The following is a 72,089-nucleotide window of genomic DNA, read 5'->3' on the forward strand; positions in this document are numbered from 1 at the left end:
CATAAATGTAAATATATGTTTGTATTTATGCGATTATATATATATATATATATATATGTATATACATTTTATGTTTCTTGAAACCATGCATATACATGTTTTATATAAATATATCCAATGTAGGTTTTATAATTTATTTTTATACATATGCACGTCTATATGTATATTTATACTTTATTTCTTTACACATATCTATATACATGTATATACTTATATGTACTCTTCATATTTTATAACCCATATATCTATATAAGTTTGTATTTCTAATTTTATAAACCTATGTATATATATATACTTACGTATATTTCATAATATATACATCTATATACATATACATATTTTAATTTACATATGTATATATGTATGTATATGTATATATTTTATATAATAGTTTTAAAATATATACTTACACATATTTTCATATTTTCATTATTTTTATATATACATGTATATATCTTTTTCATTTTATAATTTTATTCATTTTCTTTATTTATTTATTTACATATCTATTTTGATGTTTTAGTTTTTTATTTTATTTATTTATTTGTTATGGTATATATATGATTTTTTATTATTATTCGTTTTTGTTCATATTATTTTTGTTCATATTATCCTATTTATTATTTCATTATGCATATTAACACCATATTTCAAAAGGAAAATATTTCAAAATAAGGCAATGTTTTGCGTTTGGAAATTCGAGAACGTGCCCTAAGGTCTTGGGTTTGATTTCTCGTTCGACCAAATAGCTAAATATCCTTTTAAAACTTTTCAAAATAAGGCAATATTTTGCGTTTGAAAATTCGAGAACGTGCCCTAAGGTCTTGGGTTTGATTTCTCGTTCCACCAAATGACTTAATATCCTTTTCAAAAATTTTCAAAAAAAGGCAATATTTTACGTTTGGAAATTCGAGGAACGTGCCCTAAGGTACTGGGTTTCGATTTCTCGTTCGACCAACTAGCTAAATATCCTTTTAAAAACTTTTCAAAAATAAGGCCATGTTTTGCGTTTGGAAATTCAAGAAACATGCCCTAAGGTGCTGGGTTTCGATTTCACGTTTAACCAAATTGCCAAATTTCCTCTTGAATTTTAATCCATGCCATTCGAGTTTTTTTTTAAGGATCGTATTTTAAATTTCTTTAAAGTTTTCAATCTTCGACATTAAGACATTAAGTAATCAACTAGGTACCAATTTTGGGCGTATCGAGGGTGCTAATCCTTCCTCGTGCGTAACCGACTCCCGAACCCGTTTTTCTGAATTTCGTGGACCAAACTCGTTGTTTTAATAAAATCAAACCTTTTATTAAAAACAACCACTTCTCGAGGTGATCCAATCACACCTTATCAAAAAGGATTGGTGGCGACTCTCGTTTTCGTTTTCATTTTCAAAAACCCAAGTCGACCCCGTTTTCCATCCAAAAAATGGTGTCAACAGCAAAAAAATGGTGTCAACAGCTTGGCGACTCCGCTGGGGACATTTCCAAAATAAGTGAGTCGAGCCACGAGTTGATTATTTCTTGTCTTTTTGGCGAAAGTTGAAAATTTGATTTAAATATACGATCCTCTCTTTGCATTTCATTTGTTTTGAGTTATAGTTTTCATCATGTTTAGTATTTTAAATTTTTATATCTTTTTGCACATTGCATTGCATGACCGTTGGTCACACCTTTTAAGTGGGAGTGAGAAGCTACTCCTTCGTGAGGTTTTCACCTCCGTGCAGGATAGTGGATCGCTTTCGGGATACATCCGTACCTATGTCTTCGTGAGATTTTCATCTCCGTGCAGTCATAGGGAAATGTATTCCCCTGAACCGAACTCGGTCTGTATGAGCCTATAATGGGTAAAGATCGAGGAATCTGCTGGTTCGGGTACCTCATCTTTAGAACCAACTTTCATATAGTGGACTTAGGAACTTAGCCTAGATAGAGCCACTCCAAACCCCTAGTAGTCACCTGATTAGGTACTTTCTGTTTTCCTTGTTTATTTTTGTACTAACCCCTCTTATTGTGCTTTGATTATGATTGCATCGCATCTGCATCTTAGGAAAGAGATATTGATTTAAGTCCGATTACTAAATTAGAAAGCTTGTCATCGAATACGGATTCCTTGATAAAGTGGAAAACAATACGACTTCCCAAATATATTCCGAGAAACACAAGAAGGGCGATGAAAGAGTTTGTGATCTTTACTTCGTGGCCTAAGGGTTCGAGACGATTGTCCAAAAGCCTTCGACAAGCTGACGAGCCTTATGAAGATGGGCAGATGATGGATCGCGACCAAGATCAAGAAAATGAGCTAGCAATGGCATATATTGGCGAGATTACCTCAAACATGCGGATGAAGAAAAAGACCGATGTTGTTTCTTAGAATATGAGGGTGAGGTCGTACATGTATCCGTTTTATGTAAGGAATTTGCTTTCTAGAAAAGTTTCCTAAATGTAATTGAATCAGAATCAACGTCTCTTTAGGCATTCATTTGCATTACATTGCATTACATGCATTAAAATCCATTGAAAGAGTCTAAACACGAAAATTTATTTCAGCTAACCTGGAAAACCAACCAACCAAACACCCTTACGATATCCAAGTAAATACTAGAGAAATGGAACGAAGGTTGGAAAATTTAAAGCGAATGCAGATTCAGATGCAGGAGCAATTGACTGAATTTCAACAGGAGATGAGAGATCAGATGCTAGAATTACGGAAAACTATGATAAATTAGTTCAACCGATTACTAGCTGGAAAGTCAAAAGAAGTGCAAGACTCGGTGGTTTACTTTGGGGTTAATAATGAGGATCTTATCTATTCCTTAGATTGTACTCCGACAAGTGTCCAGGTCCAGCCAGATGGGTGCCCACAAGGGGCACTCTTTACTATCGGATCCCAATATTATCAGACTGGTACATCGACACCAGTGAATTGCCTGACAGGCTTAGGATCCAATTTAAGGAATGATTTAGCTAATCCTGTTGCTAATCTAGCCGAAATAAAGCAGGAGAGGGTAGAGTACCCAGATACTATAAAGACCCCAAGGAAGAAGGGGAATAAAAGGGATAATGCAGGCGGATATAACAAGGGCCACTCAAAACTAATCACTGTGGGCAGGCCAAAGACAGAGACCACCAGCCATCAGAGGTCTTCAAAGTAAGAATCTGGAGTGAAGCCAGGTACTGAGAAGCTCCAGTTCATACCAATTCTGATGTCATATAGTGAGTTATACCGAAGCTTATTTGATGCACGTGTGGTGTCCCCCTTTTACTTAAAACCCATACAACCCCCGTATCCCAAATGGTATGACATAAACGCACAATGTGACTACCATGCGGGAATTACAGGGCATTCAATAGAGAATTGCATTGCCTTCAAGAACCTAGTCGAAAAATTCATCAACATGGGTATTGTCAAGTTGGGTGATTCATCTAGTGCAAAAAGCCATCTACCCAATCATGTTGACCACGGGATGAATGAGATGTATGAAGTAGTGTTGGGAAGCGTTCACATCCATGCCATACATGAAGACACAAAGGAAAAGGGACCTTATTAGATACCTGCCCTTATAAATCTGGAGTGTTTTAAGCAATTAGCTTGTGGAAGAAATCCCTGTAGTTATCAGGGCTTATTTAGAGTAATGTCCAGAACTTTTTTGTTGTTTTTAGCCTAAAGCGATAGAAATTCCTTTGTGAAATAGGCTAATGTCTGAACGTCATTATTCTAATAAAATACATCTTTGCATTCCTTTTTGAGCTAATATTCTTTCATTCTTTTTGAATAATTATTTCTGATTCTTTCATTCTTTTGAATTTTCTTCCAAACCATCATTCATTCATAATTATATGATACAAATAATTATTCATGAATTTATACATTCTTTGTATATTCTTTGGTACTTGCTACGGGTCCCCGGATATCAATTACTTGAATGACTCTGCTATAGACCCAGATTTTCCTTTTGAGCAAGGCATGTGTTCAGAGGGATCACAATGCTTTAAAAATGACAAAAATTGTAGTTTATCTCCTGACTTGTTAAGGATGGTTGAACAGGAGGATAGACAGGTCCTACCTCACAAGGAATCATCAGAAATCGTAAGCTTGGCGAATATTAGAATTGACCAGACCGCAAAAATGAAGTGAGACCTCATCAAGTTACCTCTAGAGTTCGAAGATATCTTTGTAGAATCATACCAGAATATACCCGGGTTAACCGCTGATAATGAAATCTGCACAACAGCACAATGACAGAAATTTGCAGTAGGAACGATGCAATCCTTTGCCGGGGCAACGCCTTTCTCGTGGAGTCAGCATAGTTTTGCCCATTTGAAGTTGAGTTTCCATCCCTTTAAGATGTTTTCTTGTCGTAGTTGCGCCCCAAAAGGCTCTATGAAAGAAATTTGATATCAGAGAATATTCTTCGAAAGGAATAATAAGGACTTGCCTAATCCCAAGAGTTCAGATCCAATTCAAAAAGAAGAAAAATAAATCAAAATCAAAGTCAAAATGAAAATGAAGAAGAGAAAAGAAAAAGAAAAAGGAAAAAGAAAAGGAGAGGCCAAGGCTAAAACTCGCAAAAGACGCTTTATGACCGAAGGTGGTTTTGAGTTGAAAACTCGAAAGGGGCGACTCAAATTTCGAGTAAAATGGGGCATGAACATCACCATTATCGAAGAATTCTAATGGGCACTACTTCGCTATTAAGATCATTAATTACTTCATCAAATGGATAGAGGCTGCTTCATGCGTCAATATCATCACGTGCCGATTGGACCATATGAAGTTACCGAGAGAGTTGGCCCTATAGCATATCGGTTAGCTTTACCGCCAGAGTTGGAAAAGATACATAATGTATTTCATGTGTCGATGTTGCGACGTTATCGTTCGGATCCTTCACATATAGTTTCTCCTCTGAGATTGAGGTTCGACCGGATATGACTTATGAAGAAGAACCCATAAAGATTTTGGCTCGGGAGGTCAAACAGTTAAGAAATAAAAGTGTAGCCTTAGTGAAAGTGTTGTGGCAAAAACATGGAATGGAAGAGGCTACGTGGGAACCGGAGGAAATTATGAGGAAACAGTACCCAAACCTCTTTTAGGTAAGATTTTCGGGACGAAAATCCCTAAGGGGGAGAGTTATAATGACCGATTCGGGCCTAGTGAATAGTGGTTTCGGGACCACAAATCCGACGAGGAGAATATGGTTATTATTATATTTTATGGTCTACAATTTCACGGAAAATTTTCAGTAAAAATTCGTTCGAAAATTTGACGTTTAGCACTCAATTTAGTCAAAAGGACTAAATTGTAAATAGTCAAAAGTTGAGTTCTACATCTTAGAGGTGTCTAATTGTTATGAAATTTTAAATTGGAGGTCTTTATGTGGTAATTAGACCATTAGTTAGTTGATGGACAAAAATAGACATAAGAAATGGGTGAAATAGATTTTTTTAAATGGGGGCATTTTAGTCATTTGGTTATTAAATAGAATTAAATGGGAAAAAGATGGCAAAATATGCTCATCTTCTTCATGGTGAACGAAATCAGCAAGGGGGAAGCCATATTTAGGGTTTTTAAGCTTTCAAGCTCCATAGTAAGTGATTCTAAGCCCCGTTTTTAATGTTCTTCGTATTTTGGAGTCCCTTAACTTGGTTTAGCTTATTCTACCATTAATTCGTGTTAGGGTTCATATTTGGAAAAATATCCATAGGTGAAATGTGTTTATTTTGCTGTTTTATGGTGGAATATGAAGCTAGAGATTATGTTAAACAACTTTTGCTAAGCAATTTTAAAAAAGGTAAAGAGACATAATCGGTAAAAATAATTAATATTCAAAAGTATGTGTTGGAGTGGAATTTGATGTTTCCATAGAAGGAAAAATGTTCAGCATGTTATAAAACTTAAGAATAAGTGATGAAGTTTAATTTCGAGCTTAGGGACAAAAGTGTAATTATGCAAAAGTTTGGGGCAAAATTGTAATTTTCAAAAGTTGGGTGGTGGATTATTTTAATAAATGTGAATATTAAACGAGTTAAATTTGCTATTATAGATCAAGAAAGACGTGAAGAGTATATCAAGCGGGAAAAGAAAAGATAGTGGAGTAAAGTGCAAAATTACGATATTTTGCACCGAGGTAAGTAAACACGTGAATTAATGTATTATTTTGATATTATTTGATATATGTTGAGATTTATTTGGAATTAAAACAAATGTTTGGCAATATCCTAAAAATGTTGTTAAATCGGGAAAGGTGATAAAGGGTTACAATATATGGGTTATGGGTTGAACACTCGGAATAAGCCGTAGTATGTTGTATATAAAAGGGTTCTTGTGTGCTGATTCCCGATTTATGGGTGGTGCTATGTGCGTGATCCACCATATCTTTGAAATGTGAAAGGGGTTGCTATGTGCTGATTCCCAGGGGTTGCTAAGTCTTGATTCCCGATTTCATTGGTGGTGCTAAGTGCGATATCCACCATATCTTTGAAATGAAAAGGGGTTGCTATGTCTGATTCCCCAGGGGTTGCTAAGTGCTGATTCCCGATTCATTGGTGGTGCTAAGTCGATATCCACCATATCTTTGAAATAAAAAGGGGTTGCTATGTCTGATTCCCAGGGGTTGCTAAGTCTTGATTCCCGATTCGGTGGTGGTGCTAAGTCAGGGATCCACCAATAACGGCTAACATTCAGTGTTCAACGAAAAGTGTGGAAGATGAATATTGCCATATGGTGGAAAATTTTATGGGGTAAATATTGAGTTGAATACTAAATCGACCCATGTATGAGATGGGAGAAAATATCAAAAAGCATAAAAGGAACGATTTAATTATAAACTGTGTTGAACAACAGCAATTGGGTAACTTTGAAAAATCACCATAAATGGTGGAAAATGAATGGGAAGCTGAATAATATATGAAATTGAAGTTGAATGTATCTATTCTCATATGAAAGAAATAGAATAAGCAAAGGAGTTGTATTTTTGGAGATATCTGAATTTTACTGAAACAGGGCTGGATTGATTTCGAGATCCCCTGTTCTAACTTTGGAAAATTACCAAAAATTTTAAAAAAATAATTATGGCATGAAATTTATATCCCTGGAATCCTTATTGAGTCTATTTTTATTAGAAACAAGCGAAACCATTTTTCAAATTTTTTACAGAGAGTTAAGTGAATTTTAGTGAGGAAGGGTCAGAACCGTTGGGCAGTGAAACAGGGGAAGGTTTAATGAATAAACTGTACTAATTGGCTGGGTTAAAAATTCTGAAATTTTTATGGTGAAATGGTATATGAGTCTAGTTTCAGAGAAAATTTACGGAACTCAATTTGGAGCCCTGTAGCTCCAGATAAAAATAAATTAGCGACTATGACGCAGAAAAACAGCTTGCTGGAAATTGCCTAAACAATAAAGTTATTCATGAATAAGTTTATATTTTGGTGTAGTTATGGGAGTAATTACTTATTTATCATGTGTTTACTTACTAAGCTATATGCTTACTCGATTTTATTTTTCTCTTGGTTATAGTGACTTCCAACAACTCGGAAATTGGAGCGAAGTCGGACAATCATCTACACTATCCTTCACATTTGGGGTATTTTACTACTAGTGTTCCGAAATTTTATGGCATGTATAGACACTTTATGTAATGTGGGATCATCATGTAAATATATGTTATGGTTCCCTTTTAAATGTAGTGTTTATTAATAGTTAAACTATATGTGTGTTTATACAAATGAAATTGGTTGGTATATTGGAATGTGTTCTAAATTTGCAGGAGGTTTAAGCAAAAATAAGTAGGAATGCTGTCGAAATTTTTTAAAAATTTAGTAATACCTCATACTCTGTTCCGGTAAGGAATACGAGTAAGGGGTGTTACAGCTGAGGTCTGGAATCAATTCGGAAGCGGACACCAAGATTCGTCACCGAATTACCTAGAGATGAACATCAAGAAAATTAAAGAAAATAACTGAGACTTACAAGGGTTGGCATGTGAAGTTACCATCTGCCTTCCTTGTTTTTCGAGCGTCTATTGGGACTTCAACTGGGGCAACACTATTTTTCTCTAGTTCACAAGACGGAGGTAGTTCTACCTATTAAAGTAGAAATTCTTTTTCTCTGGGTTTCAGTGGAGCAGAAGGAATCCAATCTGATCAGAAAGAAAAAACTAAAAGTTATTCAGCACAAAGGCAAATGATACGAGCCCATGACAAACAGGGTCGTCCCAGAGAATTCCACAAGAGGGCTGGATGTTGAAAGAAGATCTTTCCTCCAAGGGATTCTAGAGGGATTTGAATGTCAAACCGGGAATGTCCCTATGTTGTAAAGATGACCATTTTTAGAGGAGCACTGATCCTGAGTGAGATTGCTAATCCTATAAACTCAGATCCAGTCAATAAACACGTCGTTTAAAGAAGAATAAAGGACCAAAGTGAAAACTCGTAAAGGGCACTTTGAGTCAAAAAAAATGATGAAAATGAAAAAATGAAAAGTGGAGAGGCTAAGGGGAAAACCCGCAAAGGGCACCTTAGGCAAAAGGGGATTTGAGTTGAAAACCCGAAAAGGGCGGCTCAAATATTGATTAAAGTGGGGCATGAGGTAATCAAAGCAACTCGAATCTTGACCAAACTAGGCATATGGTGATCTTGCTATGCCTGAATCAACAGGAAAGGATAAGCGACATCTTGGGGCATCGACAGAGCACTGTAGATCTCCTAAACACATGTCCAACTCAAAATGGTCTTCAGAAAGTTTGTACAGAGAAGTTCAAGCTGCGATATCTGGGGCACCCAATTCTCATATTATTTGTTGTTCTTGGAATACTTTTTTCCTTTCCAAGATATACATTCCCAATTAATTTCTTTGTCATCCTTCTTTACTATTTTCGGTAATTTGTTCTTTCGAGCTATGCTCAGAACCAACTTTATTCTTATCCATTGTTATGACCTTTTTGCAAACATATTGCATTGGAATAATGATTAATGGACTAATAAAACTTTCACAAAGGAAGTTTTGCATATTACTCTGAAAAGTTTCTAAATAATATAGGAGCCTGAAGCAGGACTATTGTTTAGAACACACCAAATTTAAAGGTTGAAAATTTGGGAAGGAATGGTCTAAATTTAGACTTTCTCTTTGGATTTCGTTGTCAAATGCATTGGTTGAACAAAATGATAAGATGATGGGTTAATGACAAAACTTAAATGAATAAACAAGCAATGATCATCAGGCAATGGGAAGAGGTTACCTCGGAGAAGAGAGCCTTCATCTGCGCATAAGTCTTTGGTACGACACCCTGGGAATGGTGTAAGGAACCAGAACGATGTGGATCCTGTATCTTCAATTGGATAAGAGAGGATTGAGGAAAAGCCATATTTCTACCCTTGGATTACAGTAGGAGAATGATGGTACAAATTTTACGCCCCAATGGATTAAAACATTGAGGTCTACAGTGGGGGCAACCTGGCTAAATGCTTCTTCAGAAAAGCCACTCTAGCGAAAAGGCGTTGTAGCATGTCAGTCGCAAAGCTTTAATAAACTTCGAGTAATGACAACCTAAGCGGGATCATTCTCAAAAAAAAAATTCTGCATTCATGCAAACACCATTCACACATGTCTTGTTAGGAGCATTTGATTCATTTTGATCATGTCATCCTAATCATTAGGCATAATTAGGTTCATTATACAGGTCATGTTCCCTAGAAAATAGATCAGTGAAGATAAAAAACAAAGCCTTGCCTCCATCGGTTGCAGTGGAGCTGGTTAAAAAAGCAGATCTTGCCTTCCTGCGTTAACAGCGAAGCAGATCGAAAACAAAGCCTTGCCTCCATCGGTTGCAGTGGAGCTGGTTAAAGATAGCAGATCTTGCCTTCCTGCGTTAATAGCGAAGCAGATCGAAAACAAAGCATTGCCTCCATCGGTTGCAGTGGAGCTGGTTAAAGAAGCAAATCTGGCCTTCCTGCGTTAACAGCGAAGCAGATCGAAAACAAAGCCTTACCTCCATCGGTTGCAGTGGAGTGGATCAAAGACGGTGAATCTTATCTTCCTAAGCAATAGTGAAGCAGATTTAAGCCACCAGTCCTATCTCCCTAAGCAGTAGTGGAGCAGGTCGAAGATGGTAGATCCTATCTCCCTAAGCAGTAGTGGAGCAGGTCAAAGATGGTAGGTTTTATCTCCCTAAGCAGTAGTGGAGCAGATCACATCAAGTCTTATCTCCCTAAGCAGTAGTGGAGCAGACGAAAGAAACCAGATCTTATCTCCCTAAGCAGTAGTGGAGCAGATCACATCAAGTCTTATCTCCCTAAGCAGTAGTGGAGCAGACGAAAGAAACCAGATCTTATCTCCCTAAGCAATAGTGGAGCAGATCGCATCAAGTCTTATCTCCCTAAGCAGTAATGGAGCAGACAAAAGAAACCAGATCTTATCTCCCTAAGCAGTAGTGGAGCAGATCGCATCAAGTCTTATCTCCCTAAGCAGTAGTGGAGCAGACGAAAGAGATCTTATCTCCCTGAGATTACAGCAGAGTAGATTGAAGCTAGTAATCCTATCTCTCTGAAGTTACAGTGGAGCGGATTAAAATAAAGGATTTCATCTCTCTAAAGTTACAGTAGAGTAGATCGCATCAGGTCTTATCTCCCTGAGGTTATAGTAGAGTAGACCGAAGAATTTCAGATCTTATCTCCCTAAGGTTACAGTTGAGCAGATTGAAGCTAGAGATCTTATCTCCCTGAGATTACAGCGGAGTAGATTGAAGCTAGTAATCTTATCTCTCTGAAGTTACAGTGGAGTGGATTAAAATAAAGGATCTTATCTCTCTGAAGTTACAGTAGAGTAGATCACATCAGATTGAAAACGATAATCCTATCTCTTTGAATTTACAGTGGAGTGGATTGAAGCAACAAGACACAGTGGATGGAGTGAAGCTACTTGAAGAAAAGCACCAGGACAAGTCCAAAACAGGCAAGACCAGGCAAAATTGGCCTTTCTTGGTCTTTGCTCTGTTCTCGTTACACGACAACGAGCAAAGAGGGGCAGCTGTACAAGCCCAATTTCACCCGGCCCATTACAAATAAAAGACCCAATACCCAATTACAACCAACAGGCCCAACATCAATTTACCTAACCCTAGCCCATTTGCAGAAAAGAAAAAAGAAACAGCAGCAACCCTAGGTGCGCCGCACCTAGGGCCTTCATCCACCTGCTCTGCCACCACCTCCTCGTCTGCCACACCTCCAGCACACGCCGGCCTACCCGCTCGCCCACTTGCCTTGTCTCGTCAAGGTACCTGCAAACAATAAAAGAATAGCAGTACCAACAATAGAAAAAAGGAGAGAAAAACAAACAAAAGGAGAGAGTGGTAAAATGGCTATAAAAGCCATATCAAACATTGTAAATGGGGCTCCCCCCCCCCCTTTTTTTCACGATTTGAATAAATAAATAAAAAACAAAAAACAGATTCAACAACCCCTTTTCGGTACATTTATTTTCTTTTTCTTTTTTTTTCTTTCTTTATTTTTTTTCTAACTACTTGTGTTCGATTTTGTTTTCTTTTATTTTTTAAAAAATACATATTTATAATAAATAAAAAAGCAAAAAACATACCTTTTGATTTTTTAACAACAGTGTCTGCAGTGGCATGTGCGACAACGACGATGCATGCCTGATCACGGTTTCGGGCTCTGGTCGGAGGAAGGGAGAGAGACTTGAGAGAAATTTTTGATTTTTTTTTCCGGAGAAGAAGGGAAGAATGAAATTTTTGGAAAAAAATTAGTTTAAATAGGCTTCAAAGCAGCGTCGTTTTGGGCGCCTTCTCGAGCACCAAAACGACGCTGCTTTATGCGACCCATGTGACCGACCCATTACTAGGAGGATCCGCGTGTTTTCATTTGTTGGGCTATTTATGCCCGTAGTCCTCCCGTAATTTTTGTTTGTTTTAGTTTAGCCCTTTTTTACTTTTGTTGTGTTTTTAAATTTGGCCCTGTAATTTCGGCTTTGTTTCAATCTGGTCCTTTGAAGCTGTGCGTTTTAGAGGAGAAGGGAAAATTTCCCTTCCAGCCCCTCTAAGTTATTCGCGCGCTCAATAGAACCCCTCCCCTTTGATTTTATTTACGATTCAGCCTCAAATTTTTTTTTATTCGATTTAGTCTAACTCTTTTTATTATCTATTACCATGTTATTTTATATTTGTAGTTTATGTATATACCTATACATATATTATTTATTTCTTGTTTTATTTTTTCTTCATAAATGTAAATATATGTTTGTATTTATGCAGTTATATATATATATATATATTATATATATATGTATATACATTTTTATGTTTCTTGAAACCATGCATATACATGTTTTATATAAATATATCCAATGTAGGTTTTATAATTTATTTTTATACATATGCACGTCTATATGTATATTTATACTTTATTTCTTTACACATATCTATATACATGTATATACTTATATGTACTCTTCATATTTTATAACCCATATATCTATATACGTTTGTATTTCTAATTTTATAAACCTATGTATATATATATACTTACGTATATTTCATAATATATACATCTATATACATATACATATTTTAATTTACATACGTATATATGTATGTATATGTATATATTTTATATAATAGTTTTAAAATATATACTTACACATATTTTTCATATTTTCATTATTTTTATATATACATGTATATATCTTTTTCATTTTTATAATTTTATTCATTTTCTTTATTTATTTATTTACATATCTATTTTGATGTTTTAGTTTTTTATTTTATTTATTTATTTGTTATGGTATATATATGATTTTTATTATTGTTCGTTTTTGTTCATATTTTTTTTCATATTATCCTATTTATTATTTCATTATGCATATTAACACCATATTTCAAAAAGGAAAATATTTCAAAATAAGGCAATGTTTTGCGTTTGGAAATTCGAGGAACGTGCCCTAAGGTACTGAGTTTCGATTTCTCGTTCGACCAAATAGCTAAATATCCTTTTAAAAACTTTTCAAAAATAAGGCAATGTTTTGCATTTGAAAATTTGAGGAACGTGCCCTAAGGTACTGGGTTTCGATTTCTCGTTCCACCAAATGACTTAATATCCTTTTCAAAAATTTTCAAAATAAGGCAATATTTTACGTTTGGAAATTCGAGGAACGTGCCCTAAGGTACTGGGTTTCAATTTCTCGTTCGACCAAATAGCTAAATATCCTTTTAAAAACTTTTCAAAAATAAGGCGATGTTTTGCGTTTGGAAATTCGAGAAACGTGTCCTAAGGTGCTGGGTTTCGATTTCACGTTTAACCAAATTGCCAAATTTCCTCTTGAATTTTAATCCATGCCATTCGAGTTTTTTTTAAGGATCGTATTTTAAATTTCTTTAAAGTTTTCAATCTTCGACATTAAGACATTAAGTAATCAACTAGGTACCAATTTTGGGCGTATCGAGGGTGCTAATCCTTCCTCGCGCGTAACCGACTCCCGAACCCGTTTTTCTGAATTTCGTGGACCAAACTCGTTGTTTTAATAAAATCAAACCTTTTATTAAAAACAACCACTTCTCGACGTGATCCAATCACACCTTATCAAAAAGGATTGGTGGCGACTCTCGTTTTCGTTTTCATTTTCAAAAACCCAAGTCAACCCCGTTTTTCATCCAAAAAATGGTGTTAACAGCAAAAAAATGGTGTCAACATCATCGTTGTAAGGATTCGATTTATTTTTTATCTCTTGTATTTCAATTCGCATTTCTACTTGTTAGTTACACTCCTATTTCTTTTCTATTTACTTTGTGTTTATATGTGCGTACTTCTTTACTCCCTTTGTTCTTTGCTTGTAAAACACTTGTTTGATACCGATCTGCTTGGTTGCTGAGAAAATTGGTGGATATGAAATGAGAAATAGAAAATTGGATTAGATATGCTTGTTTGCCACGTACACTTTTTTGGCAATTTTTTATGTTATAAAGTTCTTTTTTTTTTTTTCTGTTTAGTTAATGAAGCTTAATTAAGCTTAGTCGTTTTGCTTAATTTATTAGATCAATGAGTTCGATTTTGTTGAGAAGCTACTGTAAAAAAAAAATGGAATTTTGCTTTGAACTTTCTTTTTTTTTTTTTTTTTTTTATCAATGTTTTTAAAGTAAGGATGCATTTTGCGCTTTCCTTTAGTGACAATTCATTTGTATCATCATGGATAAAATTAATTTAATAAGCGCGTTCCGTTGTCTTGCCATTTTAGCTATTTCTCTTGCATGTTTACATTTATAAATTCAAGTTTTGTTGGTTCCTAATGTCTAGCAATTAGGGCATTTTGGCTTTACACGCATAAGCATTCAAGACTCTATGGTGCCGTTTGTGAATCAATCTGTGTAAGAATTTGGATTTGATCGAGCTGGTCCTTATTGTAAATGTAGACTTGAAGGTTTAATTTTGAATATGGGTTTGTATTTGATGCCTTGTACGCTGTGAGTGAACCTTATTATGACATGTAATTAAAGAACAAACAGTAATTTTTAAGATTCTTAAAAATAAATATAATAGTTACATCTTTTAATAGGCTGCATCATGTGGTTTACTGTAGCATGATGCATCATACTTAATAAGTTCTTCGAATATTTATATATTTTAAGAATGTTTTCCACACTTAATTGAGAGTCCACTGCCCCACCCTTTTTTTCTCTAAAAAATTATTTACAGTCGAAGCTAGAGTTTTGACCTGTGAACTCCATTTCAATTTAATTGTAATTAACTGTTGACATAGTTTTTTTTCTCCTTCCGTACTTATTATCTGTTCATATACTCTCGCCAGTTCTCATGACTGAATTTTTATATTATTGACTTGGATCTCTATGTGCTATTGCTAAAGCTCTTTATATGTTCATCACTGCAGAAATCATATGAAACTAAACAGTACAAGAAAGGACTGAAGGCTGCAGATGCTATACTTAAAAAGTTTCCTGATCATGGAGGTAGTTTAATTTCATGCACCTATTTCTCCCTTTTTTTTGTTATTGCTTGAGAGTCTCTTAATTTTTTAGTGTATATAGTTTGCATGGTCTTTTTAAGCGTGCCTGTATAAAGATGGAAAAACTTTGAAGCAAATGAACTTTATACTTTACAGGAAAAAGGGGCCATCAGTAGGTAGTTTGTGTTGATATCCATGAAATTAATTTACACAATCTTTACAAAAAGCCTCTGACATTGACATGATTGTTTCCATGTACTGCTTTCTTGTGTCCTATATGATTTATGTGAATTGTACTTTTGAAATCATTGGCTGTCTAGTGTTTTGTCCATAATGTAATGGTTTTATAGATAAGTGGAACAATGTAGCAGTATCAATGTGGGGATGCTCTTTACCAATTGAACATATTGCATTGCTTTAGGATATATAACTCATTTTGTGACCCATAAGGTTTCAAGTGTGCAATATTTTATTAATTTCTTCATATTGGTTGGTTTTGTGTCTTCAAACATGGTTAGTACTGGTATAGTATCTGTAGTTCTCTATTGTTTTATGGGCTTTTGTTCCTTGCTCTCAGAAACATTGTCAATGAAGGGGTTGACCTTAAATTGCATGGATCGTAAAACTGAAGCATATGAGCTCGTTCGGTTAGGTTTAAAGGTTGCCTTGTTTTTCTTTCAGCCTGTTTAATTTCAAAGCAATGTCACTTTTTCCTAACAGTGTTTTATGTTTGTGTCTTTATGTAGAATGATTTGAAAAGTCATGTCTGCTGGCACGTGTATGGTCTCCTCTATCGATCAGATAGAGAATACAGGGAGGCTATCAAATGCTATCGCAATGCTTTGAGAATAGATCCAGACAACATTGAAATACTACGGGACTTGTCACTCTTGCAGGTACACCTTCCTTACCTTATCTGTAATTCCTATTTTTAGACTCAGTATTTAATCTAAGATGTTCATCAGTAGTATGCTTGATCACATGCTCACTCAAATTCTTGACATTGATGCTTGGCGTTCTTGAATGGTTAAAGGAGTTTCTCTTGTAAGCTTTGTGGTTTGCCTTGAAGGTTTTTCAGATTTCATTGTGGAGTTCGATAATCTTAAGGTATTGGGGGTTCTAATTGGCAAGCCAAGGTTGCTACTAAAACAGTTTGAATGCCCACATTTATGCTAAGTTCATGGCCAAGGCTGGTTCATTGTGGTAACTTGGAATAACTGGATGAAAATCCCAAGATTGGGCTAAAGGTAGTTGTGAAAGAATTTAAGCATTTTTTTTTGCTTGAGGGAATCTGCTAGTATATGGGATAGAATGGACTAAGCTATATTGAAAGAGAAACAACAGAAATGAAGATATGTGGCTTAAAACAGGGGAATGGTAGATACAGGATGTGTTAGATCCTAGAAATAGACTTATAAAGCATACAAGGCAGCTGTTTTTTCTTTTTTGTAACTCTGCAAATTTATATCATAGTTTTTTGTTGCAATTGATGGCCTTTGGTGAAGGGAGAATGCTATAGCGCACTTTGTGTGATAATCTGGCAGCACTTTTTATATTAGAATTGATTCAGATGTAGCATCTTAAACAAAGGTTTTGTTTTGTTGCACAAACAAATAAAAAGTAATTGAGTCAGAAGCAACCATTTGATTTGATCCGTTCATTCTCGTTATTTCAGAAGAATTAACCTCCTTGAATTGATATGTTCTGGTCAATCCAGATCTGCAGCAGATTCTTCTTCTCATTCTACTAGTTCCCTGATGGTTGAAAGTGCTTATAGACCGAATTTTGCTTGGATCAGATCTGATCTGGTGCTTAACTTCAGATGCATTTGTGTCTTACTGCTTCAGGGTAGTGAAAATTTCAGTGTCTTTGATGCTGAAATTGTTGAATTTTAAATGGAGATCAGTGATGTTTTGATTCTTGTTTTTCTTGCTTTCATTTCTGTTATTCATTTGCCCATTGTTTGGTGCTTGCCATAACTATGGGCTCTTAGTTATTGATATTTTGATGATTTCAGTCAGAGTCAGCGGTAGCTTTTTTGGGCTTTTTAGTTTATATGGTGTATATACCTTAATCAGTTAAAGGAAAAAAAGCATGAAGATCATGAGTACTTGTCTTTCTGCTAACAACATTTGAGAGAAGATTTTCAGATTTGATAATGGTTTTAAATTTTCTCATTTGTATTGTTTAGGCTGTTTAAGAAATTATTATTGTTATTTTTGTTGTCTTCTCTTGCAGGCACAAATGCGAGATTTGGCTGGATTTGTTGAGACAAGGCAGCAGCTTTTGACTTTGAAACCAAATCAGCGTATGAACTGGATTGGCTTTGCTGTAGCCCACCATTTAAACTCAAAGTATTTATTGTTCCTTATTTATTTCCATTTTTTTCCCAGATAAAGACTTTGTTCCATTCCTATATCACCTTTTCCAATTTCTCTCGATTGTATTTTGTGACATGTGATTTAGAATGTTGTTCTTGTAATGCTATATTGAAGCTTGGGATCGAAAGGCCTGTTTGTATGGAAGATCAAAATATTTGTTGATATAATTAAAGCCTTCCTTTAAATTAAATGCCTGAGAATCTTAACTCTATTTTCTAATTACATGATCAAATGGGTGCCAACATGGATGAAATTACTGATGATTTTAAAAATGTGGTTCATAGGGTTTAGACTGCATTGAAGATGCTTATAATATATATAGGCAGGTGGGTAGATGGATAGATAGGGGCCCTACTACTCTACTTGGAAGCCGGTGAGACGTGCATATATGAATTTTTTGTTGCAAATTTGCATGTTACAAGCAATGCTTGCATTGCTGACTTTTTTTGTGTTTTGCTATATTATCTCAAAACAAAGATGATGTCCTATTTGCTTCTGCTTCTACATGATGATGTCAAATGATTCTATGTTGCATATTTGTTAGAATAAATTTAAGTTATTGTATTGGCATGTATCATTTTCTATCCATGCATCAACCAAGTAGTTCTAAGTTAATGAAGTTGCTCTTATTTCCTTTCATTCTCTAGGTATGGATGCTGAATGCCTTTTTTTTGGTTGATATTAGTGGTGCAAAAGCAGCTGAAATATTGGAAGCATATGAAGGGACATTAGAAGATGATTATCCACCAGATAATGAGCGTTGCGAGCATGGTGAAATGCTTTTATATAAGGTATTGCTCTTGTAGTGATTTTATATATTTTGCCTGCATATGGATGTAACTAATCCAATAAACGGACCATGTGGTTCATGAGATTATCCATAAATCCAATAGAGTAATAATTCATTTGCAAAGTATTTAAGATATAAAATTCTTTTTATGTTCTTTATAAACGGTATCCTATTTTTGTATTAATTCTATTTTTGCATATGAAATTATAAAAGACCTATCATTTCTTCCCTACTTTTTCCTTCCACAAGTATTTCTGCCAAGATCTTGTTTACTTTTGCTTAAATGTTACACCTGATATCGTAAAAAAAAAATCTATTTATTTTAGAAGTATGTTTTTTCATGATTTATATATATTGCTGATAAATTAAATGATGTCCAAGTTTATTTTAATCTGAGGTGGAGGACTAAGGCCTTGTTTAGCATTGTTTTGCAAACTAGCTTTTCAAGCCGAAGCAACTTTTTGACACATAAGCAATGCTAAATAACTAGCTTCTACCTTCAAATTGGCTTTTCAAGCCAAACCAAAAAGTTAAATAATCCAGTTTTTGGCTTTTGAAAAAGCCTGTTTGAGTGGGAAATTATAAAATTGCCCTCTCCTCATTTATAAAGTATATTCAAATTAAATTTTATAAATAATTTATATTAATTGCTTAAAATTTATTTAAAATTTATATTTTATATATCATAATATTAATAATGAGTTACCATAAATTAATATTTTAATATTTTAATTATAATATAAGCTGAATATTTGTTAATATCAAAAGAAACTAACATTGCATCATGGGATCCCTTAGCTTGTACTTCAAAATTTTGTATTAAGAAACAACTAATAATTGAGACATAGGAAAAGAAAAATACTTTGCATTTTAGTCAATTATTCTATCAAATATCTAAAATATGGTCTATATATTTAAATTAAATCTTACTAACAATTTATATGAGTTGCCTAAAGAGTATTTAAAATTTATATTTTATATATTATAATATTAACAAATTTGAATATCATTTAAATTAACTTATTTTTTCCTTTCAAACTTCATGTCTAACATAGACATTGTAACTTTTTCATGCTAAACGCTTGAAATCTTACACCACACTTTTTCATATCACTTTTCAAAAGCAATCTTTCCAAACCCAGCTTTTCAAAAGCACTTTTCAACTGCAGTAGCAATGCTAAACTAGCTCTAAGTTCTAGCCAATAACAGCTTTTGTGTCTCAACTTTTCTCTTTATTTAATAAATGGTCTACCCTCTTCTTTTAACGTACTCTTTTTTGGTTTTTTAACACTAGTAACAAGATGTGGAAATAGCTTGACGAGTTGGACAACTACCTACAACACATTGCAGTAGCATTTATTTCTTTAATAAGTTTCTGCTATATAATGCACATATATCTACGTATATTATGCATGATAGATGCCGTATATTACCACTAGACTAGTTGTATATTGGAGCTCTTTTTAATGTCTATGTGGGTATGCTATTTTTTTTAGATCTCTTTGCTAGAGGAATGCGGATTTCATGAGAGAGCACTTGAGGAATTGCACAAAAAAGAACCAAAAATAGTAAGTGTTAAATGTATATAATGCCAGGATATTTTTATGGTTAAAAATTTGAAACTTTGTTAAAGTTCGGAAATCTTGGATCTTAAGATCTAACAACTTCTGTTCTTCTAGGTTGATAGATTGACTTACAAAGAACAAGAGGTTTCTCTCCGTACCAACATTTATAAGGCTTTACTCACCTTGAATCCTGATAATTACAGGTGAATGCATATGGCTTCTCTTTTGGAAGACCTAGTTAGCAACGAATCTTTCATGACTAATTATATGGTCAAATTATGGTTTTGGTTCCTGTACTATGCTCAGATTTTAGATTTAGTCCCTATACTCTAATTTGACTTAATTTGGTCCCTCTACTTCTATAGTTTCATTAGTTAATCCAAATAGTTAACACTATTAACTATTCCGGTTAAAATCCTGAGGTGAATTTTTCTTAAAACCACACATTCCAATAAAAAATTCTGTGTCAATATGATGAGTTGGAAGAGGTGTTTTCAAGAAAAATCCATGTCAACATTTTAACCGGAATAGTTAACACTTAACTGTGTTTACTATTTGGATTAAATAATGACATTATAAAAGTAAAAGGATCAAAATTATGTCAAATTAAAGTACATAGACTAAATCCCACATTTGAGCATATAGAGGGACCAAAACCATAATTTGACCCTACAGATGATATCAACCAACCATTTATTTTATCGAGCACCTCTTGAAGTCCTTTTTTTATTGCAGTCATGAAAGTTATGCATCTGGCATCTCTTTTGAATTGCTTTTGGCTCTGATCAACAGGCTTCTTACTGGTGTGTACTTTTATGTTTGTGTATCCATATGTTCCAGGTATTATGAAGGCTTGCAGAAATGTTTTGGTCTTTATTCTGAAAAATGGCAAGTATTCCTCTGATGAAATTGATCGGTTGGATGCACTATACAAATCTCTTGCACAGCAGTACACTTGGTCATCTGCAGTTAAGGTGATGTACTTGTCTTGTGCTTCTATTTTTTATTATGATGGATGTTAACGATATTTTCTTTTTGCAAGAACTTTCTATTTGTGGAATATGCTAGTATAAACTGTTTTATTATGTGCTAGCTGTTAGTCATATTGATTTGATTTTCTGTTTGTATCTTTTTTGTTTTACATGTTCCAAACGGTAGCTTTGTATGTGTATTTTATGATATTTTGCTCTCTCTCTCTCTCTCTCTCTCTCTCTCTCTCTCTCTCTCTCTCTACCTACCTATCTATCTATCGGATGTATTTATACATTGACATGATGGAATTCCAATGAAAACCTTGGGTTTCTTCGGAGCACTGAAGTTTTCACCCTTTTCTGAGAGAGAGAGAGAGAGAGGGGGGGGGTCAGTTTTATTTTTATTGATGGCCTGAATAAGAAATGATGTGATGAGAAGAATCTGATGAGCTTCTACCAACTAATGTCACGACATTCTTAAATTATCTAGACAAAGATGGTTATGGTATGCTGAAATACCTAATAGATGTCTTGATGTTATGATACTAAGAACTATTTGTGGTTAAAATTCTTCTTTTATATCCTTCAAATTTTGGAGTTGATGTGGTGGTATAATCACAAATTCGAGAGCTATTTCTTATTGATGAGTATTTGTTCTTTAAGTTAAGCTGCAATTTTCCTGTACAAATACCTTTTAAGGGCGGGTACATGACCATGAATTGACATGGCCAGGTTACTGCAAATACCCAACTGCTCTTATAATTCGAGTTTCACAGTGTGGATGTAATTAATTAGTTTTCTTCCGGTAAGCCACTGTGACACAATGTGCATTCTCTTTGTCAATAAATGCTTACTTTCTTTATGATGTATTAAAAATATTCCTGGACTGATATTGGAACTTTGTTTTCTCAATTATTAGAGGATGCCACTTGATTTTCTGCAAGGAGACAAGTTTCGTGAAGCAGCAGTTAGTTACATTCAGCCTCTTCTAACAAAGGTATTAAGCAAATGAGATGGTTTTTGTGCTAGTTTGACTGGTGTTACTAGTATGTTGAGTGACATAATGATACTATGTTCTCTTGTGCCTTCAGGGGGTTCCATCTTTATTTTCAGATCTTTCTCCTTTGTACAACCACTATGGCAAGGTAAGATTGCTCTTACTATTATTCAAAATTAGAATTAAGTTCATAAATATTAATTATCCTATGCTGCTTCTCAACTTGTTGGGAGCATGATTTCAATACGACTGATTTTCCTTCTCTGTTGACACTTAAACTGGCAGACATATTGGAACAACTTATGCTTGAGTTGGAGCATTCAATTAGGACGACTGGGAGATTCCCTGATAGGTAGTATGTGCTTTCAACCTTTGTGTAATAGTATATAAATTATTATATATGCTCCTCTTAGAGGTGATATAGTTTTGTTTAGAGCTTAACTAAATAATAAGCAGTAATAGTATAGTAAGTTTTTGTTTAGTTAAGCTCTCAATCATCTATGTGTTATCTGTGAGTACGTAATGGTTATTCCATATGGTTGTGTTGCGTGTAAAGTACCTTTGTATTTGTTTGCCTCTAATACACAAGCACATTTTTAGTGTTATGCTGAGTCATTTGTTTTCTTGTGTTTCATATTGAGGGCAGGACAGAGAAGGAGCCCCCTTCAACACTTTTATGGACTCTGTTCTTTTTGGCTCAGGTAGGTAAAGATCAGTTTTCCTCACCAGCTGGTCATGGTCCTTTCTTCTTTTTTTCCTGGGAATATATATTTGGTGCTTTTTTTTTTTTTTTTGCAATTTTCTCTGAGTAAGTTTGTATTTATTAATGCAGCATTATGACAGAAGAGGACAATATGATATGGCTCTTTCAAAAATTGATGAGGCTATACAGCATACACCAACTGTAATCGATTTATACTTTGTCAAGGTTTGTTCACGTTGTCAATCTTAAACATTTTGCATTGGCTTCATCTGCCCGGTAGCATTTGTTTATTTTGAATTTGCTTTGCCTGGTTTGTCTCGCATCTCACGAGACAGCAATTCCTGAAAACTGTTCAAGATATTTCCTTGGACTTTTTGCTCACTTGCAAGACTTATTTCTTACTTTGATACTGGCCTTGATTGATTATTTTGTTGTGCACTAAGTTATGAAGTTGTTATACATATTCATTTAAAATGGATGGAAGTTTTTCTTTTCATGAACAAAAATCTTGATGGGCATGACGCAGGTAGATGACCACTTTTCTTAGATTTAGGGTTTTGGATAGGTAGCTTTTGCTTATTTATGAATCTCTTTATTCTTTCTTTTGGAGAATTTATTGGAATGTTCTTGAAGATGGGTCTACCTGTAATACCAGTTGCTTCTTCTTTGGTGACAGAGTCGGATATTGAAACATGCTGGTGATTTGGTAGCTGCGGCTTCATTGGCAGATGAAGCTAGGTGTATGGATCTTGCAGATCGCTATATAAACAGTGAATCCGTCAAGCGTATGTTGCAGGCTGATCAGGTTCTATAGTTGTTTCCTATTTTTTGACTGTTTTTTCCTTTCATATTTGATATTTGTTACTTTTGAAATTTATTTCACTGTTACTGTATGCCTTGCCAACTTTTTCCACTCTTGAAGGTGGCTTTGGCCGAAAAAACTGCTGCATTGTTCACAAAAGAAGGGGACCAGCACAACAACCTTCATGACATGCAGTGCATGTGGTCCGGTTTTGTTGATTAATTGCCTTCCATCTTGTTATCTCTGATTATTATTTGGATACACCTACTGAGTGCTCTTCATCTTTTGAAGGTATGAACTTGCTTCAGGTAAAAGTTACACTCGACAAGGTTACCTTGGACGGGCCCTGAAGAAATTTTTAGCTGTGGAGAAGCACTATGCTGACATTACTGAAGATCAGTTTGATTTTCATTCTTATTGTTTACGGAAAATGACGCTGCGTGCATATGTTGAAATGCTAAAGTTTCAAGATCGGTTGCATTCACATTCTTATTTTCACAAAGCTGCAGCTGGCGCCATCAGGTGAAGCTTTTTGTTAGGACCTGCAAGCTTTTCAATGCTTCAACTTAGATTTATTTCGTTTGACTGTGGATGTAAAATACAATGTAATCTGTGGTCTCCCTGTCAGGGTGCTTTTTGCGTTTGTCACATATTGTTGAATAATTCATGCTTTTGGTGCTTCATTTTGGGTTGGGTTCATCTTACCTCCCTCTTTTTGCTTGCTTGTATAGATTTCAGGTGCATTTATCATGTGTTAGTTGAAAGTTGAAATGATGCATTATCTGAACCTTGCTGTAAAAGTGTGAAAATTTTCTTGAAGGCAATTTTTGTTAGTTACTTTATTACATTTTTTAGAAAGCAAATATTTTTTTGGTTTTGACACATACCTTAGTTGCAATAACTCCTGTTGTCCATGGTTGGCTGTAAAAGTGTGAAAATTTTCCTGAAGGCAATTTTTGTTAATTACTTTATTACATTATTTAGAAAGCAAATATTTTTGTGGTTTGACACATACCTTAGTTGCAATAACTCCTGTTGTCCATGGTGGAGCCCTCAAGTTCAAACGCTTCTCCCTCAAGTTAACTATTAGCTAAAGGTGCAGATATTTGGATCTGCTTCTAGAGTCAACTTTAATTTAAGAACTACTATAGGACCATAGTGTCTGATTTTATGAATCTAGCTGCTTGTGTAATACTTCACATGCTATTTTATGTTGTCTTCAGAGGATTCACATGATGATGACATCTTGTCGTACATATGAAACAGGATGAAAAAAATTGTTTGTAGTCTCAATTTACTTTTGTCTATATTTTGCAAATTCATATTTTCATGATATTTTTTACTTAAAGTATTAAATATTCTTTTGGGTATATTGTTTGTTGTGATTTTGGCTGGTTAAATTAGTGGAAGGTTGTTTCTGGGGTTTCTGTTGGGTTAAATATGGAGAGTTGCTTGTTTCTGACTTTCTGCACCAGAAATTATTTGTCAGTTATAACTGTTTGTATTGATTCTTATTGATGGGATGGTGGAGTGGAAAGGATGATACACTGATAAGTTAATCAACAATTAACTTGGTAATTTTTGGCGATAGATAGTGTCTGGTTTCCGTGTTGGTGTTTCTTTTGCAGAATCTCTTTGCTTGAAATTGGTGATTACATTGTTCTGCTTTCTTTGTGATAAGCATTGGGTTTTGAAATGCAGATGCTATCTAAAGTTGTATGATTCTCCTTTGAACTCTCCAGCTGAAGAAGAGGACCATACATTAAAGACTCATCAGAAAAAGAAAATGAAGAAGCAGAGAAAAGCAGAACGAACTAAGAAAGTATATCAGCTTGTTTTGATTGTTCTTTGGTAATATATCTTTGATGATTTCATTGTGATGCTGCTTACTATTTTAGGAGGCAGATGAGAAAAATGAAGAATCAAGTGCTAGTGGCACTTCTAAGTCTGGGAAACGACATGTTAAACCTGTAGACCCAGATCCTTATGGAGAAAGATTATTGAAGGTTATCTATATTGCCTTTTGTATGCGCCTTAGGTTCCTGATTAAATTGGTCAATGTGTCTCTACTGCCCCTGTTAAACTTGGGACTTGTTTAATGGTTTTTTCCCTTTTATTTACAGACCGAGGATCCTTTGTCAGAAGCAACTAAGTATTTGAAGTTGCTTCTGAAGAATTCACCTGATTCTTTAGAGACGCACTTGCTTTCATTTGAAGTCAATATGAGAAAGCAAAAGATTTTGCTTGCCTTTCAGGTATTTATTTTTTCCATTAATTGAACAAAAGACGTGATTCCTCTCCATGTTGTGTTTGATCAACTTGAGCTAATATTTAAATGTGACAAAGTGATTAAGAATTTGGATCAGCATAATTTGTGATGAAGCTCCCTCATCTATTGTTTTCTGCACTCCTTTTCACTTCTGCCTTGATATCATCTTGGAGTAAGAAACTCTACCTGTAAACCATACGTCTCTATTCATTCAAGTTATATTTGGTAACTTGAATTTAGAATTGGTGATTTGGATTTAAAAACTGATATAATCATGGTAAAACGCTTGTACATATGATGTCCATGATTACTTTCAAGTTTATAGACTTGTTGGGTACCTATTTAATAATGATAGGCATTTTTGAACTTGAAGTTGATCCTCTTAAGTTGAAATTTAAATAATTTGTTCATGGTACATGCATTTTATACTCATTGTTTTTATAGCAAACTAAATCCAGATCCACTAGTTAAGTTCTTCCCAAACATAGTGTCAATCAAATATGCGTGAATTTGATAGTTTTTGTAATTTATCATTGAGTTGGAGGACAATAGTTTTGCTCAGTTGTACTTAATTATTTTGTGAACTCATCTTCATATGTTTGTTCTCTTTTTATTTTCTTTGTCCTGAAGGCTGTAAAGCAATTGCTAAGGTTGGATGCTGAGTATCCGGATTCACATCGCTGCTTGGTATGTAACATCTGTCTTACCATATTGCGCACTGTCATGCACAGGTACATTCTTCTGGTACTTTTATGCAACGATCATCTAGTCTTTACACTACTACATTTGAATTTAATGTAATGCAGATTAAATTTTTCCATAAAGTGGGCTCAATGCCTGCTCCAGCGACTGATGCAGAAAAACTTGTTTGGAGTGTCTTAGAAGCTGAGCGACCATCCATCAGGTTCTCTTTGAAATGGCTTTATGATAGTTATTTCCATGCCCCAATTTTGTTGCATTACTGTTATTATTGTTGTTTTAACCTCTGATGCATTGAATCCCTTTATTTTCTCTCTCTGCAGTCAATTCCAGGAGAAAACTCTTTCTGAGGCAAATGAAATTTTCCTTCGTAAACATCAAGGTATTATTGAGCTTACTTAGCATGTACATTTTAGGCTCCTTGGAGTGGGTTGTTAATCATGCCATGTTCAATTTTCTGTTTTGCAGATTCTTTGATGCATAGAGTGGTAGTTGCAGAAATGTTATATATCTTGGATCCGACCAAGAAACTTGAGGCTGTTAAGTTAATTGAAGATTCATCCAATATAGTTGAGCTAACGTAATGCTTTGGTGTATTAAATTTTCCGCTGTTTGATATTGTTTCCATACGCTGCAACTAAATCTTGAGATTTAATTGTTTGTTCCTTTTTTGCTTGTCCAGGAATGCAGCACTTGGACCAATCATGGCATGGAAGCTCAAGGACTATTGCAGTCCACCAACTCTTGGAAAAGGTTCTTGTTGATCAAGATGCTGCTTTGAGTAAGTACACTTCTATGTTACCCAAATTCTTTTAGTGTTGGATATTGGAATGTGTTTGGCATGGGTATGTTACATTTTTTTCTGTTTCAAGGAATTTAGTGTTCTTAAATCGATATGCATGTCTGGATATGTCTGACACGGGAACTATAAGATAATGATGGGTCAGAGGAACATGGATTATTCTTACAAATAGATGCTGACTAGAAAATTGACTTTTGACTACGTCAACTTCTGAAATTAATATCTGTTGATTGATTAGACCTTTATTGATTACATCTGAATTGGTAATTATCGTATTCTACAGGATGGAAAGTAAGATGTGCGGAGTACTTCCCCTACTCTACCTATTTTGAAGGTAGTCGTAGCTTTGCCGTGAACATCCTGTTCAACAATCAGGAGGGCAAAACTCCAGTAAATGGTGGTACAAGTGATCCCGAAATCAGTCAAAGCACAATTCCAATCATATCAAACGGAAAGCTCGAGGCATTTTAAAACCTTGCCATTTGAAGAGATGGTATATGGTACCGACATTTGAACAATGGATTGGGATTAAGATTGTATGTACCCTACAAGAAGAGTTCTTTGCGTCCCGTTAAAAATTGGATTATCTTGAGATTCTGCGTAGCCAAGCAATTCTTTCTTCTGCTTCTTTTGAGATCTAAATAATGATTTTAGGGTTGAAAATACATATTTCATTGTTTCATTGGGATCCGGCTGGCTTCTTGGTTGAGGCACAACAATAGATTTTTGGGCATTGCTTCTGGAAACGTGGGGTTTAGAGGTAATGGTAGGAGCCTGTTGTACTTTTTCACGGTTTTAATTAGTTGTCATATGGAAAATTTTGCTATATAGTTGAATAGCATTGGTTCATTGATTACTTATTTGTTAATGGTTCTAACATTCAATTTTTAATTAAATTTAATCGATTAAAACAATCAGATTGATTGAAACGATGATTAAAGTGTCATAGACTCGTCTTCAAATATGATTTTTTTTAAAAAAACTGTAACCATAAGGGTGATATCTTGTGTTTAATGCCACTGTGTAAAATAAGCCTACTTCATCATATGATATAAAGCAACCTGCTAATGGACTTCTCTTTGGAGGGCTTGCTAGAAGGTTTTTTAGTTTTCTTGCTCAGGTTCTTTTGTGTCGCCACGAGAGAATTCAAAAGTCGCTTTTTGTTGAATATTAAAAACTTAAAAATGTATCGAAAATATTATATGAGCTTATGGCTAAAATCTTAAGTTAGAACGTTCATGAGTTGGGGCAATCGCCAATTGTTTCTTATAAAACAAGGTGCGAGATGTACAAGAAGGGTTTGTGAAAGGTGTGGTTTTTCTAGTGGAATTGAAGTTGACATAGATGGTTCTGGAGGAAGGTTATTGGTAGGGTAGGTAGGTGATTGTTTAGTCCAATTAAAAATGCTTTTCTTCCTTGCATATCGGTGTTGAAATTGAGGAGGTGAGGGGTTACCAAGGTCGAGAGTTATGGGGTTTTATGGGTCGCCAGATGAAAGAGGAAGGAAGAATTCTTGGAGAATTATGAAACATTTAAGAAATAATAATTCTTTGTCGTGGTTGGTGATGGGTGATTTCAGCAAAATAATGTACTCGTTTGAGAAATGAGGAGGTTGGTTGCAGGATGAGCGAAAGATGCATAATTTTCAAGAAGTATTGGAAGAATGTGATTTGTTTAGGTCAGTGGTTTACTTGGGAAAGAGGAAGGATGCTAGATAATAATGTGCGTGAAAGATTAGATAGGGGGTGGCAAATTCGACTTGGTGGGAGCCTTTTCCAGATTATTCTGTAAAGCACTTGTCACATGCTTTTTCTGATCATTGCCTACTATTGGTAGATATTGTAGGTAAAAGGCATTTATAGAGGGAAATGAACAATTTCCAATTTAGATTCAATGTGGATTGGGTTTTCAAAGAATCATGTGAGAAGTGCATTAAGGATATGTAGGAATCATCTAGGATGGGTGTACCGGTGAAGTTAGAGGAGTTAGGGAGGGAGTTGAGCAGATAGGCAAGGGAGGAACAAAGGTGTAGGAAACAGAGAGTGGAAGAGCTGACCTCAATTGACCTTGATGAGGAGAATCTGATGGAGCTTGCATTAAATATGGAGGTTGATAAAGAAGAGTTGTTTTGGGAGCAAAGACGAGGGTCAATTGGTTGAAATTTGGTGATCGTAACATAGCTTTTTTCCACAAATTTGCCATTAGCTGCAGGAATAAGAATAAGGATAAAAAGATTACAAGACTAAGATGAGGTGTGGGTGTCAGAAGATAGTGGTATGGTTGAGGTTGTTTTCGAGTATTTTAAAAAGTTGTTCACAACCTCCTCGGTTATAAATAGAGGACATGTGTTGTCAGGGATAACTCCTAGTATCTCGGAAAGTAAGAATGATGAGTTGTCTGTGGCTTTTACAGAAGATGAGGTATGGGAAGCAGTTAAAGGAATGACACCCCTAAAAGCATTAGGTATGGATGGTTTCCCAGTATTATTTTTTTCAAAAATACTAGCACATTGTGGGTAAGGAAATATCCCATTTTTGTATTCAGGTGTTAAACAATGAAAGAGAGATTAAAGATATCAATAAAACAAGTATAATGCTTATTTTGAAGGTTGCAAATCCGAAATCGATGTCACAATTTCGTCATATTAACCTTTGTAACGTTTTCTACAAAATCATTGCGAAGACAATTGCGAATATGTTCAAGAAAGTCCTAGATGTATGCATTGATGAAGCTTAAGGGCTTTTATCCCAGGGAGACAAATATATGATAATGTTCTTATTTCTTATGAATTATTGCATGCTTTCAAAAAGAGACTCTGCAACCACAAGATCTTTTGTGCTGAAGTTGGATGAGCAAGACATATGATAGGATGGAGTGGGGTTTCGTGGCCAAGGTAATAGAATGTATAGGTGTTAATACAAACCGGATTGATATGATAATCAAGTGTGTGACAACAGTTTCATATTCCGTTATTTTAAATAGGAAGCAAGGATATTAGTTTTGGCCTTCTAGGGGATTGAGACATGGGATCCACTAAGCCCATATCTTATTCTTGATTTCCATTGAAGGGCTTTCAAGTTTGCTTCACTTGGTTAGACAAGAAGGTAAAATTAGAGGAGAAAGAGTGGGAAAGAGGGGTTTGGCGATGACACATTTGTTCTTTGCTGATGATAATATCCTATTTGGAGAGGCAAAGGAAGAGAGGGCAAGGGCAATGAAAGATTTACTATTAGAGTATGAAGGGGTTTCAGGATAGGTGATAAAATTTGACAAATCGTTGGTTTATTTTAGTAGTAATGTCGATAGTAGCATAAAGGAACGAATTGGGAATATTCTAGGAGTCTGAATTTTGACTAACCCGAAAAAGTATCTAGGGTTGCCGGCGATAGTGGACAAGAGAAAGAAATAGGCTTTTTTTGGGCTTTAAAGAGATGTTCCTGAAACGTATTGATAGCTGGGGTTTGTGATATCTTTCTGCAAGAGGCAAGGAGATTTTCGTCAAATCCATTTTACAATCAATCCCAATTTATGCTATGAATTGTTTTTTGCTTCCGGTTACATTGTGTCATGAATTAGAAAGCATTATTAGTAAGTTTTGGTGGCGTAATAATAAAATGAACAGAGGAATTCATTGGTGCAAGTGGAAGTAATTGTGTAAGCCGAAAGCTGAATGTGGTTTGAGATTTAGGGATTTAGGCTTTTTCAGTGTAGCGTTGTTAGCAAAACAAACTTGGAGGCTTTTGATGAAACCAAATTGTTTGCTGACTCGTGTTATGAAAGCTAAATATTATCAAATGAGTGATTTTATGAGTGCAAAGCTTGGTGTTTACCGCTCGTATACCTGGCGTAGTATCTAGCCTGCCCATAGGGTACTTGAAGAAGGAGGTGGGTGGAAAGTAAGAAGTGGTGCTTTAATTAAAATTTGGCGGGATTCATGGTTACTAGGGTCTAGAAAAAGGAAAGTGATAGGTCAGACGATTAATATCAATTATACATATGTCTCAAACCTAATTTATGTAAATTCTTATACCTAGAAGGCTAACGTAATGGATAGGCTGTTTGATAGTTACCAGATCAAGATAATTTTATCCATTCCGCTGTCAGGTGGATGGATTTGTATGGCGAGGGGATAATACAAAGAACTATTTGGTAAAGAGCGGGTACAAATGACTTTTTTCTAGGGATAAGGGTGTTACAGAGGTTGTGCATACAATGCGAAATACATATTTAAGAGCTTTTTACAAAAGATTATGAAATCTTAAACTGGCCAGTAAAATAAAAATTACTATTATGTTATTACTATTTTGTTGTTATTGTTTGTATATTGTATAACACTTGTTTTATTGTTAATTTTGTTATTATTTTAGATACAAATGCTTGTTAAGTTGCATCTACCTTAGTGTTGTTTAAATATACATATTTTTAAAAACTTATTTTCAATTTGTTAAGAAATATTTATTTTAATATTTTTGATGTATCATATATATTTAAAAATTATATAAAAAATAATTAATACGTGCGGGACAGACCGAGTCCGGATTTTAGCATTTTTATCTGGGCTGGGTTTGGATAAAAATTTAAGCCCATTTTTCGGGCCAGGTTAAACTTGGGCCTAGCAAATAGGCCTAAATTTTTGATTGGGCCCAGCCCGAACTTGACCCGGCCCATCCCATGAGTACCTCTATCTGAAAAGTTGCTAACAATTTTATCCTTACTTTAAGTAATCTAGTAGCTAGAAGAGTGGCAATGGAGTGTTGCTGCCGAGTCTGTCGTGGAGCTGAGACGGTCGAGCACTTATATCGTGAATGTCCGGTTACGGTCTAGGTACTGAGTGACTTGATGGTGCCATTTTCCTCCACAAATAATGCAAACAAGTGGAAAAATTGGTTAGTCAAAGAAATTGTTAACTGCACGTTAGATAGATGTAAACTGTGGGTGGTCATATTCTAGGTGGTATGGTTTAATCGGAACGATGTTTACCAAGAAGGTATCAACCAACATACGAATGGTATGGTTACCTTTGTAAAGTCATACATGCAAGAATTGGAATGTTTAGATTTTGTTTTACCACATTTTCATAAAGTTCGGAAAGTTACATGGGAACCACTAGTAGGATTAACAGCAAAGGCAAACTTTGATGTAGCTTTTAATTAGATAAAAAAATAAGGCTCCAGCGGGTGTTTTAATTAGAAATAAGGAAGCCCTAGTGATGGCCGCTGGGAATTACCCATTCGAGCATGTGGCTGACCCAACGGTCGTAGAGGCAAGGGCGTGCCTCAATGCTGTGATTTTGTTGAACGAGTTAGGACTTCGGGAGGTGGAGGGTGATTCTTTGACAATTATTAAGAAGTTATGGGTCCCTGTAGAGGATAGATTGGCTATTAGTGTAAAATTGTTCACATTCATATAAAATGCTTACAAACTATTTATAGATTATAGATAACCCTTTAAAACAAAAAATTAAAATCTAATAATAACCAATGACTCTTGATCTTTCATTCTCCTAAACAAAAACTACTAATTTAAACCCATTGAAAAAACAACATAACTCTTGACCTTTCAACTCTTGACCTTTCACTTACATAACTCTTAACTTTTCATTTAAGTTTATTTAACAAAACTCCCCTGTAAACTTAAATGCTTCTGCCATCCTTCATGCCGATTAATTTCTTATAGTTGTCGAAGAGTACCATCGGTAGCGGTTTTGTGAAGATATCCGCGAATTGGTCTCGACTTGCCACGTGCACTAATTTCACACTTCTTTCCTTTACATGATCTCGGATGAAATGAAAACGAATGTCAATCTGTTTGCTTCTCTCATGATTCACTGGGTTCTTTGCCAACTCAATCGCTGATTTATTGTTAACTCGTATCTCAGTTGCACCAAGTTGTTGTTGCTCCAACTCGCCCAACAAATTTCTGAGCCATATAGCATGACACACACACCAAGATGCTGCCACATATTCAGCTTCACATGTCGAGAGTGTCACGATTGGTTGCTTCTTTGAAAGCCAAGTAAACGCCGTGTTACCCAAAAAGAACACATATTTCGATCGTCTAAATCTCCACACCAATCACTGTCGGAATACCCAATCAACTTGTAATCTTCCATATTTGAATAAAATAACCCGAGTGACACCGTTCCTTGAATGTACCATAGGATTCGCTTCAACGCCTTCCAATGTGAATAAACCGGCTCTCCCATGAATCGACTTACAATGCCAACACTTACCGAAATGTCAGGCCTTGTGCAAGTGAGATAGCGAAGGCTTCCCACCAAACTCTGGTATTTGCTCGGGTCGACTCGTTCTCCTCCATCAAATTTCGAGAGTTTTACACCTGGTTCCATTGGTGTTGATACCGGGTTGCAATGTGCCATTTTGTATTTCTTCAAAATTTCCTTTGCATATGCCTCCTGTGACACAAAAATACCTGTCTCTTCTTGTCTAACCTCCAAACCAAGGAAATACTTCATTAAACCCAAATCTGTCATCTCGAATTCTTGTGTCATCTTGCTCTTAAAATCTAGTATCATCTCACCATTGTTCCCCATAAAAATGAGGTCATCGACATAAAGAGCAGCAAATAACATATTACCTCCATTCTTCTTCACATAGATGGCATGTTCATAAGGACATTGTTTGAATCCGTTCTCCTTGAAGTATGTATCGATACGAGTATTCCATGCCCGCGGTGCTTGCTTCAACCCGTAAAGTGCCTTCTTCAATTTCAGCACCTTCTTCTCTTCTCTATTTTTTATGTACCCGGGTGGTTGTTCGATGTAGACTTCTTCTTCAAGCACACCATTCAAGAATGCCGACTTGACATCCATTTGAAATATCGGCCATTTAAATTGAGCTACTTGTGCAAAGAGCAACCAGATTGTCTCCATTCTTACAACGGAAGCAAATACCTCGTCATAATCGATCCCCTCCTTTTGCTTATATCCCTTTGCAACAAGTCGCGCCTTCTACCGTTCTAACTCGCCTTGAGCATTCATCTTTCTTTTGAACACCCACTTCACACCAATAGGTTGACTTCCTTTCGGTAATTCCGTTAACTCCCATGTGTTGTTACGGTCAATTGCTTTAATCTCCTCGTCCATAGCAGTTTGCCACTTCTTGTCTAGCACCGCCTCTTCAAAACTTATATTCTCGGAATCTGCCAAAAGACATACAATATGTACCTCATTTGTTGAATCATACAAATCTTGCAAACTTCGCATTTTTGGTTGTTGCGGTTCATCTTCATCATCGGTAGTTTCAGGATTTTTCGGTATGATTGTTGGTGTAGCAATTGATGATCCTCCATCTTTGATGATAACCTCCGTTGAGTTATTTCAATCCCACTCGCTTGCTTCATTGAATCGTACATCACGACTTACCACGGCCTTCTTACTTATCAGGTCGAGTAGCTTGTATCCTTTTGTTTTCTCATCATACCCAATAAAAATAAACCTTTTGCTTTTGTCTTCGAGCTTCGTTCTTCGCTGATCCGGCACATGTGCATAGGCCTCACTACCGAATACTTTGAGATGAGAAACTGATGGTTTTTGTCTGCTCTAAGCCTCTTGTGGTGTTTGATCATCCAACTTCACATGTGGACATCGATTTTGCACATAGATGGCACATTGCACGACTTCCACCCAAAATTCCTTCGGCATCTTCTTGCTCTTGAGCATTGATCGAACCATGTCGAGAATAGTCCGATTCTTCCTCTTGGCCACACCATTTTGTTGGGAAGAGTACGGTGCGGTTAGGAATCGTCTTATGCCTTGCTCCTCACAATACTCCATGAAAGTCGTCGAAGTATACTCGCCACCTCTATTAGATCGTACAGATTTGATGTGTCTACCAGTTGCTTTTTCCACCATCACTTTGAACTTCTTGAACATCTCGAATGCCTCAGATTTTTCTTTAAGAAAATAAACCCAAGTTTTTCGTCAGAAATCATTGATAAAAGAAATGAAATACCTTTTACCACTAAAAGATTCGGGGGTGATTGGTCCACATATGTCGGTATGAATCAATTCGAGAAGTTGCTTAGCCCGATATTCTGATTTCTTTTGAAACGAGATTCTCGCATGCTTGCCAAGCACACATTCTTCACAAAAATTTTCCCTCATAGTCCATGTTTGGTAGCCCATGCACCATGTTCTTCTTCGCTAACTCGTTTAGACCACCATAATGTAAGTGGCCAAAACGGAGATGCCACGATGACACCTTGTCTTCAACATCGACTCGCAAACATTTTCCTCGAACACTTTTCAAATTCAACTTGTACATGCGATTTCTCTCCATTTCAACTAGAGCGACCAAACGCCCTTCCCTATCTTTCAAGTGTAACACCCGATCTTTCATAAATACCAAATAACCTTTTTTCATGAGTTGCCCCATACTCAAAATGTTGCTCTTGAGGTCTGGTACGTAATACACATCTTGGATTAACCCAACTAATCCATCTTGTTGTAAATAACAAACGGTACCTTGGCCTTTTACCTCAACCTTCGACGCATCTCCAAACGACACATGTCCCGTTTCAACCTTTCACATCTCTTTGAATAGGTGTTTGTGCCTGCACATATGGTTGCTTGCACCCGTGTCAAGGTACCATACCATGTTGTTGTTGGTGTTGACTTCGTTGTGTGCCATCAAGAGAAAACCTTCTTTTGCCTCATCATTTTCCGTGGTTAGGTTGGTTGTCTCTTCCACCTTTTTTGAGACGCGACATTCTTTCACGAAATGTCCCGCCTTACCACAATTGTAACACTTATCAGAGTTACAATCCTTCGCATAGTGACCATATTTGCCACACTTGTAGCACTCAACATTGGAATAATTTGACCATCAGCCTCTTCCACGACCACGTCTTCTTCCACACCAATTTTGTTAGTTTGAATGCTCATTCTCCTCATAATTCCCTTCTTGACCACGGCCTTTTCCACCATGGCCATTTCCTTGATCTCCACGACCATGGCCTCTACCTCGAAAGCTTTGAGAATAGAGAACCTTTTCGTCTTTGATTGATGCCTTGGTTTGAAGTGCTTGCTCGAGTGTCTCCTCTTTCTTCTTCTTCTTATGTTGTTCATGTGCCTTGAGAGAACCGGCAAGTTCATCGACTGTGAGCGTTGCTAGATCTTTTGACTCTTCTATGGCACATACGACATTCTCGAAACTGTCAGTTAACGATCTCAAAATCTTCTCCACAACTCGTGCATTGATTAACGCTTCTCCGTTTCGGTTGAGTTGGTTCACCACGATTTGAACATGCGTGATGTAGTCGGAGACACCTTCTGATTTCTTCATCTTCATGCCTTCCAACTCACCATGAAGAGTTTGAAGGCAGACTTGTTTAACTCGGTCAGCTCCTTTGTACACCTTTGCTAAAATGTCCCACGCTTCTTTTGAAGTTGTCGCACTTGCAATCTTCTCAAAGCTCGACTCGTCAACAGCTCGGAATAACATGTACAATGCCGCCTTATCTTTCGATCGCATTTCTTTCAACGCCTTGTTTTGAGCCGCCGTATATCCCGCAGTAGTTGTCGGTTCTACGAAACCTTATTGGACCACCTCCCAACCATCTTGAGACTCGAGCAGAGCTTTCATTTGGATGCTCCAATTCTCATAGTTCACCTTTGTTAGTAGAGGCAATGGCACATTACTAGTCACACTCTCCATAGCTCAGATACCAATTTGATAAAATTGTTCTCAATGTTAAATTGTTCACATTCATATAAAATGCTTACAAACTATTTATAGATTATAGATAACCCTTTAAAACAAAAAATTAAAATCTAATAATAACCAATGACTCTTGACATTTCATTCTCCTAAACAAAAACTACTAATTTAAACCCATTAAAAAAACAACATAACTCTTAACCTTTCAACTTTTGACCTTTCACTCACATAACTCTTAACTTTTCATTTAAGTTTATTTAGCAATTAGTGTGTTGATTAAGGAGATCAAAGTTAGGGCCCAAAACTTTGATTCAGTGGAGTATAGTTTCATACCTCGACAGGGGTACTCAGCAGCGCACACGCTGGCGGTAGAGTGTTGGAGATTTGAGGGGCCTAGGGTCTGGATTGAGGAAGCTCTGGTGGTGGTGGAAACGGAAGCAGATCGGGACCAACGGGTCATGAATTAGCGGGATTGAGACAACATTTCTAGTGTCAGAGGAATCAATAATTTTTGGACTCTGATAAGAATAGGAATGCAGGAGCAAATTGAGCGCAATAAAGAAAAATGCCATCGCCTGTGGATAGGGATCGGAGCTCGTGTTTTACTCCGGTATGGTGGTACTTGGGTTTTGAAGAATGGGTAGGACCGTTTCATTTTCTTTTGTTTTGGTTAGGTTTTTCCTTTGGGGTTAAGTTTTTTGGCCAGTTTACTTTCTCTTTTTCTGTTTTAATTTTCAAACACAATATTTATGGCACCGTTTAGGGTTAATGGTGGCGGTTGTAACGGGCTCCCTTCATTAATGTTAATCAGCTAGAATTTTATTATAAAAAAAGAATATTGCTATGCCACTATTTCGGAAGAAAAACTCAATCTACAGAAAACAAAATCATCCCAAAAAAAGAAATCATGTAACTTTAAACTATCGTGCAACTGGAAAAAAAATGTTTTGAGAAGAGTTACGGCTTGATACGACATATAGTGAGCCATGGAAGGTCCCACTTGAATTGTAGTGATGTAAATTGGAAGGTAAAGTGCATGGTATGAGCTGAGACTATTGATGGTTCTCCATAGTTGATACGAGATCAATCATCTTCTTCTTATGTAGGGTAGTGATGAATGGAAAATATTATTGTCCATAGGGATTGATTGAGGAAAGCCATGATAGTTAAAGGTTTTTTATATATATTTTTTTTCATTTTCAACCAAACGATAGTTCAAAGATATATGGGTCTTTTTTTTTGAAATGGTTGGATTTTTTATGGGTAGAGTAGAGTAATGGGTAAATCAGTTGGGTATGATACAATTTGTCTAAATTATCGGTAACTTAACATAAATTTCAACGATGTCATGATTTATAAAAAAAATTAATGTAGAAAGACTAATTTGGAGCAATTTTTGGTAGAGAGATTCATTGAACTTTACATGATAGTATAGGGAGCCCAAGTAAACTTTGACTAAAAAGTCAAATACAACCAAGAATTACAAGTAGATTGATAAAACCTTGTCTACTCGAGTGGAGAGATCAAAGACCTCACTATCAGAGATTTAATATTTTATTCTAGTTGAAGCGACCATGTCCTTTTCAAGTTGAGCTCCAATACAAATTGGTCCATCTTCCATCCAAAATAGAATAGAGGTCTCAATGAAGCCATTAAGATAGATGACCATGTCTACATTGCGGAAAACATGATGATATTTTCCACTTTGAACCTTATGGGCCAAAAATCGCCCATAAGAGATAGACAGATTGGTAAACAATCAGTCAAACTTAGTAATTTAATGATTAAACTTACATAATTTCCTTCTAAAATAATAGTTTGAATTCTTAGATATAAGGTTGTAGCAAATGAATCAATGAATATCGAGAATGAATGAGACATGTACTCATAACCTCATCCATATGATTTCGGATAAAAAATTCAACAATAACCAATCCATCTGTCCAGCATAAGCTAACATTGAAATTTAATCAGTCGGTAACCAAACACCTTAAAGTAGAAACATCTATCTTTTATCTATCATTTTGAAACTTACATGTTTTACATTAAGCATAACAAACTTGGTCTATTCATGTAATTTAATATTATTATACCTACAACCTTGGTTAAAAGTCAACTAGTGAGCAAAGGACATCTGTGATGCTAAAACTTTATGAGCGATCAACCTCGCGAGCACGCACCGTGAGGGCCACATCTTTTGACAATGGCAAAATACCTACCACTCTAACATCACATTTACCTATTTTTTTGACATGACAACCCATATGTAACATCCTGATTTAGGGCCTAGTCGAAACAATGGTTTCGGGACCACAAATTCGATGAGGAAAAATTTATTTTTACTATATTTTTATGGCCTACAATTTCACGGAAAGATTTCGTGAAAATTCTGTTCAAAAATTTTGACGTTTGGGCACTCAATTTAGTCAAAAGGACTAAATTGTAAAAAGTGCAAAAGTTGAGTTTTATATGTTAAAGGTATTTAATTGTTATGGAACTATAAATTAAAGGTCCTTCTATGGTAATTAGACCATTAGTTGCTGATGGACAAAAATGGACATGAGATAAGTGAAATAGGATTTTTTTTAAGTAAGGGCATTTTAGTCATTCAGTAAATTAATAGAATTAAAAGGGAAACAGATGTGAAAATTGTGTTCATCATCCTTGCTTGCTGCCAAAACTTGAAGGAAGCCATATATAGGGTTTCTTCACTTTCTCAAGCTCATAATTAAGAAGAACGAAATCTGGAGCTAGATCAGGGAAAGAAAAAGATTGAGGACTAAAGTGTTAGATTTGATCACATTTTTGTACCGAGGTAAGTTTAGGGTAAATAAAATGCAATATTTTGATAATTATTATTAATGCTGTTATTTTCCAGCAATTATATATTGATTTCATGAATTTATTTAATGTTGACTCAAGTATGATACGATAGAGAATTAGTATTAAAAAGTCCCGTTGAAACTTTTGGAATGTATCGGATACAAATGTCATGACATTTGGGTGATGAGATCCCATGTAAAACCATGTTTGGAACATGGCATTTGCATCCTTGAGATCATGAGAGGTCCCATGTAAGACCATGTCTGGGACATGGCGTTGGCACCGAGATGAGAGGTCCCCCGTAAGACCATGTCTGGGACATGGCATGGGCATCGATATGAGAACTCCCATGTAAGACCATATCTGGGATATGGCATTGGCAGTACAGGAAACATCCCATGTAAGACCATGTCTGGGACATGGCTTTGGCATGTTATTATCAGATATGTGACCCAAGTATCCTTATTATTCCAATGTGGCTCAACGGGCTAGAAAACAAATTATGTTTTATGGAAGTTCAAGTAAATGTATAATTAGCAACTTCAGGTGAGTTATAAGAGTTAAGAATATGTTATGATATCAGTGAGAACCAATATTTCAGCAAGATAACAGTAAGTTGTAATCTTAAGCTATCTAAATAGGTAAGTAAATAAACAAGTAAATGAGAGTAAGTAAAGAGGAAACTTAAGAACATGATACTTGCATATCATTATTTATGTTAAATGTTGTTATTTATTTACTTGTAAACTTACTAAGCTTTATGCTTACTTCTTTTATTTCCTTTTCTTTCATATAGTATTATCAAGCATAGTCGGGATCTTGAAGACGTCGGAGAGCGTTCACACTATCAACCACCACAACTTGATATTTTAAGACGATAAATGTTTCGAGCTATGGCATGTATAGAAACTTAGTCATTTTGATTGTATATTCTTAAATTATGTCCAAAAGATTATATGTAAATATTTGATGATTAATAGTTATTAAAATGACCAAGTATGAAGGTGTCTGTTGTTATAAATGTCTAGGTGATAAATTATGCATAAAAATCATGAAAAAGTAAAAATTGGTAGTGAAACAGTTTTGGGACAGCAGCAGTGACGTGACTTTGAAAAATCACCAAGGATAGTATAAAATGAATTAGAGATTGAATAATATATATAATTAAATTTTATTGATTCTATTTTAATAGAAAAGTAACAGTGTAGACAAAGGAATTATGTACTCTGAGATATTTTCCTTTAAGTTAGACAAGGTCAAAGTGGTTTTTGGAATCCCCTATTCTGAATTTGGAAAATCATTAAAAATTGTAAAAAAATATTTATGAGTTGTAATTTATATTTATAGGTTCCTTATTGAGTCTATTTTCTATAGAAACAAGTGAGAACATCATATGAAGTTTGTACAATGAGATAATTAAATTTTAGTGACGAGAGGTCAGGACAGCCAATCAGTGAAATAGGGGAGACTTTAACTAATAAAATGTACTAATTGGCCAAATAAAAAATTCTAAAAAATATATGGTAAAAATATATATGAGTCTAGTTTCAGGAAAAATTTACGGAACTAAATTTTGAGTTTTTTTATCTTGAGTTATAATTAATTTAGTAACTATTGTGCAGGTGGATAGCTTTGTTGTGAATAGTGAAATTAATTTCAAAAGTAAAATTTTATGCCCGAACTTTTAAGTTAAGTCAAGTAACGCCTCATACTCGACTCCGGCAACGGTATTGGGTAAGGTGTGTTACATTTTATTGGTATCAGAGTAGGTTTAGCCGGTTCTCGGAATATTTAGTATGAATAAGAGTCTAGCTATACATGCCATACTTGTATTTTGATAGTGTGACGACTCCTGACGATTTTAAAATGTTTTTATTTTATAGTTATGGATCCCGAAAGAGCTGGTACAGATGATGTAGAATGTAATGCACCCACTCCCGCAGAAAGAACGGTGCCACTAAATGGTAGTGAAAGGCCCGTTACAGTTAGTCAGGGAGGAAGGGCTCGAAAAGCCTTCTTCCAAGCTATGAATGAATGGTTTGCCGAGTTCGTTCGTACGAATCTGGCTGTTAGACCTCCACCCTCTCATGATTTTCAGATCCCCCATGTAGCTCCCCTAGTTACAGGTACAGTTATAGGAGAAAGGCCACCAGTTGATAAGATCAGAAAACAAAGAGCTGAAGAGTTTCGGGCTACTAAAGATGATGATGCAGAGAGAGCAGAATTTTAGCTTGAGAATACTATCAGAGTATTTGATAAGTTATCCTATACACCTGAAGAAAGTATGAAGTGTGTTGTCTCACTTCTCAAAGATTTGACTTATCATTGGTTGAAGACTCTTGTGTCAGTGACACCTAGTGAGAGGGTTACTTGGAATTTCTTTCAGGAGGAGTTCCGTAAGAAGTACATCAGTCAGAGATTTATAGATCAGAAAAGAAAAGAGTTCCTTAACTTAAAGCAGGGTAAGATGACTGTTACTGAGTATGAACGTAAATTTGTCAAACTCTGCAAGTATGCTCGAGAGTGTATATCTACAGAAGCTATTATGTGTAAAAGATTTGAGGATGGGCCCAATGATGATATCTGATTGTCAGTTGGTGTTCTAAAGATAAAAGAGTTTGTTGTTCTAGTTGAGAGAGCTTGTAAGGAAGAGGAGTTGTTAAAAGAAAAAGAAAAAGGCAAAGCTGAAATTGAATTTCAAGACTCGAAGAAAAGGCAGATGAGTCAGATAGTTCTCCTGCCATGATTTCTGTTATGTCTGCTTAGAAATGTTTGAGGAAAGGGTATGAAGCTTATCTTGCTTTTGTATTGAATACTAAAGATCCAAAGTTGAAAATTGAATCAGTGCCAGTAGTTTGAGATTTTTCCGATGTGTTTCCGGAAGAATTGGCAGGTTTGTCTCCTATTAGAGAAGTTGAGTTTGGTTTTGAGTTGATTCCAGGTACCACTCCCATTTCTATTGCTTGTTATAGAATGGCTCTGATGGAATTGAAAGAATTGAAACTCAGTTGCAGGAATTAACTGATAAAGGTTTTGTAAGGCCTAGTTATTCTCCGTGGGGTGCACCAGTGCTTTTTGTGAAAAAGAAAGACGGTTCGATGAGGTTGTGTATAGATTATCGGTAGCTAAACAAAGTGATAATAAAAAAATAAATATCCACTGCCTAAAATTGATGATCTGTTTGACCAATTGAAGGGAGCCACTGCGTTCTCCAAGATAGATTTGAAATCCGGTTACTATCAGTTGCAGTTTAAAGAATCAGATGTTCCGAAGACTGCTTTCCGGACTAGGTATGGTCACTATGAGTTTTTTTTATGCCATTTGGTTTGACTAATACTCTTGCCATATTCATGGATTTAATGAACCAAATCTTTTGACCATACTTGGACAAGTCTGTAGTTGTGTTTATTGATGATATTCTGATTTATTCTCCTGATGAGACTGAACATGCGGAACATTTGAGAACAGTTTTACAGATTTTTAGGGACAATCAGTTGTATGCCAAGTTTAGCAAAAGTGAGTTCTGGCTTCGAGAAGTCGTATTCCTTGGGTACATTGTCTCAGGTGATGGTATTAAAGTTGATCCGAGTAAAATTTCAGCAATTGTTGAGTGGAAACCACTCAGGAATGTACTAGAGGTTAGAAGTTTTCTTGGATTAGCTGGTTATTATAGACGGTTTGTAAAGAGATTTTCCATGATAGTTACCCCATTGACAAGATTGTTTCAGAAAGATGTCAAGTTTGAATGGACTGAGAAGTGTCAGCAGAGTTTTGACAAGTTAAAGGCATTGTTGACTGAAGCTTCTGTTTTAGTACAGCTAAAACCTGGTAAAGAATTTGTGATTTACAGTAATGCATCCTTGAATGGATTGGGTTGTGTACTTATGCAGGAAGATAAAGTAATAGCATATGCTTCCATGCAGTTAAAGCTACATGAGAAAAACTACTGGACGCATGATTTAGAGCTAGCTGCCATTGTATTTGCGTTGAAGATTTGGAGACATCACTTGTATGGTGAGAAGTGCCAAATATTTACTGACCATAAAAGTTTGAAATACTTGATGACTCAGAAAGATTTGAACTTGAGGCAAAGAAGTTGGCTAGAGTTGATTAAAGATTATGAGCTAGTGATCGATTATCACCTGGGTAAGGCAAATGTTGTTGCTGATGCCTTGAGTAAAAAGTCTTTATTTACATTGAGAGCTTTGAATACTAGTTTGGCTTTATCAGATGACGGTTCTATTTTAGCTGAGTTGAGAGCTAAACCGATGTTTCTTGAAGAAATCTGTAAAGCTAAAAAAGATGATAGTGAGTTACAAGCTAAAAGAGCTAAGTGTGAGACAGATGTAGAGTTTGATTTTCAGATCGGTTCTGATGGTTGTTTGATGTTCAGAAATCGGATATGTGTACTGAAGAATGATGAGCTTGTTTGAAAGATTTTACAATAAGCACATAGCAGTTCTTTGTCTATTCACCAAGGTAGTACAAAGATGTATAATGATTTGAAGAAAATGTACTGGTGGGTAGGAATGAAAAGAGATATTTCAGAATTTATTTCTAGATGTTTGATTTGTCAGCAGGTAAAGGTCGAACATCAGGTACCTTCAGGTTTATTACAACCTGTGTTAGTTCCTGAGTGGAAATGGAATCGAGTTACCATGGATTTTGTAACAGGGTTGCCGTTGACACCGAGAAAGAAAGATGCAATATGGATTGATCTAGTCAAAGAAACAAAAGAGAAAGTAAAAGTCATTAGGGATTACTTGAAAGCAGCTTCTGATAGATAGAAATCTTATGCAGATTTGAAAAGAAAAGAGATTGAGTTTCAGGTTGGTGACAAGGTATTTTTGAAAGTATCCCTATGGAAGAAAATTTTCAGATTTGGCAAGAAAGGTAAACTAAGTCCACGTTTCATTAGATAGTTCGAGGTGGCTGAAAGAATTGGGCCCTTAGCATATCGGTTAGCTTTGCCAACTGAGTTAGAGAAGATTGATAATGTATTCCATGTGTCTACATTACGTCGTTACTTTTTTGATCCGTCACATATGATCTCACCGACAGAGGTTAAGATTCAGCCAGACATGGTTTATGTTGAAGAACCGGTAAAAATTCTAGATAGAGAGATCAAGCAACTCAGGAACAAGAGTATTGCACTTGTGAAAGTGTTATGGAATAGGCATGGAGTTGATGAGGCTGCATGGGAGCTTGAGGAGGCCATGTGAAAACAGTACCCAAATCTCTTCACAGGTAAGATTTTTGAGGACGAAAATCCCTCAAATGGGGGAGAAATGTAACATCCCGATTTAGTGCCTAGTAAAAACGGTGGTTTCGGGACCACAAATTCGATGAGAAAAAAATTATTTTTACTATATTTTTTATGGCCTACAATTTCACCGAAATATTTCGTGAAAATTTCGTTCAAAAATTTTGACGTTTGGGCACTCAATTTAGTCAAAAGGACTAAATTGTAAAAAGTGCAAAAGTTGAGTTTTATATGTTAAAGGTATTTAATTGTTATGGAACTATAAATTAGGGGTCCTTATATGGTAATTAGACCATTAGTTAGTGATGGACAAAAATGGACATGAGATAAGTGAAATAGGATTTTTTTTAAGTAAGGGCATTTTAGTCATTTAGTAAATAAATAGAATTAAAAGGGAAAAAGATGTGAAAATTGTGTTCATCATCCTTGCTTGCAGCCAAAACTTGAAGGAAGCCATATCTAGGGTTTCTTCACTTTCTCAAGCTCATAATTAAGAAGAACGAAATCCGGAGCTATATTGGGGAAAGAAAAAGATTGAGGACTAAAGTGTTAGATTTGATCACATTTTTGTACCGAGGTAAGTTTACGGTAAATAAATGAAATATTTTGATAATTATTATTAATGCTGTTATTTTCCAGCAATTATATATTGATTTCATGAATTTATTTAATGTTGACTCAAGTATGATACGATAGAGAATTAGTATTAAAAAGTCTCGTTGAAACTTTTGGAATGTATCGGATACAAATGTCATGACATTTGGGTGATGAGATCCCATGTAAGACCATGTTTGGAACATGGCATTGGCATCCTTGAGATCATGAGAGGTCTCATGTAAGACCATGTCTGGGACATGGCGTTGGCACCGAGATGAGAGGTCCCCCGTAAGACCGTGTCGGGGACATAGCATGAGCATCGATGTGAGAACTCCCATGTAAGACCATATTTGGGATATGACATTGGCAGTACAGAAAACATCCCATGTAAGACCATGTCTGAGACATGGCTTTGGTATGTTATTATCAGATATGAGACCCAAGTATCCTTATTATTCCAATTAGGCTCAACGGGCTAGAAAACAAATTATGTTCTATGGAAGTTCAAGTAAATGTATAATTAGCAACTTCAGGTGAATTATAAGAGTTAAGAATATTTTATGATATTAGTGAGAACCAATATTTCATCAAGAGAAGAGTAAGTTGTAATCTTAAGCTATCTAAATAGGTAAGTAAATAAACAAGTAAATGAGAGTAAGTAAAGAGGAAACTTAAGAACATGATACTTGCATATCATTATTTGTGTTAAATGTTGTTATTTATTTACTTGTAAACTTACTAAGCTTTATGCTTACTTCTTTTATTTCTTTTTCTTTCATATAGTATTATCAAGCATAGTCGGGATCTTGAAGACGTTGGAGAGCGTTCACACTATCAACCACCACAACTTGATATTTTAAGACGATAAATGTTTCGAGCTATGGCATGTATAGAGACTTAGTCATTTTGATTGTATATTCTTAAATTATGACCAAAAGATGATATGTAAATATGTAATGATGAATAGTTATTAAAATGGCTAAGTATGAAGGTGTTTGTTGTTAGAAATGTCTAGGTGATAAATTATGCATAAAAATCATGAAAAAGTAAAAATTGGTAGTGAAACAGTTTTGGGACAGCAGCAGTGACGTGACTTTAAAAAATCACCAAGGATAATATAAAATGAATTAGAGAGTGAATGATATATATAATTAAAGCTTATTGAGTCTATTTTCATAGAAAAATAACAGTGTAGACAAAGGAATTATGTATTCTGAGATATTTTCCTTTTAGTTAGACAAGGTCAAAGTGGTTTTTGGAATCCCCTATTCTGACTTTGGAAAATCATTAAAAATTTTAAAAAAATAGTTATGAGTTGTAATTTATATTTATAGATTTATTATTGAGTTTATTTTCTGTAAAAATAAGTTATAACATCATATGAAGTCTGTACAGTGAGATAATTAAATTTTTCTGACGAGAGGTCAGGACAGCCAATCAGTGAAATAGGGGAGAATTTAACTAATAAACTGTACTAATTGGCCAAATCAAAAATTCTAAAAAATTTATGGTAAAAATATATATGAGTCTAGTTTCAGGGAAAATTTATGGATCTAAATTTTAAGTTGTGTATCTTGAGTTATAATTAATTTAGTAACTGCTGCGCAGATGGATAGCTTTGTTGTGAATAGTGAAATTAATTTCAAAAGTAAAATTTTATGCCCCGAACTTTTAAGTTAAGTCAAGTAACGCCTCATACTCGACTCCGGCAACGGTCTTGGGTAAGGGGTGTTACACCATACCTACGAGGAAAGGATGTCAGTAGGTCAACTAGACTCCAAGGAGTGCGAAACTAATACAAGAATGACTCATAGAGTTTTAAGGAGGGCTGACAACACACCTTTATAAGACACTCAAGGATTAATGAGTGGGAATCTCTCTCTCTCTCTCTACCCCTAGTTTGAAGTATCTTCATTCCCTTCTTGTACTTTTATCCTCCAAGGAGCTCGTGCTCCGATCATCCTTAAATGCTTATAACTTTCCTTCCATTGGATGAACCCTTATGAATCACAATAGCCTAACTTTGTATCGACAATAGGTGCGATGAGCGTAGACTCACTTTCGACCTTTTGAACTAGAAATGATGACTTATCCCAACTTCTCCAACGACCCAAACTTTCCTGACGTTCAACATTTTTAAAAACTTCCAAAATTATCATAATCAGGCTTGACAAAACTTTGGCCTGTAAGACCAACACCCTTATAACTTGTTTGTGCCATAATAGTATAATCCTTGGTATAATCACTTGCAATGATTTTACAATCCATACTTATAATATCCTTCACCAGCCATACGACATCATACCTCGAACCCTAACACTAGTCCCCAATGGGTCATGGGATTCCAAGAGTAACTTTGTAATCCACGAGAACAATTCCAACGACAACATGAATTCTAGAAACAATAGTATGAGCGCAACCATCACTAAAAAATATCCTCAAACAACGTATAGAAGAATTGATGGTCTCTCAACGAGCTCCTCGCTAACAAGGATAGACATATAGTGAAGATGGTATGCCTTTTATGTCTAACCAAGAATATGAGTAGAGAAAACTAGCTTGCCAATGTAGTGAAGAAGCATATGTTTCTTAGATAGTCCCCCATCAAAGAAATGTATTGGAGAAAAAGGTGGAGGAACTAAGGAAAGCACGTTATTACATGGAGATTTCTCGACCAAGTGGGGCAAGCTGGCCCCAAGCTCTAACAACCTCTTAGTGCCAAAAGTGGCCAACATTTTTTCCCATAACAACATCAAGTTATTGAAAGAGAAATACAATGGTAATGAGGATCCAGAGAAGCATGTTGAACAATACGACAATTGTATGGAGATATTGCGAGTCTCAAATGTGTTGAAATACAAGGTATTCCTAATGACTCCTAGAAGTCATGCTGAGAGTAAGGCCATCAACTCTTATTTCCTTATTAAATTAACACTTTTTTACTAAAACAAACTTACTTTTGCAACTTTTACAATTTAGTCCTTTTTCTTTAATTAACTATTTATACCTTAAAATTTCTTAACCAAATTTTAAAAAGACACTAATAACTCTCCATAAATATTTAATAAAAATATTTACAGGCTCAGTTTATAACAGCAAGTCCCAAAACCTCATTTTTTAAAATCACTTGACTTTAGGGACATACCACTTAACTATTTGTTCAAATAACATAAATTATCAAATCAAAATTTATTATAACATTATATTTGATTCATAAATATTAAATAATAATATTTACGGACTCATTCGTCAAATTTGTGGTCCCAAAACCACTATTTTCTAACACCACTAAAAAATGGATTGCTATAGAGTATTCCGAAAATTGAACCCAAGGAATTGCCAAAATTGGTAAAGGACATTATCAAATTAATTGTTCCAAAGCTAGTATTAATCTAACTGAATTACAAATTAATAGTGCAATCAAAAAGAAAATTAAGATAAAATTAATCCTCAAATTAACATTTACTAAAAATTAAGGAACTCTCCACTTCATGTTTAAACAATGCTAACTAATTAACCTAAAATCAATTAATCAGTAATTGTTAATTAAGCTAACAAACTATTTTGATTGAGTTGTTTACTACTCCTAACTATGATTACCTTCTCTATCTCCTTCTAATTAGGAGTTACCACCTAACCTATCTTTTCAGTCTCACCTAGGTATACGACTCTCCTTTTAGTCTTATCGCTTAGCACATTTTTACCAAATCCTTAGGTGATAAATTCTCCTATCGATTTCATTTGTCTAAATATTCTTCTAAACTCGTCAATTCTAGTATTTTTGAGAAGTTTGGTGAAATTGAAAAAACACCCAATCAAATAGAGATGAACACTTAATCAAATAGTCAGTTAATCAATTAACCCATGTAAGAAAATCCTAATAACACATAATTCAATCCAATTTCGATATAAACATTCTATCAAACACTTGATGAACTAAATATAAAAATAAGAATAAGGAAAGAAATGTTGTAACAACCCGATTTTTAGTGGCGTCAGAAAACACGATTTCAGAACCTCATTTGAAATACAATTATCTAACACATGATTTAGAGCTAGCCGCTGTAGTATTTTCTCAAAAGATTTGGAGGAACTATTGATATGGTGAAAAGTGTTATATCTATACGTATCATAAGAGTCTCAAGTATCTCCTCTCCCAAAAGGAGTTAAATCTGAAACAACATTGCTGGATTGAATTGTTGAAAGATTATGTTTTCATAATTGATTATCATCTTGGAAAAGTGAATGTGGTGGCTGATGCCTTAAGTTGAAAGTCAGCAGTTGAGTTGGGGCCAATTTTCGTTCAGTTGAGTATATAAGATGATGGCATCTTGTTAGTTGAAAGCCACCATGGTAAGCCACAAGGAGCAGCCGCAGATAGCCCCCTACATTTAACTATTTACTCTTTGCATTATGAAATGGTTGTGGATAGCCCCCTTTGCTACTCTTTCTTATCCTTCTCTTTCAGTTAAATTATTTTTTTCTACGTCGGGAGACAAGATTGCATTCATCTTTATATTTTCAGTTTAATATAACATGGCTTAATTTTGTTTATTCAAAATAGATACTAATCTTGATTTGAGTTCATTAGATATTTGTTTCTTGAATATTCTATGCAAATGATTGTTTCTTTCATTTAGGTTAAAAGCATGTTTATACTTGTGAATGTATGACCAACATTTGTAAGTTATTGATTTAACTGTTTAATTTGGGAATAGATAATAGTTAATAGACATAAAATCTAAATGATGATATCATGTCGATTTTGGAAGATAATTGTTGTATGCATAAATTGTGTAGATGCAGGAAGGTGATTTCCAAGTTAGTTTTTACATAGGGATATTCTAATTAACTTAAAAAAATAGGACTTGGAGAAGCCTATGTTTTAATTAAAATGAGTTTAATGAATTTTCATATTGTCACGAATTTCTCGTAATATTCTTTTTATGATTACAAATGATTTCTTATTAAAGCAAAATATTTTATTTTAGTATATTCATGTTATATAATATTATGCCTTGTGTTTATTTTATGTTGTGATAATTTTTTCAATGTATGTTGTTTCGTTTTGTGGGTGTCTAAAACCGATTTAATTCTTTAATTTAAATTGCAACATTCCATCAAAATTCTTCTTATTATTTTGTTTAACCAAATTGATTAAAATTAACTTTACAAATAATTACCACACAGTCCCTGTGGAGATGATAACTCTTTTACTTACTACTTATTACTTGTACGACCGTGTACACTTGCAAGTAATCATGCGACGAGACAAGTTTTTGGCGCTGCAGCTGAGGACTGTATTTTTTATTATTTGTGAAGATATGTTTTTCAGTTTGGTTTATTTTTATTATATTTATTTTAACTTATTTATTTTCATGATTTTTCAGGGTTTATGAATATAGATCAAATTATCGATCTATTTATAGTTGACCTAGAAATTGAACGTACCTTTAGGCAAAGAAGAAGGGAGAAATCAACCCAAAGACAAGTTGAAGAGATGAATCAAAATCTAAGAGAAGACACAACCTGTAATAATCAAAATTTGATCCTTGTTGATGAAGATAGAGATTGAGCGATTAGGTAGTATGCTATTTCTTTGTTTAGTGAAGTCAATGTAGGGATTGTAAGACCCGAGATTGAGGCCCTTCAGTTCGAGTTAAAATTAATGATGTTCTAGATGTTGCAAACAATTGAACAGTTTAGTTGGATGCCTACTAAAGTTCCTCATTTGTACCTTTGTTTATTTGTGGAAGTAAGCGACTCTTTAAGTTACTAAGAGTATCTAAAGATGTCTTAAAATTGAAGCTTTTCCCATATTCGTTACAAGATCGCACATAAGCATAGTTGAATTCCTTACCACCCCGTTCTGTTTTGACATGGTAAAAATTGGAGAAACGTTTTTTGATGATGTATTTTCCACCAAGTAAGAATGCTAAACTTAGAAATGAAATTACTATGTTCTAGCAATCCGATGATGAGTCCTTGTATGAGGCATGAAAATGATTTAAGTATTTATTATGGAAATTCCTTCATAATGGAATTCCTCATTTCATTCAACTAGAGACTTTCTACAACAGTCTCAACGCTCACACGGGAATGGTGGTAGACATTTTAGCTAATGGAGATCTTTTTTCAAATTCATATAATAAGGCGTGTGGGATTCTTAAAAGAATTTCGAGTAACAATTACCAGTGGCCTACGCATCGAACAACCACTAGGAAAAGAGTAGCAGGAGTTTATGCAGTTAACGCTCTTACATCTTTAGCAGCGCAGGTATCTACTATGACTTCCATGCTTAAGATATTTATATTAATGGTTACAACACTAACGTGACAGGTCAGCAACCAATTTAGTTCAAAAACATTGCATGTGTTTACTGTGGTGATGGTCACATATTCGAAGAATGTCCATCTAATCTCAAATCTATTTACTATGTGGGAAACCAACATCAAAATAGGAATGGCCCAGGTCCACAATCAAATCACTATAATCCTTCATGGAGAAATCACCCCAATTTCTCTTAGAGTAATCAAGGTAATGGTGTAGGTAATTCCTATATGTATTCTCGTTCAAATCATTTGTCAGGTTTTTCTCAACAAATGCAGAAACCTTAGCCAATCGAGTCCTCAAAGATTTTAGAGAACCTACTGAAAGTATATATGGCTAAAAATGATGCAACTTTAAGGAATTTGGAGAACTAAATGAGACAGTTACCTACAGAGCTAATAAATAGACCTCAACTTTCTTTGTCGAGTGATACGAAGAATCCCAGAAGTACAGGCAAAGACCATGTAAACCTGTTACTTTGTGGAATGGAAAAGTGTTAGAACCAGTAGTTGTTGAATCCAAAAATGAGCCTGTTGTTGTCCATAATCAAAAGGAAGTTCAACCAGAAGTTGAATCTCCCATAGTGTAGAATCTTGTTCTTATGATCCCTACTAAGGAATAACCGCAACAAAGTAGTCCTAATGTAACAACCCATTTTCAGTGGTGTTAGAAACTGTGGTTTTGGGATCACAATTCTGATGAGTAAATTATTATTTTAATGTTTATTTAATGTCTATAGGGCTATATTAAGGTCGTATTAAAATTTTGTTAAGAAATTTTGATGTTTAAATGGTTAATTAAGTAAAAAGGACTAAATCGTAAAAGGTGTAAAATTTGAGTTCTATTAGTTAAAAGGGCTCAATGGCTATGAAATCTTAAACTAAAGGACTTGAATGGTAAATATACCATTTAAAGTGTTAGTGGATGTGCATGGATAAGGATTTATTGAAATTTTGATAACTTTTAAAGGTTAAATGTGTAATTGGATAATTAAAGCCTAAATTAAATAAAACAAATTGTCTCATCTTCTCTAATCTCCTTCTCCACCGAAATTTGAAGAAATAAGCAGCCATTTTAGGGCTTGAAGTTTCGGCTACCTTTTACTTTACATGATATGTGAATTTGATCCCATTTTTAATGAATTTTTTTATGTTTTTGAGTTTGTTTTAGCTTAAACTAGCTAGCCCGAGGGTTATTTTGCAAAAATGTTAGAGGTTGAGGGACTTGGCATGGATGTTTTTGAATAGGTTTTGATGTTAGATGATGGATTATTTATCTTTGTTATAAAATAAACATGTTTTGTTAAGTGATTTTTGTTGAATTTTGGAAATAGGGATTAAATTGTTAAATGTATAAATCTATGGGTTTTGTTGTGAAATGTTAGTAAATATGGGTTTTTTCAAGGTCCCTTATAATATTGGTTAAGTTGGATTTAGGCTAAAATGAGTTATATTTAAGTTATGAGCTTAAGGACTAAATTGTGAAAAGTCAGTATTAGGGGCAAATTCATAATTTTTCATAATTATGAACTATGGATTAAATTGAATACTAGAAGTATTTAATTGATTGAAATTATCTATTTAGATCAAGATAAACCACAATCGGACTTAAATCGGCGAAAAGCCAAAGCTTCAGATTAACTCAACTTTACTATTACGACTTTAGTATCGAGGTAAGCTTGTATGAACTGTGATCGTTTTTAATATAGATAAATTGAATGTTTACTACGTTGTTTTAACATAAATGAATCTATATATAAATGTATCCATGTTATGATGAATTGACGGTTAACGAGTCCCGATTGAACCTTACGAATTCTTAGGATACGAATGACATGTCATTAGGGATTTCATGTTTTAGGTGCTGGTCTTGAATGTCCTACCGATGGCTGGGGTCCTACATTTATAGTGGATTCTCCACAACTTGTGTGAGCACCATCATGTAGCTTATATTCTGACCCACAGCTCGTGTGAACATTGATGTAAAGGAAAGGTTATGGTTATATGTAAAGGCACACTATAACACCCATAACCAGTCTTCGTCGCCAGAACAGGGTTACAGAGCATTATCGAACAAATGGGATAGTAAACCATTCAAATCATACATTAATACAAACATAATCAAATTTCATTCAAATACATTCATAATTTCCCTTAATCGAGCCCTCGAGGCCCTAAAAATACTATAGGAACAATCCGGGACTAATTCGGAAACATTTGGAAATTTTAGGAAAAAGTTGAAAAAAATTGGACTGCAGGGGTCACACGGGTGTGTGGCCAAGTCGTGTGACTCACACGGTTGAGACACACGCCCATGTCTTAGGCTGTGTGGACTTTCGAAATACGGACACACAGCTATGTCCCAGCCTGTGTTTGTGCCTGTGTAACTTACTAACTTGGGTCACACGGCCAAGCCACACGCCCGTGTGCCAGGCCGTGTACCCTTTGAAATGACCTCACACGCACGTGTGCCAGGCCATATGTTAGGCCGTGTAACTATCTGACTTGAATGTCTTGAACCTAAAGGGGACACACGCCCGTGTCTCAAGCCTGTGGCCCCAAAATGAACCTTAAAACACAAGTTTACCATTTCAAGTTGCTTGGACCTTAAGAAACTCAAATACCAATCAAAATACCAATTGAAAATGATATTAATCAAGCCAAAAACACATCAAAACCAACCTAACAATTGTCTAACCAATGTACCCTCATTGGTACCACAAGTATATACAATTTTACAACAAAATAAACATTGATTCAATTCATCAATTCACTCAAGCAATATCTAATCAAAATCCTATAAAAGGTACCACAATCACAATAATTCAATTATGTATACACCATACATACTAGCATAACAACTGCACCTCATTCTCATATAATATGTAAGTTGGTTATTTATACAAAATATCATTCATAATATTTACATAATATAATTCAATTATGTATACACCATACATACTAGAATCTACAATGACATTAAACAATAGAAGTAAACTTAATGAAGCTTAGTAAATTTGACGAGTTAAACGATAAATCTTACCAAACTAACTATAATAATAATTCAAACAATAATAATAATCTAAGAGAACTCCCTATTATTCACAACTTCAATCGATAAATTCATCCATGTTTAGATCAATATGGAATAAATAACATATCTTTTAAATTCATTAAACATGTTACCTTATCGAGATTTCTCATTCGAAGAATGACTTACATGTAAGAGTATGTCATCAAAAGAAGCTCATAGAGCTGGCCCACCCGAACACACCAACGAAAGCTCATAAGAGTTAATAGAAGCTCAAAAGAGCTGAACAGAAGCTCGTAAGAGCTGATCCACCCTAATCATGCCAAACAGAAAGTATAACGCGAGAGTCTACAAAAAATGTTGAACCTCGGCTTACTTGGGTAATATGCCAATATCTCCCTCCAATACCATCACCACTCAAAACACCAATAATACACCAAAACACGAATGTATATTATAATTCAAACAATAATTCATTTCCAACAATAGAATTTATATACATATAATATCGATCACCAATTAATACAAATTTTAAATTTTAATCGTACGAACTTACTTGGACTGAACTATAGTTGTTGTAAAAGTTTAAGGATTATTCGCTATTTTTCCTTTTCCATGAGTATCTACTAGATTTTGATCTAAAATGTAAAATTATTCATTTATTATCACATATTTCATTTCCAAACCATTTTAAAACTAATACCATTTTATTTTTTAAAAATTACACAATTATCCAAAACTTTTATCATTTTTACAATTTAGTCCTTTAACCCAAAATTCATCAAATTAGCCATTTTCTCAAGTCAATATTTTATCCAAATATACTAGGCCCTCAAACAGGCCCTAATAAACATCAAATTCACTATCAAACCATTATATTTTGGCATTTTTACAATTTAATCCCAAAATCAAAATCTAGCAAAAATCACTTTACAAATTCATCAACTAATATAATCAAAGCTCCAATTACATAATATTCATAAAAACAATTCAATATTCAACAATGGTAATGATATCAAAACATAAAAATTACAAGAAACAAAGCTTAGAATTCACTCACATGCATGAAGATAAAAATCAAAATGTGAAGCTCTCCTCCAAATTGAATTCGCCCAAGATAAAGAAAATGAATAGAAATTATTTTGTTTTTCTATTTGTTTTAACTAATTTCAAGTTATTTACCATTTTCCATTAATACTTAATATTTTTATCTTTTCACTTGCTTAACCGTCCCCCTAATTTAGTTAGGGCTAATTTACCATTTAAATCCCTCTTCAATTAACTTTCAAGCTATTTAATCAACTAAATGCATTAATTACTAAATTTTGCACCTGTTATAAATTAGTGATTTTCTTTTAATTAACTATCTAAACGTTGATATTTCTAAACCAAAATTTAATACAACTATAATGACTCTATAAATATTCTAAAAATAATATTTACGAGTCGATACGATAGAAATTTGTGGTCTCGAAACCACTGTTCCGTCACCTTTGAAAATCGGGCTGTTACACACATTATGTGTGAGTTTTCCTGAGTATCTGATGTAATTCTAGATGGATCAATGGGTAAGAAAAGGAATAGAATGGTAATTTAATGGAAATGTTCATAATTTTATGAAAATGTTGATGCATATGTAATGTATTTTATGAAATCTACTTGTGATATAAATGAGCTTATATGTGATGTTGATGAACCTACTAACATGTGAGCTTAATGATGTTTGAATAGGCTTATACTAATTTCATGGCATTCGTAATGGTTTATGCTTAATCTATAAATTGTGTTATTGAGGTGGTACGTTATGTTTAATTTTATACGAACTTACTAAGCACTCGTTGCTTACGTAGTTTTTCCTTTATTTTATAGATTATCAGAAGCTCGTCGGAGACTTATCACACTATCCAGCAATCAATTCGGTAATTTTTGAGTAATTTTGGCCAAGGTTAATAATGACATTTATAGGTTGTTTTGTAATAGTATTTTGAGAACGTGTTAATGGTAACTTGGTATGTTTATGCTTTGAAGTTTATGTTTGATTTGGTGATCTACAATGCCTTACCAAATTATGTCATTTCGGTCACTTTTAAGTGCATGTATATAAGGTTCTTTTGGTATGTTTGTAATGGCTTGATAATGGTCATTTGTGATATGTTTGGTAGTTAATTGAACTAGGCAATTGTGCTTGGAAACATGCCATCTTGACTTATTTTGATAAGTGATGTTTTTGGGTATATTTGTGGTGCCTTTGAATGACATATTGGTTAGATGAATTAGGGTGCTTGAAGTGGCATGTTTATGTGTATTTGAATTATGATTAAACCCCTTTATTTTGTGCTCAAATGGTTTGATTGGTTAGATATGAATTAGACCTGAAATGACGTGATTTTAGGTACATTTTTGGATTCACACAGGCTGTCACACGGCCTAGCGACATGGTCGTGTGTCATTTGAGATTTCTTAGTGTTCCAAGTTAGTGAGTTACACAGCCTAGCACACAGCTTGGCACATGATCGTGTGACACAGGCATGCGACTCTACTCAGTGAGTTGCACAGGTGAGGACACAGTTTGGGACACAGTTGCGTGTCCTTTGATCGAATGTTACACGGCCTAAGGTGATGTCACACGTCCTGGCCACATGGCCATGTGACCCCTATTTTTTAATTTTTGCATTTTTCTTAAAACTTTTGTTTTATTTCAATTTTGTCCCAAATTACTTCGAAGCTATTTTTTAGGGCCTCAAAGGCTCGATTTAGGATAAAATTCATAAGATTGATTGGTTATTTATATGGTTAAGATATCTAGTGTTATGAAGGTAAATGTTTTTTTTATTGTATGGTAATGCTCTGTAACCATAATTTGGCGACAGAGACAGGTTAGGGGGTTACATTTAGTGGTATTAGAGCTACGATTTAGTCGGTTCTCGAGCTAAATGTAGTAAGTATGGAGTCTAGAAATACAAGTCTTTATATAACCTACGATGATGTGATATCTTCTGACTCAAATTAAACCATGTTTTCATATAGATAAAAGATGTCATCCAACCAAGTTGATTTCGATGAGGTTGATAGTAATCGCAAGCCTCTGTACACGGAGCAGCTAGATGTGGGCCTGTAGTTGAGGTCTGGAGAAGTGAGGCGAAAGAAGCCTTCTTCCAAATGATGTCTGAGTGATTCTCTAAATTCGTGAGAATGAACCCGATGGCTCAACAACCTTTACCCTCTCCTGTACCCCAACCTGTCCTTATTATTCCTCAAGGTTTGGAGCAAGCATGTGTAAACAAGCTTCCGATTGATAAGATTCGTAAGTATGGGGCTAAAGTGTTTTGTGGTATAGCTAAAGACGATCATAAAAAAGTCGAGTTTTGGTTAGAAAACACTATAAGGGTGTTTGATGAATTGTCTTGTACACCTATAGAGTGTTTAAAATGTGTCGTATCATTGTTGAAAGACTCAACATGTCAGTGGTGAAATACTTTGATTGTTGTGGTACCTAAAGATCATGTGAACTGAGATTTCTTCCAAACAAAATTTAGAAAGAAACATATTAGCAAACAGTATCTTGACAAGAAATGGAAAGAATTTCTCCAATTAAAACAGGGTCGTATGACGTAACCGAGTATGAAAGAGAATTTGTGTGACTCAGAAACTATGTTAGGGAATGTATACCCTCAGAGGCTGTTATGTGTACCCGGTTTGAAGACGGTTTAAACGAATACATCAAACTGTTAGTTGGAATTCTAAAATTGAAGGAATTTGTAGTTTTTGTGGATCGAGATCATAAGGCTGAAGAACTCAGTAAAGCTAAAAGAAAAGTCGATTTTGAGGCTCGTGACATGGATAAACGACCAATGGGAAAGTCATTTTCGTCTCCATAAAAGAAATCAGAGGAATTTCATAGTCATACATCAGCTTCAGTGGGATTCTTGGGAAGAGATAAAGGAAAGGATCATTCGAGTTTGAGACCTCAGGCTAGATCTGTAGCGAGTGTGGTAGTGTCTGAAACAACAAACCCGAGTGTCAATAATGTAATAGACAACATTTTAGAGAGTGCAGATTGAGAGATGGATCGTGCTTTAAATTTGGTTCCTATAATCATTTCCTTAAAGATTGCCCTGAAAGATCTAACAAGGAGAAGGCTCAGAACACTCGTCCAAGTAACACATCTACGAAAGTGGAACAAAAGATTCTACAGTTAGATCTGAGACACCGGCACCAGTTAGGGCTTATGTGATTCGAGCTCGAGAGGAAGCTTCAGCACCTGATGTGATCACTGGTATATTTTCTATCTTTGATACTAATGTTAATACTTTGGTTGGCCCGGGATCAACGTACTCATATGTATGCACAAATTTAGTGTCAGATAAGAAAATACCTTATGAGTCTACTGGATTTGTGGTTATAGTAATGAATCCTTTGGGTTAGTATGTATTAGTCGATAAAGTCTATAAAAATTGTCCTTTCATGATTTGAGATTGCAACTTTCTGGCTGATTTGATGTTATTACCATTTGATGAATTTGATGTGATTCTGGGTATAGACTGGTTAACTCTATATGATGCTATTGTGAATTGTAGAAAAAAGTAAATTATGTTGAAATGTCAGAATGATGAAATAATTTGAGTTGAATCAGATAGAATGGATGGTACATCTAATGTGATTATAGCTATGTCGGCACAGAAATATGTCAGAAAGGGCTGTTAGGCGTATCTAACTTACATATTTGATTCCAGGGCTTTAGAATTAAAATTAGAGTCAGTTTCGACTGTTTGTGAATCCTCAGATGTGTTTCCAGAAGAAGTACCAGGGTTACCGTTGGTCAAAGAGGTTGAATTTGCTATTGGGTTAATACCGGGAACTTCTCCGATATCGATAGCTCCGTATAGAATGGCACCTACAGAATTAAAAGACTTGAAATCACAGTTGCAAGAGTTTATGGAAAGAGGCTTTGTTCGGCCAAGTTTTTCTTCCTGGAGTGCTCATGTATTATTTATTAAGAAAAAAGACGGGTCAATGTGGTTATGTATCGACTACCGACATCTTAATAAGGTCACTATTAAGAACAAATATCATTTACCACGTATAGCTGATTTGTTTGATCAACTGAAAGGTGCGACATTATTTACAAAGATTAATCTCTGTTCTGGATATTATTAGTTACGGGTTAAAGATTCAGATGTGCCAAAAAGTGCATTTAGAACCAAGTACGGACACTACGAATTTCTTGTTATGCCTTTTGGTTTGACCAATGCACCTGTTGTATTTATGGATTTGAAGAACAAAATATTCTGACCATATCTAGAAAATTTGTAGTTGTGTTCATTGATGACATTTTGATCTATGCCCGAGATGAAACAGAGCATGCCCAACATTTGAGGATAATTTTGCAGACTTTGCGTTAAAGACTGTTGTTTGCTAAATTTAGCAAGTGTGAGTTTTGGCTTCAAAAAGTTGGATTTTTGGGACACGTTGTATCGATAGGTGGTGTTAGAGTTGACTCGAGTAAATTATTAGCTATAATAGACTGGAAGCCTTCAAAAAATGATTAAAAATCAGAAGTTTTCTGGGTTTAGCTGGATTTCATCGGAGATTTGTTAAAGGATTTTCAATGATTGCTACGCCGTTGATGAAACTGCTTTAGAAAGATGTCAAGTTCGAATGGTTTGAAAAGTGTCAGTAAAGCTTTGATCAATTGAAAGTTTTGTTGATCGAAGCCCCTATATTGGTTCAGCCAGGGTCTGGTAAGAAATTTATGATTTATAGCGATGCTTCATTAAATGGTTTGGGTTGTGTTTTGATGCAAAAAGAAAAAGTGGTAGTTTATTCGTCCTGACTATAACACTCATATGCCGTTTCTGTTTTTGAAATAGGTTACAAGATGTTACCGGTCAAGTTGGAAGGGTTAATAATAATTTACATTTTTTAAATCAATTCAATTCCATAATCACAAGTAATATTCAATTTGAAAGAGGTCATTCAGTTTTGGGCCTTAAATCGACCTTTCGAAGCTCTAAAAATAAATTATGAACATTTAGGGACCAATTCAGAACAAATCAGAACATCTAGAAAAAAATTGAAAATTTTCAAGTTAGTAGTCACACGACCGTGTGTCTAGGCCGTGTGACAAAGCCCAGCCCGTGTGGCTCCAAACATGGTCGTGTGGCTATCTTACATGCTCGTGTACGACCTCACATGCTCATGTGCATGGACCGTGTAACTCTCTAATTTGGATCACATGACTGTGTCGCAAGCCGTGTGCCAGCTTGAGCAACAATCGAAATACCCTCACACGGCCTTGTCACAGCCCATGAATTAGACTTGAAATGGCATGATTTTAGGTACATTTTTGGATTCACACAGGCTGTCAAAGGGCCGTGTGACACATAAGGCCTGGCGACACGGCCGTGTGTCATTTGAGCTTTCTTGGTGTTCCAAGTTAGTGAGTTACATAGCCTAGCACACGGCTTGGCACATAGGCGTGTGACACAACCGTGTGAATCTACTCAGTGAGTTACATGGGTGAGAACATGGGCTGGGACATGACCTTGTGTCCCTTGTTCGAATGTTACCCGGTCTAAGGTAATGTCACATGGCTTGGCCACATGACCGTATGACCCCTGTTTTCTAATTATTGCATTTTTCTAAAAACTTTTGTTTTGCTTCAATTTAGTCTCAAATTACTTCTAAGCTATTTTTTAGGGCCTCAAAGGCTTGATGGAGGGACAAAATTCAGATGGTTGATTGGTTATTTATATGTTTAAGATATTTAGTGTTATGAAGGTAAATGTTTTCGATTGTATAGTAATGCTATATAACCTTAATCTGAAAATAGAGACAGGTTAGGGGTGTTACACCTGAAGAATCAACACCCAAGGTAGATTCAAAACCTACACTTCCTCTGAAAAGATGTTCGGTTAAGGTCAAAACTCCACCACTTCTTTATCCGGAAAGATTCCAAAAGCAACAAGAGCTGCTTTTTAAGAAATTTTTAGATGTACTTAAGCAATTGCATATCAACATTTCGTTAGTAAAGGCTCTGGAATAAATGCCAAATTATGTTTAATTTATGAAAGATATCCTCTCTAAGAAGAGACGGTTCGGAGAGTTTGAGACAGTGGCTCTAACTAAGGAGTGCAGTGCTTCCAACAAAATAAGGTGCCACCAAAGAAGAAAGATCCTGGAAGCTTTACAATACGGTGTAATATCGATAATTCCTATTGTGGTATGGTTCTATGTGATTTGGTAGCGACCATAAATTTGATGCCCATGTCTATTTTTAGACAATTGGGAATTGGTGAAGTTAGACCGACAACAGTGACACTATAGCTAGCAAACCGATCAATAGCACATCCTGAAGGAAAAATTGAAGATATTCTGGTACGTCCTGATAAATTTAACTTTCCTATTGAGTTTCTTATTTTAGATTTTGAAGCAAATAAAGAAGTCCATATCATTTTGGGAAGACCTTTTCTAGCAACCGGAAGAACATTAATTGATGTTCAGAAGGGAGAGCTTACCATGCAAGTCCAAGATGATAATGTAACTTTTAATGTTTTCAAAGCTATGAGATACCTTGATGTAGGTGAAGAATGTTCTACTATGGATGAGACAGAATGTTATTTATAATGGATGATTCGTTGGAACAACTCTTAGCATCGGTGATGCTAAATGATGATGATGAAGGAGATAAAGATCAAGTTGAATTGGAAACTGAATTAAAGGGATTCATTTCGCAACCCCATTTCGAGTCTTTGGAGTTGGAATCCCGTGAGTATAAGAAATTGAAAGATTCAACTGAAGAACTGCCCAAGTTAGAGTTAAAGGTACTACCTTCTCACCTTAAATATTTTTTTGGGTAACTCTTCTACTTTACCTGTGATTATTTAAGTTGAATTAACTAAGAATCAAGAAGAAAAGTTGATTAATGTCTTGAAGAAATTCAAGAAGGCAATCGGTTGGACGATAGATGATATCAGAGGTATTATCCCATCATTTTGCATGCACAAAATCATCTTGGAAGATGGCAAAAAAGGCACTATTGATGGCCAAAGAAGATAAAACCCCATCATGAAAGAGGTAGTCAAGAAGGAGATCATCAAGTGGTTAGATTTGAGAATCATTTACCCCATCTCAGGTAGCTCTTGTGTGAGCCCCGTCCAATGTGTGTCGAAGAAGGGTGGCATCACAGTTGTAAAAAATGAAAATAATGAGTTGATTTCAACTAGAATGGTTACACGTTGGAGAATTTTTATTGATTATCGTAAGTTGAATAAGACAACTCGAAAAGATCATTTCATGTTACCATTTTTATATCAAATGCTAGACAGACCTGTAGGGCACTATTACTATTGTTTTCTTGATGGATATTCAGGATACAATCAGATCCTTGTAGCCCCAGAAGATAAACATAAGACAATCTTTACATGTTCATACATTACGTTTTCTTTCAAGCGTATGCCTTTTGGTTTATGTAATGCACCTGCAACTTTTTAGCTGTGTATGATTGCTATATTCATTAGCATGGTTGAAAATTTTTTAAAAGTGTTTATAGATGACTTTTCTGTGTTTGGAGACTCTTATGAAAACTATTTAGATAATTTGGCCAAAGTGCTCAAACGATGCGAATAGATGAACCTCGTTCTCAACTAGGAGAAATGTCGCTTCATGATAAGAGAAGGCATTGTTTTGGGACTCGAAATTACCACGAAAAGAATAGAAGTTGACAAGGAAAAGATGGATGTTATCGAGAAAATCCCACCTCCAGTGTCTGTAAAGGGAATTAGGGGTGATCTGGGACTTGTTGAATTTTTTAGGAGATCCATAAAGGATTTCTCCAAAATCTTCAAACCACTTTTCAAACTGTTAAAGAAAGATTCAATATTTATTTTTGATGATGATTGTTTTAACAACTTTTGAGGAGTTGAAGAAAAGATTAATTTCATCACCAATCATCATTACCCCAGATTGGAGTTCACCATTTGAACTGTTGTTTTGGGACAATAGAGGAATAAGATTTTCCATCCCATCTACTATGCTAGTCGAACCTTGATGGGAGCACAACTAAATTGTACGGTAATAGAAAAAGAGCTACTTGCTGTTCTTTTTGCTTTTGACATATTTCGTTCATATCTTGTAGGTACAAAGGTGACAGATTATACCGATCACGCGACCATTAAATATCTAATGTCAAAGAGAGATGAAAAAGCACGATTAATTTGTTGGATTTTGCTACTCCAAGAGTTTGATTTGGTGATACAAGATAGGAAGGGAATAGAGAACCAAGTGGCAGACCATCTGTCGAAATTGGAGCAAAAAGACGAAACCCACCCCTCAGTTCCTATTAATGAGTATTTTCTAGACAAACACATCTTCGAGGTAAGTCATATCCATAAAGTTCCTTGGTTTGTAGATTATGCTAACTTTTTAGCTAATGGTTTAATGTCGCCTGATTTGACATATCAACAAAGGAGGAAATTCCTTCATGATGTTAGATATTATTTTTGGGAGGAACCATTTTTGTTTAAGCAATGTGTAGATCAGATGATTAGAAGGTGTGTGGCTAAAAGCGAAGTAGCCGACATTCTATACCATTGCCATTCATCCCCAAGTGGGGGACATTTTGGAGGATCATGAACTACAACCAAAGTATTACAAGTCAGTTTCTTTTGGCTGGCCCTATTTAAAGATGCATATGCCTACGTGAATGGATGTGATCGATGCCAAAGAGTTGGAAATGTGACCAGGAGGAGTGAGATGTCACTAACCAACATACTTGAGGTAGAATTATTTGATGTTTGGGTATTGACTTTCTTGGTACCTTTCCTTCTTCTTATGGTAACAGGTACATCTTGGTAACCATTGATTATGTGTCTAAATGGGTGGAAGTCGAGGCATACTCGACAAACGATGCCAAGGTGGTAATGCGGTTTCTTCAAAAACACATATTTATGAGATTTGGGACTCCCATAGCTATAGTCAGCGATGAAGGTTCCCATTTCATGAATAAATGGCTAAAGTGGTTGTTGGACAAATGCAATGTAAAGCATAAAGTTGCTATAGCTTACCATCCTTGGACGAATGGTCAAGCTGAGTTTGCGGATAAAGAAATAAAGGGCATACTTGAGAAATTAGTGTGCCCAACTAGAAGAGATTAGTCTCGGAGACTTGACGAAACACTATGGGCCTACTGAACGACATTTAAGACTCCTTTAAGGATGTCTAATTACAAGTTAGTCTATGGTAAGGCATGTCAGTTTCCCTTAGAACTTGAGCATAAAGCCTATTGGGCTCTTAAACAGTTCAATTTAGACCTAAAGACAAATGGATGTTACAACTCAATGAGTTGGAAGAGATGAGATTATTCTCTAATAAAAATGCCAAAATTTTTAAAGAAAAATATAAAAGATGGCATGATAAGCGCATGTGTCCTCGTATGTTCAAAGCAGGACAACAAGCCCTTCTCTTCAATTCGAGGTTGAAGGTTTTCCCAGGTAAAATTAAATTCCGATGGTTAGGACCCTTTACGATTAATCAAGTTTTTCTGTACGGAGTTGTTGAACTCCAAAACAATAAAGGAGGTATGTTCAAAGTTAATGGTCAACAACTAAAACATTATTGGACCGATAAAATCGAAATAGAAAACACTTCGCTCATTTTAACTGATCTATAAAAAATTTTCTGTCAGAAAATTATTACTTTTGTAAATAAATAAATTATATGTTTATGTTTATTTTATCTTTTTAATTCTAATTCTAATTTTAATTACATTTTATTTTTAGTTTTAAATAAAATAAATAAATTTTGTAAATAAATAAATGAGTAAATAGAATAATAATGTAAATATAATTCCTAATTAAAATTAAGTTAATCTTTTAACTTAAGTAAAATTAGGGTTAGTTTTATTTCTCCCCTATTTTTCTTTTCTTCTCTTTTTTCTTCTTTCAACCGTCACCCACCTCACCTCCGCCATCACCACCAGCTTGGTGCGATCTGAACAACATCAACGCAGCCTCCAGCAGCAGGCCCTTGCGCACTGTCGCGCACCATCAGCCACTATCGGCCAATTACAGTAGTCCTCGTGCACTCTTGGCCTCTGTCGATCAGGCCATCATTGGCCTCTGTCGAGTGCAATCAGCCACCATTGGCCTCTGTCAGGTGAATCCCAGCGAGCCCTGTCGATCACCGTCGATAGAAACCAGACGCCATCGGAAGTAATTGAGCCATGTTCACCAGCAGTCGACGGCATCAGGAGGTTTTTTCGGCAATCCCCTTAGTGATTGTGGCTGACCCCTCAACATTCGACAAAAACTAATTGCTTCCCCTAACCTATCTTGAGGTAATTGTGGGATTTAATTTTTTCTACTAAGTGGTTCTTATCTTGGTTATTTTTGAAAATGAATCGAAAAAAGAATAATTCGGAGATTCAAGAGGAAGAGTTTCAACCTTGGTTCTAAACCCCAGGAATAAGGGCCAGATACATCAGAATATTTAAGAAGAAACCCCTATTTCTAGAAAAGGGTTTTCAACTCGATAGTGAGTATTATGTACCAACACTCATCCAGGACATTATTGAGAAACGAGGGTGGAAATTTCCATGTGATATACGGTCTTCTCCTTATGACAGCCACAGACAGTGATGGGTCAATAAATAAATAAGGGGGTTTTCTTTATTTAAAAACATTTCTTATTAGTTGATAGTTTTTAGAACATTACTTTTACTTTTATTTTTGTTTTAATTTTTTGCAAAACATTGTTCTGCTTAAGTTTGGGGGCGTCGTGCCTCAAATTTTTTTTTTTTTTTTTTTCAAGTGTTGTAGAAGATGAATTCGTGCAGGAAGGCAGAAAAGTGGAAAAAAAAGCTCAAAACCAATCGAGTATAATATATTAGTTCAAAACCAAGTATAATCTTTTATTTATTTCAAGAATTTTTTTTATGTTAAATAAATTATGAGATGAATTTTGATTTTATGAGTACCTAGATTCACCATAATTGTTTATATTTCTTAGCAATTAAGCATGCATGATGATTTAGTCTGTAGAATTGGTTTGGTATTTTTCTTGAGGCGAAATCCTAGATAACAAAGCGAGTTTTAAATGATTTAGACATATTTTCTTTGGATCGATTGAGCTTTCAAGCCTAACTTTTAATTAAATCCTTTGAAAAACCAATTTTAAGCTATATGACCTATATTTTTGGAAATAACCCATGAAATATGTAGCTTATTTTAAATAATCTTAAACCTTGAAATCTTAGCCTTGCTTACTTTGGAAGTATTTTGAAAATTAAATTTGAGGGAGTCCAAGAAGGTCATTGGGTGTAAAACACACAAAATATGAGTTACATATACAGAGATATGCTCCGAAAGGTACTTTTTTGAGTTCAAAAAAACGTACCACTGGGTACAAGTATTGAAAAGAGTTGATTGGTGATCATAAACTTTTGAAGGCCAAGGTAAGCTAGGTTTAAGGTTATTTGAACCTAAAAATATCTATTCTTTTTCCATACCTTAACCCCAACTCCATTACAACATTTATTAAGACCTATTGATTTAAAGTCGCTAAGTTAACTACATTAGTGGAGAGGGAAATATCAAGTCAACATATGAAGACATGTGTTAAATCTGAAGAATGATGCTTAGTTAACTTAGGAATTTAATCTTTTATGGTTGAACTTACTCTACTCTTAAAATTATTTGTTCAAATGATGATTTATTAGCATATTAGTTACTTGAATAAATATTGGATGATATGCTGTTTATGAGCTAAACACTTAGAAAATTGATTTGAGAATAAAATTTATGTTTTCTATAACTATTTGGATGATTAAAATTCTACTGAGTTGACGAGTTTTAGCATTACTAAGGACGAGCAATGATTTAAGTTTGGGTGTGTAAACTCCAAAATATATACATAGTTAAGCACTCTTTTATTTATAAATTATGTTAATTCCGAATACAAATACAACTCTTTCTATGGTTTTATACTTGATTTTATGAGATTTTATTATTTCTATAAGAATGTGCTAATATTATGAATTTTACGTTAAATGCATGTTATTTTGTTTTTGTTTTTTGGATTAATTGGGCTAAGGGAAAGGTTGGTCGATTTTCTGTTGTATTTGAGTCTTAGACAGGTACAAGTTGAAAGATTAATAGTTCAATCACATGGATTTCGAAGTGGTAATGATCCAGTAAGAATTCTAAGAAGGCCCAGTATTACCTAAACGGATGGCCCAAAACCATTCCTTACCTACCCATTTTACCAAGAAAATAAGCTGGAAAATATCCACTACTTAAATAGCATTCCTTAACCAACCCTTCAGATTTCTAAATATGGTAGATATGATAAAAAATTGCACAAAATAAAATTAGAACAATATCTTCTTTAATCAAGCCTTCAACCCTCCAACTGCTACTAAAAATAGCAATAAAAAACCACCACACTTGGACCACATGTGGTCGGCCATGCATAGAGGGAAAAAAAAATGTAACTTCCTTGCTAAAAATAACGAGGAATACTCATTCTTCCACAACACAAGGTGTAATACCTCGAAACTTAGGGTTAGAAGAATTGAGGTTGGTTGCCTAGGACCAGTGGTTCGGGTGGACCTTTAAGTGAGTTTCTGCATTTTAGAATCAATGATGAGCCTAGTGGTTCAATGGTTAAGTGTTAGTTTTCCTTAGGTCTCAGGTTTAAATCCTTGTGTGCACTAGTGGGAATTATTTTTGTTTTTGGTTTTATTTGTTCTTTTAAAAAAATATTTGATTAGTTGTTGTTAAAAGTTATTTTATTTTATTTTATTGAAAACAAATAAATCCCTAAAAAGGATATCACGTTGCTCCATACTTTCTCCCATGTCTCCCTCTTTCATATTTTGTTATTATTTTATTAGAATAATATTTTAATTTATTAGTACTGTTATGTTTTAAGTTATTTCAAGATAACTCTTTTATATCAGATTAGATTAAAAAGTTCAGGTAGGATAAGAATCAGGTTTTAATTATTTTATTTTATTTTTCCTATTTATTGCACATCACATGCGCAAATTAGTTTTTCACGCTGGTTTTCGAAATTCAATTGCAAACAACAAATTGAATTGTTCTTTCCTTGCTTGAAATTATGTTTCTCTTTTCACTTGTGCATTGTTGGTCATGATTATTCTTTGATTCTTTTTCCTTTGTACGCTGTTAAGTCTTAGCCACCTTTGCATTGCATCAATTGTTCGAACGCTGTTAGCATTCACTGTTGCTTATCAAAGATTTCGTGTGCTTTTAGTTCTTCATTCAACAAGTGTCGGATCGGGTGAGTTTTTGTACGGTTGTGAGTTTTCATTCATTTGATATGATTCTTTTTACTCAGTTATGGTAGATGGTTTCTCTAAGGTTGGGGTATACTCGTGTAATCAAGTTTCAAGTTGGTTTTTGAGGGTGTTTTGATCGTTTGTGGGTGCTAGGAATTGCATAATCAGGTGTGTTTCTGAAACTGATGTAATTAGGGGTCGAATTGGTGTTGAATTTCACAATTTTTAGCCAATTTTGGGGTGGTTTTTGAAACACACGGGCAACCACACGACTGTGTGGTCCCATTTTTACAATTTTTACTCATTATTCGTAGAATGGTTCGTTTTAGTCCCTCAACAATCCCTTACATGTTTAAGCTTTTATATATGTGTTTAATTGAGTTAATTTCGATGTTCGTTCAAGTTAATTATGTAATGCGTTATGCTAAACTCGGAATACAAAAATGATTGGATGCGGTATTTGGAAATTGTTTATTATTGTTCTGCTACTTTGAAACTGTATACGAGTAAGTCTGGTTCTGTTACTGTTAAACTAAGCTAATTTGCAAATATGGTTATTTAATATGGAAACTAAATACGAGTATGCCGACTCTGTAAATTTGTGTGCATTTTGATTTGATATGGTTTGCATCTACATTTGGGATTGAAATTTGATTTCGAAGAGAATGAAGTTTGTATTGGCAGTTTCACAGAACAACTATATTTTAGCAGTTTAACCGCAATAATAAAAGTGGCATACGACCATATTGAGGTGAGTTTCAGTTGGATGGGTCCACCATAACCCAAATATTGGTGTGTAGAGGTTAGAAAAGGTCTAGTATGTCCTTATTGGTGTGTGTGTGTGGGATTTGTGGAGATGGTGTGTAGCGGTTGGCTAGGTGGGATTTTGTATCATCTTTCATCTGATTTCATTGAACATATCTTTTATGTGTATTCATGATATTGTGTGTTACTCTGACATGGTTTCTGTTTCTGTTTCAAATTTTGCTAATGTAAGTTTGTTCGGTTAATTAACTTTGCATTCGAGGTATTACTCTGTTATTGCCTACTTGCGTTTGTTTTAAACTCACACTAAGCTTTTGTAGCTCATACCTTTAGTTTACTCCTTTTCAGGTAACCCTCGTGATTAGGAGCTGGACTCGGTAGATCAGAGGTCTTAGAATGTCTCGCATTTGGTTTGGTTTAAATAAATTTTCATAAGATTTAAATAAGGCATTTTCAATCAATCTGTAAAGGAAATTATATAAACTGTGGTATGGGTTTTGGCTTTTGGGTTCTGGACTTAAATTTCAATTTCATGCATGGGTTTTAATCTACCGAAATGACATATTTCATGTTATAAGCACACAGTTTAAGGTAATAACCTATGGGTTTTCTGACTATAAGAAAACATCAAGCTTTTCTGTTGTTTTGATGAGGTTGATACTTCAATTTTAAAAACTCAAATTTTAAGTTATTACTTTCATGAATTTCGAGTTATAGCAAAATAACAGTTTTTCCATTGCAATGATGTTTTTTTTTTTAAATTTTCGAGTAACAATTTGGTTGATTTGAAATGGTTGTAAAGCGATTCAGGAAATATCAACATGGTTAAATTTAATTTTTAACGAAAATAAAATCACTGTTGGTTAGGCGTAAGGTATGTTTATTTTTGGGTTTATTAAACGAGTGAAATAAATGATTTATGAAATGAAATTTTAGAAATTTTTACAGTGTTTTGATTTGGACCACTTCGGTGGCCAATGTGACCTCTGGAATCCAATCGTAACTTATAGGCTAGGTTTTGGGGTGTTACACAAGGGACAACAACCACTAGGAGAGGGATTCAAACGAGTGAAAGTCATATGCTGATCTAAAGCGGAAGAAAATTGAATATTCTGTGACTAAGAAAGTATTTCTAAAGGTTTCTTCATAGAAGAATGTTTTACATTTTGGCCGCAAAAAGAAGCAAGTCTTAGATACATCGAGCCGTATGAAATCATTGAAAGAGTAAGGTCAATTGCCTACCATTTATGTAACGACCCAAACGCAGTCTTTAAGAAGGACTCTGGGTTGGCATGTCATTGCCTTAAAAATCTTTTTACTTTTAATTTGTATGAGTGTGGTTTTCATAAAAATACAGTTCAAATAAATATGAATTGTAAATCCTTTGCGAAATTAAAGAAAAATAATATTATAAATTTTTGAGGAAAATGAAAAACATAGAGGCTCCACTTGGAGCTTTTAAAATCATATTTGGCTCAAACCTATTTTTAATAGCAGCATCATATGCATACACATATATTTAGACAAACATTAATCATTCAAAGTAACTAATTCGATAATTTGTAAAAACATAATCACTTTACTGAGGTTTCATTGAATTAACGATTTCAAAAGACTAGCTTTAAAATACAAAATTAAGTCTTTGAATGCTACCACCCCCATGCCATGCATAATACAAAATACTTAGAAATCTCACAAAACAGATGTCCTCTGGCATTGTCTTCAAAAGTCCTTTACTTCATCAACGATCATGAAAAGGAATGGTAACTAAATAAGTTCAAAGAACTTAGTGAGTTCGAGAGCAAACATCTCAATAGCTATATAATACAAATAAACATTTCCAACTAAACAAGTCATAAAGTTCACTCGTTGGCGAATACCATACACAAACAAACTTTACTATAGACACTAATCCTTTGGGACATACACTACGCCCATGCTAAGAGCTTTTAAAAGAATAGCACATGAGTGATAATGGTGATGGTGGAGTTGTGCCAAAATGGGGAAGGTTTGGTGATCAACGGTTGGGGATGAGAACAGAACTTGTGGTTGTTTAAATGAAAAGAAAAGCTGCTGGTGAACATAAACAACCAGTGGAAGAAAATCCTTTATTTATATTTTTGCCCTAGGTCAAAAAAAATTTTTAAAATTTATTTCCGTTGGCTCATAAAAATATATCTTTCTAAAGATAGCAACTGCCCAACACAAAACATCTTACAAATCGAGTAAAGTGAGTGAAGTTTTATTCCGCTCAACTTCACTGCCACAATAATGCTTTAAATGTTGACCATTTACCATAAACATACCTCCCTTACCATCTTGCAGCTCGACCACTCCATATGGAAATACTTGGCTGATAGT

At 34.9% G+C, this 72,089-nt stretch overlaps 1 non-coding gene and 1 pseudogene across 1 annotated transcript; one reads left to right on the plus strand and one right to left on the minus strand.

Annotated features, from left to right (window-relative positions):
• Positions 1-14,830: 14,830 nt before the first annotated feature.
• LOC105786694 (N-terminal acetyltransferase A complex auxiliary subunit NAA15-like) lies at positions 14,831-27,870 on the plus strand (annotated as a pseudogene).
• A 23,371-nt stretch (positions 27,871-51,241) lies between these two features.
• On the minus strand, positions 51,242-51,348 carry LOC128039543 (small nucleolar RNA R71). Its single transcript, XR_008194043.1, has one exon. It is a non-coding gene; the product is annotated as a small nucleolar RNA R71 (small nucleolar RNA).
• Positions 51,349-72,089: the final 20,741 nt, after the last annotated feature.

The sequence above is a fragment of the Gossypium raimondii genome, chromosome 2 (assembly GCF_025698545.1).
Source record: "Gossypium raimondii isolate GPD5lz chromosome 2, ASM2569854v1, whole genome shotgun sequence".
In the NCBI taxonomy this organism is placed as follows: Eukaryota; Viridiplantae; Streptophyta; class Magnoliopsida; order Malvales; family Malvaceae; genus Gossypium; species Gossypium raimondii.